The following is a 72,089-nucleotide window of genomic DNA, read 5'->3' as shown; positions in this document are numbered from 1 at the left end:
TAACATATGGATGCGTTTATGCTGTAACACAGGAATTACACTTATTGCACTTACCTTTTTTCCGCTGGGTAAGGAGGAATTTCACCAAGTGGAGGGATACTGTAGTCACTTTCACTTAATTGTCAATTGTTTTTTGGACACTATTGAAGAGGATATATCCTCTCCACATTTTGGACTGTTGGATCCTCATTTGATTTTATTTTTACATTTTATTTTTACACTCTGTAACTTTATTTGTAACCCACATATTGTTGCTTTTTGTCAATTAGTCTTTGAACCCCAGTCACTAGCACTATTTTGTGGTATATATTTATATATATATTCATTAACCCCTTGATTGGTTATTTCATATCACTAGTCAGTTGTTTCCAAGTGAATTTATAAAAGAATCTGAAAAGCGCACAAATGTATAGTGGGCCTTGTCTGCCTAACAGCAAGACTGTGATTTATTTAGTTAGGGTGTCAGAGCTTCCAGATGTGCCTGCTGAGGGGGGAAGTATTCCCCCTGGCTCCCGTGAGAGGCTTCTCATAGGGCAGTGTGGGAAGCCCACTCAGGTGACACATCCAAGCTTGTAACTACCCCAGAAGGCAGATTATGCTGCAAAGGATTCTGGGAGTGGGTAGAAGTTTGGGGGACGTGCGTGACAGGGTGTCTTTGGCGGGAGCAGAGTCCCAGGAGGGAGAGTACGGCTGTCTCTCATCCTGTCTGAGGAAGCGGATGTCTCTGGGTGTCGCCTGAGAATCCAGAGAGTGTTGAGCTGAGCTGAGGGGATCCGGTGTGCCGAGAGCCTGCAGATTGAGAGAGGCGTCCTGTCCCAGGAAAGCCTACACAGGTCGTGAGTACTGCATATTGCCCCTGGGGGTCTGCCAGAGTCAGAGGGGACCACTCGGGAAGACGTTCTGGGATCCAGTGCCAGCTAGGTGAACAGAGGGGGGTGCATAGTCAGTGAACCCCCGAAGAGTTCAATGTTAAAGAGGGCACCTGCATATAGGCCCTGAATTGGACAGAGTGTGACAGTTGAGAGTTGCAGCTTTACAGAAATCTACAGTGTTCTACCTCAAGCCAGTGCACTTTGCAGTGCAGCAGTGTCAGTAATTCTACAATTCACAGTCTTTGGTCTTCTGGACTTATTGTCGAGGATCCAGCACTTCTATCAAGCTACAGTGTGTTCTCAGGTTAGTGAGCGTTGGCTGGCGTCGGCTGGCGTCAAGGAAGCGCCAACGGGCATTTTCCTAAGATTAAGTCCAAAGTGTAATTAGTTAAGCCTAAAGGAGTATCCCACTCATTCCGTTGTCCCATCCCCTTTTCTACAATAAAAACCACAAAACCAAGATGCCCGAGTCGTCCATGTCTAAGTTCTCACACCCATGGTCACAGCTCACATGGGCTGGAGAGGTAACCGGTAACAATGGCAGACCCACATCAGGCCACAGGCCTGGAAAACCTGATACATTTGGGGGCTTCTCCGGGATTTTACCATTGGTTACTGGGTCAGTTGCCCTTGGCAACGGCAAAAAGAAAAGTCCAAAACATCCCTTTTTGTGTCCGGAACTGTTATTCGAACGCTAGGCCGGGTGTGAGACTGCAACCATGGGAGGCAGGGAGAGTGGGATGAAGTTGGAAGCCCACATGAAGGATGTCTGTGGCAACGAAAATGTTCTAAGGAAGATTGCGATGTGACAAAGACTTTTCATATGGACTATGAAATGTATTCATATGGAATATGAAATGTATTCTGCTATCAGAAAATGGAGAGCAGGGGGCAAGTGTGTCTGAGTGTATGAATGCTGCAACTGCTTAACAGTGAGAAGTCCCAGGGTGGGCAGTGAAGATGGCGTCGGGGGTCCCAGGGAGGACAGAGAAGAGGCCGCCGGAGGTCCTAGTGTGGACGGTGAATATGGAGGCTAGTGGCACTGGAAGAGAGGTGGTGGTGCACGCTATGTGGAAAGATGTTGACCGTGCATTTGACAGCGGGACATTTATTCTTTATAGTTGCTGCACGCACACTGTGGGGATCGTAGTCAGCCATGCTGAGAAGGGCAGTGGGGCTAGTCCCGGAGCCAGTATGGAAGATGAGGATTGCACGCGTGTGGCAAGGAAGAGGAGTATCGGCTGTGCGACCAGCAGCGGGATGCTACTCTTGCCGAGCCAAGAAGGGACAGCTGGGTTCAGTCAGGAAAAGTGCAGTGGAGGCCCTAGTGCAATTAAGATGGGTGGATGTATGTCTAGCAAGTGACACAATCCGCTTTGCAGTTACTTCCCGAGTGTTTGCAACAAAGCAGCAGGGCAGGGGAAGAGTTACAGTACCACGCAAGAAAGCACGCCAAGGGACTCTATAAATATCCCCTCCTTTGGGCGCGGCCGTGTGGGAGACACGTGTAGGAGAAGAAGGCATGTCGTTCATGAGAGGAGCGAAGAGTGTTCCAGCAATTGCTGCCACCATGAGCGAAAACCCTGCGGAGCAGAGCCAGGAGAAGATCCAGCAGCCCGATTCCCCCCTAGTCTGGAATACCGGCATCCGGATGGTGCCGGACGGCGGACTCACATTGTGCACCGGAGGAGGTTGAGAGTTCCTTGGAGTGATATGTCCCTAATGTGCCCCCATTACTCTGAAAGTGCAGGCGTGGGTTCAATGTGGGCAATGCGGTGATCTACTGCTTCGGGCTGAGAAGGGTGAGGGCGTCCCAGGAAGCTGACTGTTATGTGGGAGACTGGCCTCACCCAGGAGGTGGCGGGGAATGAGTCAAAGTTCCTCTGCGGAGCAGGAAGGGGCATGTTCAGGCTGATGATGCAGCTGGAGGCCCTGCAAGCAGTCGGTGGGCCTACAGTCTGTGGGAAGGGAGTTTGGTCGCAGAGCTCCATAGGGAGGGGATCCGTGTCCCCCCCAAACTACAGGAGTATGGCCAGAGAAACCTGCAGCCAGGGCCATAACAGGATCCACCCCTATGAAGACAGAAGTCACCCAGGTGTCCTTTTCCAACACCAGCAGTGAGGGTGAGAGGTGCAGTATTAGAGTTGATTCCCCATCCTTTTACATGAAGCACGGGTCCTTTGAAGAAGGCATGGATGATTGGGGGTCAATCAATGAGACCGAGTGGGAATGGGGGTCAGAGACTAGCAGCAGCTCCCCAGGTCCCGATGTGACTGTACCTTTAGACCAGAAGGCTAAGGCAGCCACTGAGAGAGGGGAACTGGCCCAGAAATTGGGGTTCTGCGACACCTACATTACAAGGGTCCCAGACCTCATCCCACGGGGAACATTGCTAGGGCCAGGGACCAGAACGCAGCATATGAGGAGATGATTCAAAGTATATGCATGCCAATTTCTCCACCAGGGAGAGGTAACCGGAGGACACTTTCCCGGTTATCCAGAATGCAGCGGTGGATGCAGAAAAAGGTTGCATTGGAATACGGGTATGACTAATCTTATGCACCAAGGGAAGTAATGCTGCTAGTGGAAAAATACAGGGACTCCCCAGAGGAGGGGCTAAAAGACAAATTCAACAAAGTCAAGGTTCAATGGTATTATGGGCGCTCCATCTACATAGATAGGGTGGAAGTCCGCCGCCCAGACGGCTCAAGACATGCTTGGTCCATCCGGGTCAAGGATGAGAATGGAGAGCATGTTCAAGTGCCTCATCCAAAGTACTATATCTGAAGGGAAAAGTTTCAGTGTTTCATAAAAAAGGAGTTCAGGAGCAAGCACAAAGAGAAAAAATTGTGTGGCCGGTTGGCTACCACAACTGACCAAGGAAGATAACTAAAATGTTTCTCTTGCCACATGTTTTTTTTTCTCTTTTTTCCAGTTGTCATGTTGTCTTCCTAACTTGCCCCCCTTCAACAAATTCTAAACACCTTTTTGTTGGGATACCAAACACCCTAGAGCAGTGATGGCGAACCTTGGCACCCCAGATGTTTTGGATTTGGACATTGGATGTGTCACCACTTCCTCAAACTCAATCCCTCCAAAATCGAACTAATAATTTTTCCTCCACCACGTGCCCCTTCCCCTGATCTCTCTGTCAAAATTGATGGAATTACTATCATCCCATCCCCGTATGCCAAGGTCCTAGGTGTTGTCCTGGACTCTGAACTCTCCTTTAAGCCCCACATTCAATCGCTTTCCAAAACAACATCTCCAAAATACACCCCTTTCTAACCAAAGACACAACAAAGCTTCTAGTTCACTCCCTGGTCATCTCGCGCCTCGACTACTGCAATTCCCTTCTCATTGGCTTACCTCTACACAGGCTATCCCCCCTTCAATCCATCATGAATGCTGCCGCCAGACTCATCCATCTTACCAATCGCTCAGTGTCCGCCTCTCCTCTCTGTCAAGCCCTCCACTGGCTTCTGCTCACCCAACGAATCAAATTCAAAATACTAACATCTTACAAAGCCATCCACAGCTTAGCCCCCAACTACATCACTAGCCTAGTATCAAAATACCAACCTAATCGCTCTCTTCGTTCCTCTCAAAACCTCCTGCTCTCTAGCTCCCTTGTCACCTCCTCCCATGCTCGCCTCCAGGACTTTACCAGAGCCTCTCCAATCCTATGGAACTCCTTACCCTTATCTGTCCGATTATCTCCTACTCTATTAGCTTTTAGGCGATCTCTGAAAACCCTCCTCTTCAGAGAAGCCTATCCTACCCACACCTAACAACTCTACCTCCATTTTATCCATCTGCCCATACCCCTCGGTTACTGCCTTTTGTTTCACTTGACCCTCCCTTCTAGATTGTAAGCTTTAATGAGCAGGGCCCTCTGATTCCTCCTGTATTGAATTGTAATGTAACTGTATTGTCTTCCACCACATTGTAAAGCGCTGCACAAACTGTTGGCGCTATATAAATCCTGTATAATAATAATACATTTCTCATGATGCTCCTGTACTCTGCAGTGTAGTTGAGCATCATGGGAAATATAGTTCCAAAACATCTGGAGTGCCAAGGCTCGCCATCACTGCCCTAGAGTATGACATGCTGACTTCTGTACCCCAACATCAGAAGCAGGAATTGGATCACCTAACCTTCAAGAGTTACTGCAAAGCCACTGTATTAACCCAACCAATGGTGGACATCTGTCTTCCACCCAGCATGGGTACAAATTGCAATGCATCTCTACAACACCCTACCAAAAACCTATTGACTGCACTATGGCTACAATCCCAACTGCCCCAATCCTTCTTCGCTACAGTCAAATCCACTGTGAATCTGGAGGGCCGTTCTACACCAGTCAAAAGGCCTCTTAAAACAAACCTTGGCACATCTCCCACTCTCTACTATGGAACAGATTTGTGAGGACCTGTCTATCTCCACATGGACGTCTGCCCGTATCAACACCATTGGAAACCTCTTTGATAATAAATGAATGTGTACCTTCCAAGACCTTCACACAAAATATACAATTCTCCATCTTTTTCTTCTACAAATATCCTTGAATAAGACACACTATGAGATCAATTCTATGTTCTCTTTGACAGTGGACATCACATGGGCCTATTAAAGTGCAACTTCATTTTCATACTTTGACCGACTTCTGGTCTCCCCATCCAACCCACAAAAGTTACCAGCAATGAGGAAATGGGAGCACAATCTTACCTATTCAGCTGACTTGACATCTTGGCATTCAGCTACCCGCAACCCCTTAAGATTGTCAAAATGACTCGCACTTGGAATCAGCTCAGAAGTTGCTAAACCACTTGTACCACACTGCAGTGAAACTCTTATTTTTTTTTTCCTTCTCATCCCTCTGCTTGCTGGAGACAATGTGACTGTCATGGATCGTCTGTTCACATATGTTGGCCTTACCCAATACTAGCACCCTTCTGGAAAGATGTACAAGTGTTGATTGCAAGTGTAACTGGTATTTCACAATCACACCTCTTTGCTGGGTCTGGGCTTGGAAGTTTGGTCCAGGCACTTCAACACTTCCTTAAACACTTTAATTGCAGCCCACATTGCATGTAAATAGAAATGTAATGCTTCCCCGTCTATCTAACAAATAATTAAAGTCCTTAACCAACACCTTCACTTGGAACTTATGCTCATGCTTATGCTATACCTTCACTCTGTCAATGGTCCCACTGGATGAAAGACCCCAGACACAGCAGAGCCACACTAAGTGACACTGAATTACTCAATGTCTTCAATAAGGTTTACAATTATCTACTACTTTCCACTCCCCTTCTGCATAGACCTAGATCTGATTTCTCAGAGGTTTATCTGAGGGCTCAGAGGTAGAGTCAGTTAGGAGGGAGCATAGGAAGGAAGGTATTACTGAGGTCAGCAGCGTCTGCAGGTCCGTAACGTCTAAAATCAGGGGGTCTGTGCAGACAAACCTCAGACCAAACAGGAATAAAATTAAGCACCATTCACTATCAACTTCCACAAAGCTGAGATGGGTTTTTGCAAATACCAGGAGCTAATAAAATGGATGAGTTGGAACTGTTAGTCCATGAGGAGGACATAGACCTTGTGGGTATAACAGAAACTTGGTTTGACCCTTCACATGACTGGCTGGCCAATAAGGCATGAGTACAGAGTTAGAATCTGTGTGGGTAGAACTCCACAGGGAAGAAGTAAAGGGGAAAGTAATAGTGGGGGTATGTTATAGGCAGCCCAACCAAAGGGAGGAGGTTGAGCTGGAATTTCTATCACTGTTGGGTAATGCGGCAAAGCTGGGGCCAGTCATCATATTGGGGGACTTCAATTATCCCGACATTGACTGGGAAGAGGGGACTGCACTCTCCCTAAAGACCTGTTTCTTCATGGAAACCTTACAAGACAACTACATATCTCAGTTGGTGGATTCTCCTACTAGAATGAATGCAGAGTTGAATCTATTAATTACTAATGATCCAGATCTAATTTCAGATGTAGGAGTCCGGGATAACTTGGGTTCTAGTGATCACAGGATGATCATATTTAGTGTAAATCACAATATAGCAAGGCAAGAGGGGAACATAAGAACCCTAAACTTTTAGAAGGGCAAACAAACCCAAACTGGGCAAAATGATAGAGGAAATAAACTGGGACTGAAAGATGGAATTGTGCACAAAACTACAAAAGGAAAAATAAATTCATTACACGTGCCTTAATTGTTTAACAGAAATATAAACTGATTCCATATATCTGTCTGCCTCTATCTATGAACAACCAGTGACAGAAAAAGAAATATATAAAATATATTTTTGTTTTATTAGTTTGAGAAAAAAAAATGGAAGGCGTGCTATTTTAATTGTTGGGAGAAAAAGAGGAAGAAGTTAGGCATCTAATAGCCTGGTAGAGGACTTGTCATATTTTTACCTTCTCCTATCACTCAGTTTGCGAGAATAAAGTCCAAACATAAGTTTAAACTTCTTGCTTTTCCATCCCTCAGTGAAAGCTGAATTCTCCCTGGTGTCAGAAAAGGCAGTTTCAACAGTGCAGTGCAACAAGCATGATGGATGGCTTTAATTTGATATTCTTAGATTGTCTTTGATGTTGCTTCTCTACCAGGGAAAACCTGCCACAAAATTAAATTAGCACTGCATCTGTTTTGTATTTTTTTCTTTTATAGCCAGAGGGCATTTAAGCTTGCAAAACATAATAAAATACTAGAATCAAAAATTAAATGATCACTTACTGTGGAGTGGATAGCTTCCTTCCAACACAGGTACAAATCAAGCACTTAGGTTTCAGCACTTTTGGTAATTAAGAAGTATTAGTTTAAATAATGTCGGATGTTTCACAGGATAGGCTGAACGCTTCTGGTGGCTTTGTTTATGTATTATTGCAAAGAGGTAAAAATGTATTTAGTTTAAAAGTACTTAAAACACTTTTGCTTAGGTATAGAGCTTTAAATGACAACACTTCTCTGACTCATTTATCCAAATGTGTGAGAGAAGAATTTCCTCTGTTGATTCATAGTCAACAATTATTTTTAAATCTTTAAAGCTGCACTAATCAAATAAACACAAAATGAAATGTGCTGTGCCCAAATAATACACATAAAAAATGCAAAAACAAATGAAAAATAATAAATTGGCAGTTACCCCTCAAATCATATGCATGCAATGTCAAATCATTAGCGAAGGTGCATCTTTTTAAATCCATGCAGATATAAGCATGTGAATATCAAACCAGCAAATATACAAAACATCCATGATATGTAAAGTATAGTCCATAACATATCTACATGTCAATGATTAAACACTCAATGATAAATAAAGTAGAAATCAAAAACACTCAGTGAATAATCCCAAAGGAAAGCAGCTCACTGTCACAATTGACCCCCGAGATTACTGGAAGACCTAAAAATGCTTTTGTATAATCCTCCAGGCTGCCATCCTCTTTATATGAACCCAGATGAATACATTAAGATGGAAATCCAATATGCATAGAAAAAGAGGCCAACAATAGTGGAACACCACTTAACAACTTTTAATTAAAAAATAAAAGTTTACATTCAAATGGGCATAAAAAATGTCAGAATGTCATAAATCTCACAAAATGCTATGGACTTACACTCTGGCACCAAAAACCAGGCACTCCCATAGCTTAAAGCATCAAATTGATAACGACACTGGGAACCTGACCCACAGGTCTGAGTTTCAACTGAAGGACTTCCTCAGTTCTGAGAAAGTCCTTCAGATGAAACTCATACATGCCTAATTGAATAAGGAATATAGTACAGTTACTGAAACTGCAACAGTTCACTAAAAGCAAACATACATACAATTCCTATTAATGCATACAAATACAGAAACGTTTGACATACGCAAATAATATTCCACTATTTTACCTGAATTAATAAATGAATATGCAGTGCTGGAATATCATAAATAGAGTGTATTTGCTATAAAATATTGTTAAAACAAAAAAGCCATGCTATTCCATACATGGCTACAAAATATAGATTCATCAAAGCCATACAAATGTTTATTGCACTCTTTCTCCAGGTACACCCATGATTATAAACCTTATTGTTCACAAAGTATGTAATATCCAAGCTCCAAAGTGTCAGTGTAATTCTGATGATGAAGGGTTGTGCTGAAAACATCACAGTGATTTGTCAAGCAAGGCTGTGCTCATTCCTCTAGAATGGTTTCATTTTAGCCGTTACCAGATCAAAGTGAAGGCTACCTGCACCCCACTAGAATATCAAGTGAGATACCACTTGTCAGTCATCAACGACTGTCATACATGTAAATAAAAGAAGTTCTTATCATTTTGTTATATTAGATCAACTGTACTTATCAACAAATTTGTCCCAAGAGCAGGCTAAGCATGCAGCATGATCACAAAATTGTTATTATTGTCACTTACAGTAAGTTTGGATTCAATGGTATATACAATTTCATAGCAATGATATGATTTAACTTTAAAGATTTTTTTTTCCTATAGAAATCTTGCATTTATTGATCTATCATGTTTTCACTCATTTTTGATTTGGTTCTTTCTTAGAATTACATTGCCTTGAAAATGCTGAAAAGCAATAGCATATCTAGGTTAAAAAGGAATACTCTGGCTCATTTGTTAATGTGCTGGACATTAAAAACAAAGGAGCTTACATTTAGGCCCAGTACACACTGCCAGTTTTTTTTTTCATTCAACCCAGCAGACTGAACAAACAAAAACTGACAGATCCCCGTAATGACACAAATTATGTTGGTGCAGCGTTCTCCCCCACTGTACCTTTGTAGTCTGACAGAAAGCACTGACTGGATGCTGTTTTTCTAGCATGTCCCTTTGACAAAAGCTGGTTGTTAGACCATCTTCTGTTGGACAGGTAGTTCCTGCTGAACTATCTGAATTTTGTCTTGTGTGTACCCAGCAATACTTTCCCCCATGTGTTACCCTAAAATTTGAACCAATGGACCCATGTCTGTGCTCCTATTTATTTATTTTAGGTTTATATCATTGTAAATTTTGACTAAACCTTTGCATAACTAAGCAAGGCCTGCGTTTTTTAGTAAACAGTGAAAAACTGTCAGTGCAATAAATATAACAATTTCAAACAGCACCTAATTTGCTGATTCTTACATCATCATAATTTTGCAGATTTACCTAAAAATAATCTAAACCTAGCACTGAGGTCAGTTCTGGAGCTGGAGATTTGAGATCCAACAGTTGTTGTCCTATCAGTTACCACACCTCATAATGATAACTCATGTTGTCTCCCAGCTTCTGATGGTTCATGACAGTACTAAATAACAATTTTTAAAGTTAGGAAGACTGTAAACAACTATAGCACCCTGCCTAATAATTCTGCAATGCACACTCAACACCTGAGGCACAGCATGCATTATCAGCATGATGCCAGGCAACTGACTTGGCAGCATCTGTTAGTCCTAAGGGGGGTTTTAGGTTCCATCATTTGCCAAGAAGCAGGTGGATGGAGCTACCAGAGCAACAAGTCTACAGTAAAATAAATGATTTTATTTATAATTTCTATCATGTCAAATGTCTAAAAGGAGAGTGACGTTTAATATAAAAAAAAAAAAATATGAAACATCCAAGTACACAGCAAATACACAGAACAGTTTGGACCCCAACTGGAAATCATAAAAACTGAATATTCATTTTTCCATAATTTCTTTAATTCTGGTGCGTCTTCATAGCAACATATAATTGGTTGTGGCTCTGCCCCCACAACCTGATGGACTGGTTAAATATTAAGTTCTGAAGGATCCGGTTTGCGGCATTCTTTGTAACTATCACCTCAAGGGTGGGAACATGTATGCTGCCAGATGTATCAGAATCTTGTAATAACAATACTAACGAATTTCAACAATTATTTTTTGTATTTTAATGAAACAATGAAATTCATTTGTTTATTTGGATGTTTGAAGCATCTGAAGTAGCTAATGATCTGAATTTATTTGGGAATGGCTGGTTGTTATGGAGTGGACAGCCGCCACATCCTTAACAACTATGACTCATCTGCTGTCAGCAGAATGTAAAAAAAAAAAAAAAAAGCTGGCAGTAGAAAATTCAAAAAAAAAAAGAAAACAGAGTGGGGTCTGGTATGGATTTTAATGGGGACCCCACACCAAAAAAATGTAAGGGTTTACCCAAAATCCATACTAGGCCCTTAGGATTGGTATGGATTTAAAGGGGAACTCCATGCCAAAAAATGACATAGGGTCCTACCCAAAATACATACCAGACCCTTATCTGAGCATGCAGCCTGGCAGACCAGCAAAGGGAGGGGACGCGTAAGTGCCCTTCCCCCATGTGAATGAGTTTGGGGTACATGTGCAAAGTAAAAAAACATACAGAGACAGTTTTGGCAACTCCTTTATTCAAAAAATCCCTAAAAAATAAATGTCCCCCAAAGAAGACCCAATGTCAATCACAATGTACGCTGGATGTCAATTTGCACGAAAAAAAAAATCCTGCCGCCTGCCAAACATGACCGGTTCCATCAAGAGACACTTATGCAAATGACAGCATCTTCTCAGTAAATAAACATGGAGCTGGGTCACTTGATGAAGTCACTGTGTGATCACTTTCATATGACATTACTCAGGGACATGATGCATGATATGCATATATGCATCATGTCATTTAGGGGCATGGTCACCCAGTAATGTCATTGGGATAACCTTGTCCCCATGTCTACTTACCACCCCCTTTGCTAAAGGGGCCTTACAGATTCCAATAAGCTACCCCCACACCCCCTTAACCATTAGGCCAGGGTTTTGGGAAAGAGGCCCTTGTCCTCATCAACATGAGGACAATGTGCTTTGGGGGGAGTCCCCCTCCCCCAAAGCATCCCTCCATGCTGAGGGCTTGTGGCCTGGTAGGGTTCAGGATGGGAGGGGCATTCTCTTGCCCCCCTCCCCCCCTTTCCAGGCCTTCCAGGCTGTATGCTTGGATAAGGGTCTGATTTGGATTTTGAAGGGACCCCAAGCATCATATTTTTACCTTGGAGTCCCCCTTAAAATCCATACCAGACCCAAATTGCCTGGTATGGTATGAGAGGGGGACCCCCCAACACAGTTTTTTTTTTAACTTTCTAATGCCAACTCTTCTTTTGTTTACATTCTGCTGTCAGCAAGGAACCCCGTTGACAGCAGATGAATCATAGTTGTTAAGGACGCAGCGGCCACCTGCTTCTTAACAACAAATTTTTCAGATTTTTCAAACAACATAAGAAATGAATCCGAAATAACTTCCAAAAATTATTAATTGATTTGGAACAATTCCAAAAACAAATCATTTTAAAATAATCAATATGACTAAACAAATTGATTTACATCACCAAAGAAAGATAGTAAGTTGACTTCTTGTGGAAGGAGGAAGACAGCTTAGGGATAATGTATTATGAAAGTTTTAGAACTACTCTGTTAGGGTGTTAGGGTAGAATTTTAGGTGAGGTTCCACGTGTACAAAAGCCTGCAGCTCTGACACCCTTTTTGCAGAATTTGTAGCAACCAGAAATATGGTCTTCAGAGTTAGATTCAAGCGTGTAGCCAATTTTGTAAGATAGAAAGGAAGGCTTGATAGAGCCTTAAGGACTGTAGGCAAGTCAAACTTAAGCCAGCAATAGACGGTTCAAATCTCAGCCAGTTCTGAAGCCACCTGCCAAGATTCAAACCATGTATGGGCGGGCTCATTGTACCCAAGTTGATAAATCGTTCAACTTGGATACAACCAGTCTGTTGGATTTTGTATGCAATTATTGTCAGAGGCTATAGCTGCTAGCAATAATCACTGTGTATTCTCCCGGCTGAGATGGCTCCCCCCGCCACCGACTGGGAGAATACAATAGCTCCATGAGAGGGATTCCCCAATCAACACTGACTGTTGCAGGAAAGAAAATGGCACCATCTATGGCCGGCTTTAGAGGGCAATGGTTTCTTGAGAGGTCCTAACTTCATGCAATCCTTTAGGAATTGCATCACTAAATGGGTTAAGGGTCTGATGAACCCCTGAAAGTGCAGGCAAGGCTGAAACTTGAACTTTTAACATATTTGAACCTAGGTGCCTGCCCACTCCCAGTTGTAAGAACTGCAGAACCAGGGCTGGTTCTGGTAAAAGAGGATTTAAGGCTTTTGCTCTATGAGTTAGTGCTGACTGCCCTTTCCTTAAGCAATGTGGGACCAAAAATTTCTAACTTGCCTAAATGAAGAGGTTGCTACCAAGTAAGCCTTCAGAGTTAACCTAACTTTCAGGAGATGCAGTTCTCCTGCTTTATCAAGTAAAGATGGTAAATTTATCTGAAGCGTTCTGAAGGTTTTAGGACTGCTCTGTCCAGGTAGAAAAATAGATGAGGCCTTTCATGTGGGAATGCCTGCAGATATGACACCCTTCCTTTGGGAATGATCTTGTTTCTGGGAGGTCTTAACTTCATGCAAGACTTTAGGACCGATTTAACTAAATGTAAATGCAGACAAGGCTAAGACTTGAACCAGCTTCAGTTGTAAAAACTGCCAAACTGGAGTGGCTCTGGTAATAAAAGCTTCCAGATGTTTTGCTCTGCAAAATGTACATATTTTGTCCATATTCTCTGGTAAGTCTTATTCCTGGAGATCTTTCTGTCTTGAAGCAAGGTAGCCACTATCTCCCCTAAGCACCCTTAACTTTGTAGCTTCTACCTGTCAACCTCTATGCCATCAAATATAGTCTCTTGGGGCTGGAAGGAAAAACTGGCTTTGGGAGAGCAGATTTGGCATCACTGGCAGAGGTAGTGGTGACTTAATACTCAACTGTTGGAAAGACGAGAACCAGAGCCTCCTCAGCCAAAATGGTATAATTGCAATTATCATTTCTGTAATTTGCTTGAGTCTGCATAAGAATTTGGATATCAGAGGAATTTGGGGATAGATGTACCTCAACTGGCAGTGTAAGAAGTCTACCCCTTCCACTGTTCCACTGTATGGGGATCTCGCTAAGATTCTGTCACATTTTGTATTTTAGGGTGGAGATGTCAATAGATCAACCTAGGGAGATGCTCCCTTAAGGGTTAACTGACTGAACACCCCAGCTGAGGAACCATTTGTTGTTTGATAAGAAAAAGCAGTCAACAAGTCTGCTAACTGATTTTGAGTTGCTTGTACACAGGCTGCCCTCAGGTCGTTTCAATAAATTTGAGCTAATTCAATTGCCAGTCACACTTCCAACATTGGGGTTTGACTCCTTATTCCCCCTGCCACTGTATGTATGCAACTGCCATTTTGTTTTCTAGGCACAGTACAGCTCTTTTTCCTTTTATCAATGGAAAAAATGCCAGAAGAGCCTTGTACGCTACTCTCTGTTTGTGAAAATTTGATACTATGCCTCAGGATTATAATGTTTAATTTGTAAAAAACAATTGGTCGGTATCTCTTCCGATTTGCAGATGAGTCACACTGAGAATGTGTATCGGTTGGCACAGGGAGACATCCCTCTGCTTGAGAAAGCACATCTGACTTTCTCTATCAGAGGACAGGTCTTCCCTCGTGGAAGCTCTACCTATTTTTCTGTCTATCCAAAAATGCCCCTAGGAACACCATTCTTTTGGTTAAGCAGAGGAAGCTCTTCTTCCAATTGATTAGCCGTCCACAATCTTATAGAGTGTGTAGACGAACGTCCGAACGCTGGATAAGCATCTCCTGATTGCTGGCTGGAAGAAAGATGCCATCCAATTAGTGGTGTATTCTCATCCCCCTCGCTATGGCAGGCAGTAGGACTTATGTCAATGTCCTGGGAGAGGTGTGCAGATTAAATGGAAGGCATCGCAAAATGAAGGTACATCTGAAATGCAGGATGGAATGGTAAATTTAGGTAATTTAGATATCTGATATATCTAGGGAGCATCCAATCTCCCAGATGTATTGTTAAAATTAAAAATAAATTGAAGACTCTCCATCTTGAATGATTTTAACTTTATGTGCTTGTTGAGTTTTTTTAAATCTAGCACTGGGCACCAGTCCCCCCCTTTTTTTTTTTGCTTCACTGGGAGAAGGGTGAACAGAACCCTCTTCTCCTGTGGATGCTTCAAACCTTCATTGCTAATTTTTTAAATGTATTCAGCCAGAATTTTTTTTAAATGTATTCAGCCAGAAACTGAACACCTGGACACGATTCTCTAATAAAAGCAGCTACTTCCCTGACATCTGCTTTTTTGTTGCCATTTCCCCCAAGCAGACATGGAGCAATGATAATGAGAGGTGAGATTATGATCTTAATCAAAATTGCCTGGAATGTCTGCACCTAGATGGTGACTTTTTTGTCCTAAAGAGGGCTCCCTCTGCTTTGAGGTACTTGCAGGGCGGTAAATATTACAACAGCATTGGGACTAGATGCTTTCTTTTTCATAGTATCTTCACTACCTCTCTAATCCCTTACCTTACATGGATGGTTTGACTGGGCAGTGTTCCCCATAGAGACATGGTAAAGCAGAAGAAATGAAAAACAGCATGACATAGTGATCCCAGAGCAAGCATAGAGAAAGAGACTGAGAAAGGAAGAGCCCAGGGGAATGCCAGAAAAGGGGAAATAATACCTGCAGACAATGACCACATTAGCATGCACCAACATGCATAAGTACAGAATACCTGCTGACTAAAAATGCTTTAACCAATTAATGTCTAGCGACGTAGACCTACGTCGGCTGACTTTGTGTGGCTGTACCGGGGTGATGCCTCTAGCTAGAGGCATCATCCTAGTACCGTTTTTTAGAGCCAGCGGTCGGCTTTCCGGCAGTAATGACCGATGCAGCTCGGGAGCCGCTCGATCATTACCCCGGCGAGCGGGAAGGGACGTCTCCCCTCCCGCCGCCTTCCTGTAATGTTCTGGTACCTTTGGTACCCTAATTCCACTTTTCCTAAGTGTATGCGCCCCACCATTCTCTTTTGGTAAGGTGCGCATACACCTTTAAGACCGATGCTGTCATCACTGAGCGCCGCTGGAGCGGCTATTTCAACCTCCGGCGGTCTCACTCACGTGTTCGTTCAACGCCGCATAATCTGCCTTGAAGCTCTCATGCTTGCAAGCATACCTCGCTATCGGAACCACGCTGCTGATCCCTGTATCCCGTTACCGGATCATCCGCTCTTGCCGAACCTCTCCTCTACTACATTGCTACCAGTGATAAGTACCCCACAGGGGAAACCTCTATAACCTTCATACTAAAGCTTACACTATCTAGCTCTGCATACTAAGGACTATTACTACATCTGCACTAACTAAGATTGCTAGCTCTTGAGCCTAATACCATCTGCTCTTGCACTGGGTTGGTCTATCCTGTATGTTCACCTTCTACTCTATCATCTTCTACCATACATGATTGCTAAACCTATCTGCATCCCATCTGCTACTATCTTACTTTCAAGAACATTCCTTTCAAGTGTCTGTCATCTACCATCTCTACCCAACCTGTCTCTTCAGCCTATCAACACTATATTACTATACATATAAGTCACTCTAGGAACATCTTATTGAGTGTGTGTATTTACTTGCTGAATTGAGACTATCCACACATGATGAGTCTTGGGAGTTGGGATTGGTGTCTCAGCGTTTCTCTACATGACTACTGAAGTGGAATATTTCTGCAGCTGTAAATCCACATTATACATAAAACGCAGGAGCGTTACACTTCCGTGGCTTTGCCGGGGTCTCCCGTCCCACCGGGAGACCAGAGCACCCAGCCGGTACATCTGCCGGCTGGATGGAGTCCCGATCATAGCCGGAAGCGGCTTTGATCGGGTCTCCGATGACGTAACCCGGGGGCGGCGTCCATGACGCCACATCCGGGTTACTCTGCTGCTAAAGGCGGCAGGTTCAAAAAGTGACAGTATTCAAACATGCCATTTTCGGCGTTTTGAATACATGGAAGTGTAGTGGAGCGGTCTAGGGTCTTTTAGACCCTCGATCTCTCCATAAAGAGTACCTGTCACTGCATATTGCTGTCACAAGGGATGTTTACATCGCTTGTGACAGCAAAAAAAGTGATCAGATTTTTTTTTTTTTTAAAAAAAACCTGTGTTAAAATGAAAAAAAAAAAATAGGAAAAAAAATGTAGCCGCCCCCGTCGCCGTTAGCTCATGCACGAAAGAAAACGTATATGGAAGTCGCGCCGCAAATTAAATCGCTGTTCAAACCACACATGTGAGGTATCGACATGATTGCCAGAGCTTGAGCAACAATTTAAAAAAAAGAGCTACATTCTAACTCTAAACTGGTAACCGTTAAAAAATTTTGAAGCGTAGCCTATGGAGATTTTTATTGACCATAGTTTGTCGCCATTCCGCGGGTGTGCGCAATTTTAAACCGTAACATATTGGGTAACTATTTACTCTGCGTGACATCATCTTTCACAATATACAAAAAAAATGGGCTAACTTTACTGTTTTGTTTTTTTTTTAAATGCAGTGAAATGTGATTTTTCGTAATTTTTCCAAAAAAATGGCATTTGAAAGACCGCTGCACAATTACAGAGAGCCATCATTGATATTATCATCGCCCAGGCATGCTCAGATCACAGCTCGCAGTGCCATTTTGGAAACTGACAAGCCAGGAAAAACTGCCCACAGTGTCCACTGTCATCCATGCTCAAAATGTACTTGAACTGTTGCTGCCTTCTTGGAATGGCAAACACCCACCAGACAAACAGGTGCAGGAGAACAGGGAAACAAGGGAAAAACTGCCTCTCTCTACAAACCTTGTTTAAAGCTTTGACAGGCCATGCTGCCAAGACCACCAGAATGGGGCTCCAACGATATAGCTCATTTACAGGTTGTACAGGAAGGACTTCCTTCCAGAGAGAGGCTGAACCTAGCTGGGGGGACAAGGGGTAAGGGATACCTTGAGAGAACAAAAATAGAATAGAGCAGCCCTGATCTTTCAAAACATTATAGTTAACTAGTCCTATCAGGTTGTAAGGGCAAACCCACAACCCATTGTATGCTGCCAGGATGCACAAGGAAAAAAGATTAGCTACAAGTTATTATTTTGATCAAAATCTGTTAACATGTTTAAAACTTAATCTTTTATGTATAGTTTGTATGTATGTATGTATGCACATGAGACAGCAATATTTTATTTTATTTAAGGGCTCGAAGAAAATATGAGTAGCTACTGTTGCAGTAAGATGATCATATTACTTTATGTGCCTCAATATTGAAATATCACATCTTGAAGAAGAATGATCTACAGCCTCAGCACAAATAAACTTACAAGTCTAGGGGTGGTTGCACTATTTGGTACAGTGTAGATATAGAAAGGCATTAAGATTAGGGTTGAGCGAACCCGGACTGTATTTTTTGGGATCGTACCGGACTTTTGGATGTTCGGGACACGGACCCGAACATTTCACTGTATGTTCGGGATACAGTCCGTTGTTTGGTCATTTATTTCATGTTTTAGCGCGGTTTTAATGGCGTGGTTTCAACAGCTGCAAGGCAGCCAATCAGCAAGCGTTTAACTAGTGTACCTTTAGAAGCCATCACAGCCATTCCTACTAATGGCATGGCTGTGATTGGCCAGTGCAGCATGTGACCCAGCCATTATATAAGTTGGAGTCACGTATTGCCGCACGTCACTCTGCTCTAACTACTGTAGGGACAGGTTCCTGCTGCTGCTGAGGGAGAGATAGGAGATTATTGTAGGGGCAGGCTGGAGATTGCTTTCAGGGAAAGAATAGGAAGAATCTTCTTTAATCAGACAGCGATCTACATTGATTTTGTTGTGTGGGGGTGCAGTGCACAATCTTTTTGCCCTGACCTGAGCTCAGTGAGGAGGAGGGAGAAAAAAAAACTTTTATCAGTCTGTTAGGTGGGCGATGTGTGGCGTGTAGCGGCCATGTAATACAAGCTCGGTGCATATGTGTCTGCTTAATCTGCATTTTAAAAAAAAAAAATTTCCTTCATATTTTACTGTGACTTACAGCGTTTAGACACTGCAGTTCTAACCCGCTATTCAAAAAGTACCGATTTAAGGGGACAATTATTTTTCAGTTTTTCATTCATTTTTTACTGTGACACTGCCATACAGCGTTTAGACACTGCAATTCTAATCTGCTATTCAAAAAGCACCAATTAAAAAATAAACATTTTTCATTCATACGTTACTGGGAGATACACCCGTTGGATACTGTTGCTGCATTCCGCTTTTCAATAAAAACCCATTTAGGGGCAAAAAATTAAATTGAAGCCTAGTCTGCATATGTTACTGTGAGATACACCCATTGGATACTGTTGTTGTATTCCGCTTTTCAATAAAAACCCATTTAGGGGAAAAAAAATTAATTTCAGCCTAGTCTGCATATGTTACTTTGGAAAACACCCATTGGATCCTGTTGTTGTATTCCGCTTTTCAATGAAAACTCATTTAGGGGAAAAAAAATTAAATAGCAGCCTAGTCTGCATATTTTACTATGAGATACACCCATTGGATACTGTTGTTGTATTCCACTTTTTAATAAAAACCCATTTAGGAGAAAAAAAATTAAATTGCGGCCAAGTCTGCATATGTTACTGTGAGATACACCCGTTGGATACTGTTGTTCTATTCTGCTATTCAATAAACACCCATTTAGGGGAAGATCATAAATTAGAGAAATACGAGGAGAAGGTCAAATAAGGGACATGGCCTGGATCGTGGTTCTGCTGGTGGAGCTCCTGTTGCAAGGAGAGGACGTGGTAGATCTGTGCCAGCTACACGCACAAGTGAAACACCTTCCTCAGGTGTGAGTAGGCGACGTAACCTGCAGCAGTATTTGGCAGGGCCTAATGCGCCTCTAGAAATGTTGAGGCCAGAACAAGTACAGGCGATAGTAGATTGGGTTGCTGACAGTGCCTCCAGTTCCTTCACATTGTCTCCCACCCAGTCTATGCTGAAAGGTCAGAGTTGGCACCTGCAGCCGATGACCATCAATCTTTAACCTCATACCCTTGCAAATCAGCCAAGCAGTCTGAGCCCCAAGTCATGCAGCAGTCTCTTCTTCTTTTTGATGACTCTGTTAGCATGGTTTCCCAGAGCCATCCACCTAGCCCTGCCCCAGAAGTGGAAGAGATTGAGTGCACCGATGCCCAACCACTTATGTCTCAAAATGAGTACATGGGAGGACCATCGCAGCACGTCTCGGATGATGACGAAACACAGGTGCCAACTGCTGCGTAATTCCGAATTTTGGAGACTCACAAGGAGGGCAGAGGTGAAGACTGGGTGGAAGATGATGTGGAGGACGATGAGGTCCTCGACCCCACATGGAATGAACGTCATGCAGGTGATCTGAGTGGTTTGGAGGAAGAGGCGGTGGTCGCACAGAGCCACCAGCACAGCAGAAGAGGGAGCAGGGTGCAAAAGTGGAGCGGCCGTGCCCTAGACACTATGCCTGCTACTACCCAATGCAGCAAGGGACCAAGCACACCAAAGCCAGCTCAAAGGAGTTCCCTAGCGTGGCAGTTCTTCAGACAGTGTGCTGATGACAGGACACGAGTGGTTTGCACGCTGTGCAATCAGAGCCTGAAGCGAGACATAAACGTTCTCAACCTGAGCACAACCTGCATGACCAGGCATCTAAGTGCAAAGCACGAGCTGCAGTGCAGTAGACACCTCAAAAACCAAGAAAGGTCTCTGGCTCCTCCTGCTTCCTCTTCTGCTGCAGTCTCGGCCTCTTCACCACCTCTGTAGTGAGACCGGCACCTGCCACCCCACAAACAGAGGATCTGCCAGCAACACCACCACCTGGGTCATTAACAACCATCTCCACAATGTCCCGTGGAAGCGTTCAGCTTTCTATCTCCCAAACACTGGAGCGGAAGAGGGAGTACCCCCTTACCCACCCAAACACTGGAGTGGAAGAGGGAATACCCCCTTATCCACCCGGGAGTACCCCCTTACCCACCCGCGATCCCTGGCCCTGAATGCCAGCATTTTCAAAATTCCTAGGCTTTGAAATTCTGTCATTCCGTCTGGTGGAGACGCAGAGTTTTAAAAGCCTTATGGCGGTGGCTGTCCCACAGTATGTCATGCCCAGTCGCCACTACTTTTCCAGGCAAGCCATCCCTTCCCTGCACAACCAAGTGGGTGACAAAATCAGGTGTGCACTGCGCAACGCCATCTGTGGCAAGGTCCACAGAACTACGGATACGTGGACCAGTAAGCATGGTCAGGGACGTTATATCTCCCTAACAGCACACTGGGTAAATGCAGTGGTGGCTTGGCCTGAGGCGGATAGCAGTTTGGCGCATGTCCTTCCACCACTGAGGATTGCAGGGCGCTTCAACTTGCCTCCTGTTCCTAACTCCTCCTACTCTGTTTCCTCGTCCTCTACCGCCTCCTCATCCGGTCAGCGTAACACCTTCACCACCAACTTTAGCACAGCCGGGGTAAACGACAGCAGGCAGTTTTAAAACTTGCCTGTTTGGGGGAAAAACTCCACACAGCGTAGGAGTTGTGGAGGAGAATTGAACAGCAGACCGATGAGTGGTTGGTGCCAGTGAGCTTCAAGCCCGGCCTGGTGGTGTGCAATAAAGGGCGAAATCTCTTAGCAGCTCTGGGCCTAGCCAGTTTGACACACATCCCTTGCCTGGCGCATGCGCTGAATTTGGTGGTGCAGAGGTTCCTTAGAAATTACCCCGATATGTCAGAGCTGCTGCAGAAAGTGCGGGCCATCTGTGCGCACTTTCGGCGTTCTCAGCCTGCTGCTGCTCGCCTGTCAGCGATGCAGCGTAACTTCGGCCTTCCTGCTCACCGCCTCATATGTGACGTGCCCACAATGTGGAACTCCACCTTGCACATGGTGGCCAGACTGTGCGAGCAGCAGCAGGCCATAGTGAAGTTTCAGCTACAGCACGCACGCGTGAGTCGCTCTGTGGAACAGCACCACTTCACCACCAATAACTGGGCCTCCATGCGAGACCTGTATGCCTTGTTGAGCTATTTCGAGTACTCCACCAACATGGCCAGTGCCGATGACGCCGTTCTCAGCTAAACTATCCCGCTTCTATGCCTTCTTGAAAAAATGCTTCGGGCGATGATGGAAGAGGATGTGGCACAGGATAAGGAGGAGTAGGAAGAGGTATCATTTCCAAGGCTTTCAGGGCAGTCATTCACAAGTGGCTCCGAGGGTGGATTCCTGCACCCACAAACGGCAGGTACACAATTGTCCAGCAGGGGCACAGTTCTGGAGGATGAGGAGGATGAGGAGGATGAGGAGGAGGAGATGGAACCATGTTCACAGCATGGTGGCACTCAGGCCTGCTCGTGGCCATCACTGGTGCGTGGCTGGGGGGATACAGAGGACACAGAGGATACACCTCCCACAGAGGACAGCTTTTCGTTGCCTCTGGGCAGCCTGGCACACATGAGCGATAACATGCTGCAGTGTCTCTGCAATGACCGCCGAGTTTCCCACATTGTAACTTGTGCTGATTACTGGGTGGCCACGCTGCTGGATCCCCGTTACAAGGACAACGTACCATCCTTAATTCCCTAACTGGAGCATGATCGGAAGATGCGCGAGTTACAAGCGCATGCTGGTAGACACGCTGCTGGTGGCATTCCCTCCTGACAGCGGGGGCACAGTGGAAGCACAAGGCCAAGGCAGAGAAGGAGGAAGAGGTTGCCAACGCAGCCAGGGCCCCGCCAGCACCTCAGAAGGCAGGTTTAGCATGGCCGAAATGTGGAAAAGCTTTGTCAGCACGCCACAACAAGCATCAGCACCACCAGCTGATATGAAACGTCTTAGCAGGCGGCAGCATTTCACTAACATGGTGGAGCAGTATGTGTGCACACGCCTAGACATACTGAATGACGGGTCTGCCCCCTTCAACTTCTGGGTCTCCAAATTGGGCACATGGCCTGAGCTTGCCCTTTATGCCTTGGAGGTGCTGGCCTGCCCTGCAGCCAGTGTATTATCTGAAAGTGTATTTAGCACGGCTGGGGACGTTATCACAGACAAGCGCTGTTTCCTGTCCAGTGCCATTGTGGACAAGCTCACTAAAATTAACCAAGCATGTATCCCACAGGACTTGTCCGTACCTTGTGCAGAATAGACATGTATACCGGCCTTACCCAACCATTGTTGTTTTTGATCTTTCTTACTCTTTTGGGGTGTACCCTAATTAAAAAAAAAAATTAAATTAAAAACCAAAACCAGTGTTGGCTACCTCGTCGTCCTCCTCCTCCACCACCGCTGCTTCCACCTACACAGCCACCTCAACCTCCTACTCCATATGGGCCTCGTCCTCCTAGATCAAGATGATTATTTTTTATTTTTATGTTTTTATGTTATTTTAAGTTATTCCCTATCCACATTTGTTTGCAGAGCACTTGCCATGCTCTTTACCTGCCAAACTATTTGTTTTGCCATTTGCAACCCTCTAGCCCTTTCCATGTTTTTTTTAGAGCCATTTTAGTGCTCACAAGTTCGGGTCACCATTGACTTCAATGGGGTTCGGGATCAGGGTAAAGTTCGGGTTAAGTCTGGGTCACGAACCCGGACTTTTTTTTCAAGTTCGGCCGAACCCGCCGAACCCAGACATCCAGGTGTTCGCTCAACTCTAATTAAGATCTCTGTGGATTTCAAAATATCATACAATATATGTTCCACTCTACACACAACCCCATAACCTCTAAAAAATTCCAGTGTGCACAAATTCTTTTATGTTTATTTATCAATTGGAATAGGAAGTTCTGGATTTAACAATCATAAGGGGTTTTGAACTTAGCTGAAGAGCAAGGTCCATGAGTTATTTAGAAACTTCACACAGAAAACAGTCGTAATCAATCCAAATGAGCAGGTGGAAGAAGGATGATATGCTGCTATATTCTAGAAGATTATAATGCACACCATTTATACTCATTACCTTGACAAAGATAAAGTTAAGCATGAAAAATGGTATCCCCCTAATTGCCAGTATTCTCTTGAAAGATGTGCAAACCGGAAAATGTAAGAATATGAGATTAATGCTCTTCTTCTCATTATAATCTGCAGACTTTGTGCTTTTTATCCGCAGATATATACTTAGCAATAAACGTATGCATAACATATTCAATGACTGCAGGTGCTTTGGTATGATAGGTATCAGGAAAAGAGCAGTCTAGCCTGTCTCTTCTCCATAATGATTAGTTTATATTGCTCACAGCTGTGTATTGTACAGCACAATACAGAGTGAAAAGAGTTTTACGCACACTTAACTAAACAGCACTTTTTTCTTTGCCTTGAGTTGTAATGTAAATACACAAAGTGATGAGGATTAAGTACCTTAGTTTAGCTCAGAAAATTGCATTCACTTTTAAATTGTTAGTTTCTGTACTAGTGTTTTAGAACAACAAAGAAAGTATTTTCTGCTAGCAAACACTGACCATGAGATTCTTTTTTTTTTTCTTTTTTTTATGCATATTAACTTCTAATTACTTGCTGCGCTGAACACAACAGTACCTAATCGATCCATACTAAAGGAATGCTCAGGGTCTTTTATCCTAAAAGAATCTGTATACTTTGTCATCCATAAAAGTCTAACTGAAACTGCCTCCAAATATTCATATCAGACTATGCTCTGTGACATTTGACCAAATGTTCACATGTTCACATCCACCTATTGACTATAGCGCACCAGAAACTGCATATTTACTCATCCTTATACAAGAAGCCAGGAGATGAGCAAAGCTGTTATCAGAAAGATGCGGTCAGCTAGATTTGTGGGACAAGGTCTACTAACCTAAAACTGAACTCTGGGCATATGAAAAGTAACACCAATTAATTCAGTTATATGTCCATTGCAAAAAAAATTAAAAAATAAATAAATGCATTTTTATTTCAAATAGGATAGGTATCTATAATGTGCCTCTGAACTCCCCTGAACAGCATATTTCTGACTGAAAATAAGAGGGGCAGCACTAAGGGCCAATCACCTGTGCTGCTGAGCATATTGATAGGGCCAGAATAATGACCCCATCAGTCTGCTACTTTACTATCCAAGCACACGTTGGGGTCAGGATAGGCTAGATAGAAACACAAATAGTTTGGCAGGTAAAGCAGCTCTGATATGTGTGTTTTAACTGTGTATTAGCCGACTGCCCTGAGTTCAGTATTAAGCAGGACAAATGGGAATGCTTGAGCATTATTGTGCAATATTCTAATATTTTCCACCAGTGGATGACACAGACAGATATCTAGAAATAATATGCACAGGCCATGACAGAAGATGTCAGAATGTACAGGAATGAGTGGATGGCAGCATGTGGAAACCAGTATTATATGAATGTGTAATACTTCTGGGCTATCCCCTTTTGCTGTCAGTGAAGTAAATATTTGCGCGTAGCTAAATATTGGCTGCTGCAAACATCTGGTAGTGTTCCCACATCTAATAGTTTAATATATATATATATATATATATATATATATATATATATATATATATATATATATATATATAGAAAAAACTATCAGCGCAAAAAATGTGACACTAAATTTAATTAAATCATAAAAACCATATCATAAACTATGTGTACCACAAAATAGTTATATGTGCTAAATCTGTGTTCAATATCCGGCTGCTCACACCAAAAAATTGTGCGCACTCCTCACAATCAAAATACAATATCAAACATAAAAGTGTTGCCCCAGACAATTAAATAATAAATCAATATCTAAGTGTATATACAAAGTAAAATTATATACATGAAGGAAACATACTTTCTGAAAGATTATACCGTCATTATAAAGTGCAAATCATACAATGTGCACAATCAAGTGACTAGAAAGTCCATCAAATAAATCCCATAATCCAATTTATAGGGTAACACCTCCGTGATCATGTCAGGATTTCCTTCACCATCTAAAGTGGCCTCTCACCTCATTCATAGACCCGAGAATCACCCCGGGTCTACAACAGCTTTTTCCCTCACTGGGGGGTTGTGATGTTAATCCACAAGAGGGGGTAATCCAGGGTCACACCTCCGATCTCAGATGACACGGTGTATAAAGAAAGTAAAAGGAAGAAAAATCTAGTGCTCTTTGCTTTAATCAATAAGGTAAGTTTATTAACAAATGGCCACACTTACATTGAAAAGCACTCAGCAGTGCATGCATGTAAAACCTCTCTGTATCAACTCAGGAAGGGATGTGACGACCGGTATGCAGTCTCTGCCCCTATACATGTTACGTCAGTGCTCTCTCAGCTCGACTTCCCCTACCGACTGACAGGCTGACCCCCCCATCTCTTCAACCTCTGCAGCAATGCTAGCAGCACTCATACGTCTATTTCCCAAAGACAACCTCTGGGTATGACGCTGAGCATGTGCACTCAACTCCTTTGGTCAACCATAACAAGGCCTGTTCTGAGGGGAATCTGTTAAACCGCTGTATGGTATTGGCCCCATGCAGCAGCTGTTTCAGCGTCTTGGCAATCTTATAGCCTGGGCCATCTTTATGTTAAGCAACAATTCTTTTTTTCAGATCCTCAGAAAGTTCTTTGCCATGAGGTGCCATGTTGAACTTCCAGTGACAAGTATGAGAAAGTGAGAGCGATAGCACCAAATTTAACACACCTGCTCCCCATTCACACCTGAGACCTTGTAACACTAACAATTTACATGACACCGGGGAGGGGAAATGGCTAATTGGGCCCAATTTGGACATTTTGACTTAGGGGTGTACTCAATTTTGTTGCCAGTGATTTAGATATTAATGGCTGTGTGTTGAGTTATTTTGAGGGGACAGCAAATTTACACTGTTATACAAGCTGTACACTCACTACTTTATATTGTAGCAAAGTGTAATTTCTTCAGTGTTGTCACATGAAGATATAATAAAATATTTACAAAAATGTGAGGGGTGTACTCACTTTTGTGAGATACTGTGTATATATATATATATATATATATATATATCAGGCATGAAGAGTATGTATTATACAGGTATAAGAAGTGCAACACCATCCACTGTATATACTGTATATATACTGTATAAATATATATATATATATATATATATATATACACAGTGGATGGTGTTGTACTCCTTATACCTGTATAATACATACTCTTCGTGCCTGATAAAGATATCCTCTATGTAGCCTCTATAGTAATGGACCTCAGATGTGGGTAATTCTTTTTCCACAAGTAAACTGTATCACACTGCTCGTGAAATTAACTAAGTGTATCATACATACAATACTGAAAAAGATATATATGTGCAAACTCTGCAATTATATCTGTGCAACCATATCCCTGAAGTGTGCAAAATATAGCAATAAATAAACTGTGAAAATTAATTTAATTTCCATATATACTGTATGCTACTGGATAAAAAAACAAAAAAAACAAAAAAACAATGTGCAAACTCTGCAATGAAACCCGTGCAAAATATACAGTATCTCATACACAGTTTATCAATAAACTGTGCAAATAATGTAATAAATCATGTGAGTTATATATATATATATATATATATATATATATATATATATATATATATATATATACTGTATATATATATATATACACACATACATACATACAAACACAGTATATACATACAGTATCTCACAAAAGTGAGTACACCCCTCACATTTTTGTAAATATTTTATTATACCTTTTCATGTGTCCATTATTTTCCAGCACTGCCTTAATCCTCTTGGGCATGGAGTTCACCAGAGCTTCACAGGTTGCCACTGGAGTCATCTTCCACTCCTAAAAGAAGACATCACGGAGCTGGTGGATGTTAGAGACCTTGCACTCCTCCGCCTTCCATTTGAGGATGCCCCACAGATGCTTAATAGGGTTTAGGTCTGGAGACATGCCTGGCCAGTCCATCAGCTTTACCTTCAGCTTCTTTAGCAAGGCAGTGGTATTCTTGGAGGTGTGTTTTGGGTAATTATGTTGGAATTCTGCCCTGCGGCCCAGTCTCCGAAGGGAGGGGATCATGCTCTGCTTCAGAATTTCAAAGTACATGTTGGCATTCATGGTTCCCTCAATGAACTGTAGCTCCCCAGAGCTGGCAGCACTCCTGCAGCCCCAGACCATGACATTCCCACCACCATGCTTGACTATAGGCAAGACACACTTGTCTTTGTACTCCTTACCTGGTTGCCGCCACCCACGCTTGACACCATCTGAACCAGATAATTTTATCTTGGTGCCATCAGACCACAGGACATGATTCCAGTAATACATGTCCATAGTCTGCTTGTCTTCAGCAAACTGTTTGCAGGCTTTCTTGTGTATCATCTTTAGAAGAGGTTTCCTTCTGGAACGACAACCATGCAGACCAATTTGATGCTGTGTGCGGCGTATGATCTGAGCACTGAGAGGCTGACCCCCCACCCCTTCCTCTCTGTAGCAATGATGGCAGCACTCAAAGCTACAGCACACAATAGCACATCTAATTCCCAAAGACAACCTCTGGATATGATGCTGAGCACCTACACTCAACTTCTTTGGTCTACCATGGCGGGGCCTGTTCTGAATGGAAGCTGTCCTGTTAAATGGCTGTATATTCTTAGCCACTTTGCTGCAGCTCCGTTTCAGGGTCTTGGCAATCTTCTTATAGTCCATCTTTATGTAGAGAAACAATTCTTTTTTTCAGATCCTCAGAGAGTTCTTTGCCATGAGGTGCCATGTTGAACTTCCAGTGACAAGTATGAGAGTGATAACACCAAATTTAACACACCTGTTCCCCATTCACACCTGAGACCTTGCAACACTAACGAGTCACATGACACCGGGGAGGGAAAATGGCTAATTTGGACATTTTCACTTAGGGGTGTACTCACTTTTGTTGTCAGCGGTTTATACATTACTGGCTGTGTGTTGAGTTATTTTGAGGGGACAGCAAATTTACACTGTTATACAAGCTGTACACTTTACATTTTAGCAAAGTGTCATTATTTCAGTGTTGTCACATGAAAAGACATAATAAAATTTTGACAAAAATGTGAGGGGTGTACTCACTTTTGTGAGATACTGTATAAATATATATATATATATATATATATATATATATATATATATATATATATATATATAATATATATATATATATATATATATATATATATATATATATATATATATATATGCTAAACAAAAAACGTGCTGTGAAAATTGAATTTGATATTATATGTGACCATTCATCTTCCACCGATGTGCTCACAGAACTCTCACTTTCTACATGCTTGTATTAAAGCATTTAAATTAATCCTCCAGTGGTAGGTTATTTCTCCATTTAACAGTTCTTCTTGTCTACATTAGATATTATTACTAGGGTTTAGCGAACCCGGACTGTATTGTTTGGGATCGTACCGGACTTTTGGGTATTCGGTACCCGGACACGTACCCGAACATTTCACTGTATGTTCAGGATACTGTCCGTTGTTCGGTAATGTTATTTGATGTTTTAGCGCGGTTTTAATGGCGTGGTTTCAACAGGTGCAAGACAGCCAATCACTAAGCGTTTAACTAGTGTGCCCTTAGAAGCCATCACAGCCATGCCTACTAATAGCATGGCTGTGATTGGCCAGTACAGCATGTGACCCAGACTCTATATAAGCTGGAGTCACATAGCGCTGCGCGTCACTTTGCTATAACTATACTAGGGAGAGGTTCCTGATGCTGATGCTGAGGGAGAGATTATTGTAGGGGCAGGCTTGAGATTGCGTTCAGGGAAAGAATAGGAAGAATCTTCTTTAATCAGACAGCGATCTACATTGATTTTATTGTGTGGGGGGTGCAGTGCACGATCTTTTTGCCCTGAGGGAGAGATAGGAGATTATTGTAGGGGCAGGCTGGAGATTGCTTTCAGGGAAAGAATAGGAAGAATCTTCTTTAATCAGACAGCGATCTACATTGATTGTATTGTGTGGGGGGTGCAGTGCACAATCTTTATGCCCTGACCTGAGCCCAGTGAGGAGGAGGAGGGAGAAAAAAAAACGTTTATCAGTCTCAGTCTGTTAGGTGGGTGGCGTGCGGTGTGTAGCGGTCATGTAATGCAAGTTCAGTGCATATGTGTCTGCTTAATCTGCATTTAAAAAAGAAAAAAACTTTTTTCCTTCATATTTTACTTTGACATACATTGTCTAGACACTGTTTTTTTCTAATCTGCTCTTCAAAAAGCACTAATGTAAGGGGAAAATAATTATTTTTCAGTATTTAGGGAAAACATTTTTTTTCAGTTTTTCATTCAAATTTTTTTTTTTTATTCAATAGCGGAATAGAACAACAACAGTATCCAACCTGTTAGACGTGCGGTGTGTAGCGGCCATGTAATACAAGCTCAGTGCATATGTGTCTGCTTAATCTGCATTTAAAAAAGGAAAAAACTTTTTCCCTTCATATTTTACTTTGACACACATTGTTTAGACACTGATTTTTCTAATCTGCTTTTCAAAAAGCACCAATTAAATGGAAAAATATACATTTTTCATTCATACGTTACAGTGAGATACACCCATTGGATACTGCTGTTGTATTCCGCTTATCAATAAAAACCCTTTTAGGGGAAAAAAATAAATTGCGGCCTAGTCTGCATATTTTACTGTGAGATCCACCCTTTGTATACTGTTGTTCTATTCCGCTATTCAATAAACACCCATTTAGGGAAAAAAAATTAAATTGCGGCCTAGTCTGCATATGTTACTGTGAGATACACCCTTTGGATACTGTTGTTCTATTCCGCTATTCAATAAACACCCATTTAGGGAAAAATAAATAAATTGCGGCCTAGTATACATATGTTACAGCGCAACAAGGCACACAGGTCTTGCATGGAGGCCCAGTTATTGGTGGTGAAGTGGTGCTGTTCCGCAGAGTGACTCATGCGTGCGTGCTGCAGCTGAAACTCTGCTATGGCCTGCTGCTGCTCGCACAGTCTGGCCAGCATGTGCAAGGTAGAGTTCCACCTTGTGGGCACATCACATATGAGGCGGTGAGCGGGAAGGCTGAAGTTACGCTGCAGCGCTGACAGGCGAGCAGCAGCAGGGTGAGAACGCCGAAAGTGCGCACAGACGGCCCGCACTTTCTGCAGCAGCTCCGACATATCAGGGTAATTTCTAAGGAACCTCTGCACCACCAAATTCAGCACATGCGCCAGGCAAGGGATGTGTGTCAAACCGACTAGGCCCAGAGCTGCTAGGAGATTTTGCCCATTATCGCACACCACAAGGCCGGGCTTGAGGCTCACTGGCAGCAACCACTCATCGGTCTGCTGTTAAATGCCCCTCCACAACTCCTGCGCGGTGTGTGGTTTTTCCCCCAAACAGGCAAGTTTGAAAACTGCCTGCTGTCGTTTACCCGTGGCAGTGCTGAAATTGGTGGTGAAGGTGTTACGCTGACCGGATGAGGAGGCGGTAGAGGATGAGGAAGCGGAGTAGGAGGAGTTAGGAACAGGAGGCAAACTGAAGCGCACTGCAATCCTCGGTGGTGGAAGGACATGGGCCAAACTGCTATCCGCCTCAGGCCCAGCCACCACTGCATTTACCCAGTGTGCTGTTAGGGAGATATAACGTCCCTGACCGTGCTTACTTGTCCACGTATCTGTAGTTAGGTGGCCCTTGCCACAGATGGCGTTGCGCAGTGAACACCTGATTTTGTAGTGGCGGCTGGGCACGACGTACTGTGGGACAGCCACCACCATAAGGCTTTTAAAACTCTGCGTCTCCACCAGATGGAATGACAGCATTTCAAAGGCCATGAATTTTGAAATGCTGGCATTGAGGGCAAGGGATCGCGGGTGGATAGGGGGGGTACATCCTCCTCCGCTCCAGTGTTTGGGAGATAGAAACCTGAACGCTTCCACAGAACATTGCGGAGATGGTTGTTGGTGACCCAGGTGGTGGTATTGCTGGCAGATCCTCTGTTTGCGGGGTGGCAGGTGCCGGTCTCACTACAGAGGTGGATGAAGAGGCCGAGACTGCAGCAGAAGAGGAAGCAGGAGGAGCCAGAGACCTTTCTTTATTTTTGAGGTGTCTACTCCACTGAAGCTCGTGCTTTGCACTTAGATGCCTGGCCATGCAGGTTGTGCTCAGGTTGAGAAGGTTTATGCCTCGCTTCAGGCTCTAAATGCACAGCGTGCAAACCACTCGTGTCCTGTCATTAACACATTGTCTGCAGAACTGCCACGCTAGGGAACTCCTTTGAGCTGGCTTTGGTGTGCTCGGTCCCTTGCTGTGTTGTAGCAGGCGTAGTGTCTAGGGCATAGACACTCTGCTTTTTCACCCTGCCCCCTCTTCTGCTGTGCTGGCTCTGTGCGACCACCGCCTCTTCCTCCAAACTACTCAGGTCACCTGCATGACATACATTCATTCCATGTGGGGTCGAGGATCTTATCATCCTCCACATCGTCTTCCACCCATTCTTCACCCCTGCCCTCCTTGTCAGTCTCCACAATTCAGAATTCCGCAGCTGTTGACACCTGTGTTTCATCATCATCCGAGATGTGCTGCGATGGTCCTCCCATGTACTCATCTTGAAACATAAGTGGTTGGGCATCGGTGCACTCCATCTCTTCTACTTCTGGGGCAGGGCTAGGTGGATGGCCCTGGGAAACCATGCTAACAGAGTCATCAAAAAGAAGAAGACACTGCTGCATGACTTGGGGCTCAGACTGCTTGGCTGATTTGCAAGGGGGTGAGGTGAAAGATTTATGGACATCAGCTGCAGGTGCCAACTCTGACCTTTCAGCAGAAGACTGAGTGGGAGACAATGTGAAGGAACTGGAGGCACTGTCAGCAACCCAATCTACTCTTGCCTGTACTTGTTCTGGCCTCAACATTTGTAGAGGCGCATTAGGCCCTGCCCAATACTGCTGTAAGCTTCTGTCCTGAAATCCAAACACAGGTGTGACCGCTCCAGGTGAGGGGATTTCAGGTGCAGGTCAGATCCGTCATCCAGTGAACTGATCAAATATAGAAAAAAGTGACCGCACTCCGGAAATTCAAATAAAAAAAAAGAGTGATTCATTCTTCATCAAATAACATCAACGATCAAACTGTGAGACATGGGACAACTGAAGGTAGACGCGTTTCACGACATGAAAAGTCGCTTACTCATTACCACATATGTGGTAATCTCTTTTTTTTATTTGAATTTCCGGAGTGCGGTCACTTTTTTCTATATTTGTAAGCTTCTGTCGCCTACTCGCAGCTGAGAAAGGTGTTTCACTTGGGCGTGTAACTGAAAAAGATCGACCACGTCCTCTCCTTGCAACAGGAGCTCCACCAGCAGCACCACGACCCAGCACTAACATGGTGGAGCAGTATGTGTGCACACGCCTTGACGTACTGAATGACGGGTCTGCCCCCTTCAACTTTTGGGTCTCCAAATTGGGCACATGGCCTGAGCTTGCCCTTTACGCCTTCGAGGTGCTGGCCTGCCCTGCAGCCAGTGTATTATCTGAACGTGTATTTAGCACAGCTGGGGGCGTTATTACAGACAAGCGCAGCCGCCTGTCCAGAGCCAATGTGGACAAGCTCACGTTCATTAAAAGGAACTAGGCATGGATCCCACAGGACTTGTCCGGACCTTGTGCAGAATAGACATGTATACCAGCCTTACCCAGCCATTGTTGTATTTGATCTTTCTAACTCTTTTGGGGTGTACCCTAATTTAAAAAGAAATAAAATTAAAAACAAAAACCAGTGTTGGCTACCTCGTCCTCCTCCACCGCCACTTCCACCTACACCGCCACATCCACCGCCACCTCAACCTCCTACTCCATATGGGCCTCGTCATCCTCCTCCACCGCCGCCGCCGCTTCCCCCTACACCGCCATATCCACCACCACCTCAACCTCCTACTCCATATGGGCCTCATCCTCCTCCTACATCATTCAAGATTATTATATTTCATTTTTCTGTTTTTTATGTTATTTTAAGTTATTTCCCTATCCGCAATTGTTTGCAGAGCACTTGCCATGCTCTTAAGAAGATTTTGCTGCCATTTGCAGCCCTCTAGCCCTTTCCATGTTTTTTTTTAGAGCCATTATTTTAGTGCTCAAAAGTTCAGGTCACCATTGACTTCAACGGGGTTCGGGATCGGGGTAAAGTTTGGGTTAAGTCTGGGTCACGAACCCAGACTTTTTTTCCAAGTTCGGCCGGACCCGCCGAACCCGGACATCCAGGTGTTCTATCAACTCTAATTATTACTCATATAAGAGAATAGGGTGTCTGTATATCCATTTCCATATTAATTAAAAATCATTCATAAAACAGTTAAGATCAAATTCTATGCACAAGCAATGGGGAGTTCAAGTATTCCTATTAAAAGTCCACTTAGATTCTGATTGGCTTAATGCCGTGATTTTGTGCTACCTCGCCAGTGTTTTTTATAGGGTTCCATGCCCCAAAAGTTTAAACAAATTGGATCTTTTTTGTCAGTCCTCACAAATTGTTTTGATACGCTGTGTTTGTCATAGCCTTTTGAAAATTTTGTATATGTTCTTTAATTCTTGTTTTTAACGGTCTTTTTGTGGATCCTAAAAATTATTATCCGCACGTACATTCCAAGGCTCAAACTGTGCCCTCTGTGCTACAGCATATGAAATCTTAGATATGGTATGTAATTCCTGCACTAGATTATCTAAAGCTGAACTTCTTTTCATTATTTTTTTTTTCTTGGTGTGTTCACATGCATAACATTTTCTACAGGAGAAAGAAACCTTTTTCTGTGAAGAAGGTGAAATTCTTCTTTGGTGGTTCTATAACACTTTCCACTTTGTCACGGATTGTCAGGACCCTTTTGTATATACATTTTGGCCTACTAGGGAGTACTGTCTGTAGTTGTCTGATTTCAAAATTTGCCAATGGCGTTGTTTGATCTTCTTCACTTTCTTGTATTGTATGTTATAGTCTTAGATTACTGGTACTTGGTCCAGTAGAGATTTCTCTTCTTTTCTCTTCTTAACAAGTGTATCCAGTTCCAGCGTACAATGGAATTAGGTCTGGAACAAAATACAATTTAAATCCCTTAAACTCAAGGTAGGATCTCCCATGCATTTCCCGCATGATAGCTTCTTTGTCCTGGAAACGCAGTAATTTACAAATTATATCACGCAGCTTATCAACATCTGCATTAACAGGACCCAAAGCTCTATGAGTGCGTTCATCTCTATGGGGTGTGAAAGAGGTTTGCCCAGGAGTTTAGAAAAGATAGTGAGTAAAGATGGGATCAGATTCACTGGTTTAATGGTTTCCTGCAACCTCCCAATTCTGACATTTTTCCTGCGACTCCTGTTTTAGTCGTCTCTAGCTGAGACATGAGCCCCTCAATCCTACAATCCTGGCTCTCTAGTCTATATTGTATAGACTGGAGCACAGCCATGGAGTTTGGTGGGTTTCCAGGGTCTCTACAGGAGCACCCAGCTGTATAACGTCAGATTTTGGCTCCTGGAAGCCGGATTTATAGGTTTCTTCCACTTGTTTAAGGAAAGTTGTCAGGTCTGCCTTAGTGTGCAAAGCACTGAGACACTGCCTAATGTCCCATGAAGGATTCTAGCCTTGTGTAGGCAGAGGAAGAGGCTGTATGCTACTCTGAAACAGAGAGGAGGGAGTGGGAGACACTTGGGACCCACTCTGCTATGTGGAGTCCATAAGTATGCCCTCTCTGAGCAGTGCAGGCAGATCACTTGAGAGTGAGGAGCATCTTGCAGCTGGCTGGCTCCATAGCAGGTGTCTCTGTAAGAAACAGCACTATATTCCCCTGCTGCCTTTTAGCTGTGTCGGCAGGCAGATAGGTCTCCCCTTTCTTCCTGGCCATTACTGCTGTAACAATTGGGTGGTTGCATGGCTGAGGATGTGGAATATGCACCAGTGAGCAGTGGGAGCTCTAGAGTTAACTGCCCTTCTCCACCATAGCTTGGCCATGCTCCGCATATGTTTATACAAAAAAAAAAGAAAAAAGGATCAATTGAAGATGTATGGAACAAATATCACTACATCAGCCATTTTTTTTTTTTTTTTATCTAAAGCAACCTTGTCAATTACCAAAGCAAAAATAGAATGGTAATTATCCTTATTAGAAGAGCTCTTTAGGTAACAGAGAGAGGTCCTAAAATTTACAAGGTGGTACAGAACAGTATGGTTTTAACTGTCAGTGTCAGCAACATCGCTCCTTGTTAAAAAGAGCAAAGACTTTATTCAGTTTTAAATAGGGATAATATCTAAACAGTGGATGCCTAACTTTTTATCTATTGAAATAAGGGGGGGGGGGTGAGGTGAATGTGAGTGCTATAATGTGAGATAGCTTAGATGCACTCTGTTTTTGCAATAAGAATTTTCTCTTTTGTACAGTGCCATGTTGCAAACAAAGGCAGCCTAAGGTGCCCTATCAAATAAAAAAATAAAAATTCATAAAAACCACCACCCAAAACAAAAGTTAATTTTAGAGACACCTTGTAGTTAAAAAAAAAAGTTTGCTATGGACAGGACAGCTGCTACAAGTGTCCACTGAGCTCAAATTAATTACAAAATAAAATTAAAGAAAAAGAGCCCACACCAATAATAAATAAGGTAGCAAAGTAGTTGATTGCCCAAAGATCTAGAAATTAGAATTAAAGTATGGTTTCATAACTAGTGTTGAGCGAACACGGACTGTATTATTAGGGTCCGTACCGGATAATTGGATTTTTGCTACCCGGACACAGACCCGAACACTTTACTGTATGTTCGGGTTTAAAATACGTGTTCGGTAATTTTATTTCCTGTTTTGTATGTAATGGCGGGCTTTCAACAGCCAATCAACAAGCGTTTAACTGGTGTGCCTTAACCACCCCCCATCTGCGCTACAGCCTATATACGGCTGCAGCGCGGACTTGAATTTTCGGGAGGCCGTTTTTAAACTGCCTCCCAGAAAGACTCTCCCCGCGCGCTCCCGCGAGCGCGCATCGGGGAGAATCTGTGTCGGCTGTGTCCCTTGGACACAGTTGATCACAGATCGTGGTGAATGGCCAATCACAGCGGCCATTCACCACGTGATCAAGCCGTCCAATGAGAGATGATCTCACATGTAAACATATGAGATCATCTCTCATCGCCGGCGCTCCTTCCTCACACGGAGCCTGCAGTGTGAGGAAGGAGGGGGAGCCGTTAGCCGCCGGGGACACACAGGAATGTAATCAGGGCACTGATCACCAGTGCCCTGATTACTAAAGGTAAAACACCTACACAAATTGCCACCATCAGTGCCCACAGTGCCCGCCATCAGTGCCCCCCATCAATGCCCACAATCAGTGCCCATAGTGCTGTCAGTCAGTGCCCATCAGTGCCTGCTCATCTAGGCACTGATGAGCACTGACTGGCAGCACTATGGGCACTGAGTGTGGGCACTGATGGTGCTGCCCATCAATGCTCATCAGTGCCGCCCATCAGTGCTCATCAGTGCCACCCGTCAGTGTCCATCAGTGCCATCTGCCAGTGCCCATCAGTGCCGCCTATCAGTGCCCATCAGTGCCGCCCGTCAGTGCCGCCTCTCAGTGCCCAGCAGTGCCACCTCTCAGTGCCACCTCTCAGTGCCCAGCAGTGCCGCCTATCAGTGCTCATCAGTGCCGCCTATCAGTGCTCATCAGTGCGGCATATTAGTACCACCTCATCAGTGCCCATAAGTGCCACCTCATCAGTGCCCATAAGTGCCACCTCATCAGTGCCCATCAGTGCAGCCTATCAGTGCCCATCAGTGCCGCCTCATCAGCGCCCTTCAGTGAAGGAGAAAAATTTATTTTCAAAATTTACTCGCAGAAGATAAGAAAAACTTTTTTTTTTTTTCAAAATTTTCTGTATTTTTTCTTTTTTTTTGTAAAAAATAAAAAACCCAGAGGTGATTAAATACCACCAAAAGAAAGCTCTATGTGTGTGAAAAAAATGATAAAAATTTCATATGGGTACAGTGTAGCATGACCGCGCAATTGTCATTCAAAGTGTGAGAGCGCTGAAAGCTAAAAATTGGTCTGGATGGGAAGGGGGTTTAAGTGCACAGTAGGCAAGTAGTTAAGCCATTCCAGCCATGCCTACAAATGTATTAGTAGCTGTGATTGGCCATCTGAAGCATGTGACCCATGTCTTTATAAGTTCGAGAGACCCAGCGGGGAGCGTCATTCTGCTGTAGTTTAGGGAGAGAGCACACATCATACGTGCTGGCTGCTGATTAGGGACAGACAGTGAAAAATTGTGCCCGAAAAGAATGCAGGGAAAGGTCGGAGTGTAGGCAGGGAAAGTTATTTGAGCATTTTAGGGACAGGCTGGAGAGATTAGGCAGGGACAGAACAATCGTCCGTTAGCGATCTACATCGATTTTGCAGTGTGGGGGGTGGGGCAGTGAACAATCTTTTTGCCCTCACTTGAGCCCACTGAGGAGGAGGAGGGAGAAAAAAAATATTTTTATCAGTTTGTTGTGTGCAGCGTTCAGCAATATTTTACTACAGATTGCTGTTCTAATCTGATATTTAAAAATTACAAAGTTAAAGGGGAATTTTTTTTTTTCCCTTCATAGCCTGCTTGCTGCTGAGCTGACTGTGACATAAGACACTGCTGTGTTCACATGTGCTATTGAGTGATTTTCAATTTTATATACTTTTTGCTATTCCACTATTCAATATACACCCTTTTGGTTTAAAAAAAAATTAATTGTGGCATAGTCTGTACTAATCTGCTATTTAAAAATTACAAAGTTAAAGGGGAATTTTTTTTTTTCCCTTCATAGCCTGCTGCAGAGCTGACTGTGACATAAGACACTGCTGTGTTCACATGTGCTATTGAGTGATTTTCAATTTTATATACTTTTTTCAATTCCACTATTCAATATACACCCTTTTGGGTTAAAAAAAAATTAAATTGTGGCATAGTCTGTACTAATCTGCTATTTAAAAATTACAAAGTTAAAGGGGAATTTTTTTTTTCCCTTCATAGCCTGCTGCAGAGCTGACCGTGACATAAGACACTGCTGTGTTCACATGTGCTATTGAGTGATTTTCAATTGTATATACTTTTTGCTATTCCACTATTCAATATACACCCTTTTGGGTTAAAAAAAATTAAATTGTGGCATAGTCTGTACTAATATGCTATTTAAAAATTACAAAGTTAAAGGGGAATTTTTTTTCCCTTCATAGCCTGCAGCAGAGCTGACTGTGACATAAGACACTGCTGTGTTCACATGTGATATTGAGTGATTTTCAATTTTATATACTTTTTTCTATTCCACTATTCAATATACACCCTTTTGGGTTAAAAAAAAATAAATTGTGGCATAGTCTGTACTAATCTGCTATTTAAAAATTACAAAGTTAAAGGGGAATTTTTTTTTTTCCCTTCATAGCCTGCTGCAGAGCTGACCGTGACATAAGACACTGCTGTGTTCACATGTGCTATTGAGTGATTTTCAATTTTATATACTTTTTTCAATTCCACTATTCAATATACACCCTCTTGGGTTAAAAAAAATTAAATTGTGGCATAGTCTGTACTAATCTGCTATTTAAAAATTACATAGTTAAAGGGGAAATTTTTTTTCCCCCTTCATAGCCTGCTGCAGAGCTGACCGTGACATAAAACATAAGACACTGCTGTGTTCACATGTGCTATTGAAAAATAACCAATTTTATATCATATTTTCTATTCCGCTATTCAATCTACACCCTTTGGGGTAAAAAGAATTAAATTGCGGCATAGTCTGTATCGGTACGTGTGAGATACACCTTCCAAATTTTTGGGGTGCATCTTCCACCGCCGAGGATTGCAGGGTGCTTCAGTTTGCCTCCTGTTCCGAACTCCTCCTACTCCTCATTCTGCCTGCTGGGTACAAAAAATTGTAATCGGGGCCTAGTCTTTGTTTGTACGTGTGAGATACAACGTTTTTTAAAATTATTTCTATTCCGCTATTCAATCTACAACCTTTGGGGTAAAAAGAATTAAATTGCGGCATAGTCTGTATCGGTACGTGTGAGATACACCTTCCAAATTTTTGGGGCGCATCTTCCACCGCCGAGGATTGCAGGGTGCTTCAGTTTGCCTCCTGTTCCGAACTCCTCCTACTCCTCATCCTGCCTTCAGGGTACAAAAAAATGTAATCGGGGCCTAGTCTGGGTCTGTACGTGTGAGATACACCTTTTTATATCATATTTTCTATTCAGCTATTCAATCTACACCCTTTGGGGTAAAAAGAATTAAATTGCGGCATAGTCTGTATCGGTACGTGTGAGATACACCTTCCAAATTTTTGGGGTGCATCTTCCACCGCCGAGGATTGCAGGGTGCTTCAGTTTGCCTCCTGTTCCGAACTCCTCCTACTCCTCATTCTGCCTGATGGGTACAAAAAATTGTAATCGGGGCCTAGTCTTTGTTTGTACGTGTGAGATACAACGTTTTTTTAAATTATTTCTATTCCGCTATTCAATCTACAACCTTTGGGGTAAAAAGAATTAAATTGCGGCATAGTCTGTATCGGTACGTGTGAGATACACCTTCCAAATTTTTGGGGCGCATCTTCCACCGCCGAGGATTGCAGGGTGCTTCAGTTTGCCTCCTGTTCCGAACTCCTCCTACTCCTCATCCTGCCTTCAGGGTACAAAAAATTGTAATCGGGGCCTAGTCTGGGTTTGTACGTGTGAGATACACCTTTTTATATCATATTTTCTATTCCGCTATTCAATCTACACCCTTTTGGGGTGAAAAAAATTAAATTACAGCATAGTCTGTATCGGTATGTGTGAGATACACCTTCCAAATTTTTGGGGCGCATCTTCTACCGCCGATGATTGCAGGGTGCTCCAGTTTGCCTCCTGTTCCGAACTCCTCCTACTCCTCATCCTGCCTGTAGGGTACAAAAAATTGTAATCGGGGCCTAGTCTGTGTTTGTACATGTGAGATACACCGTTTTATAAAATGTTTTCTATTCCGCTATTCAATCTACACCCTTTGGGGTAAAAAGAATTAAATTGCGGCATAGTCTGTATTGGTATGTGTGAGATACACCTTCCAAATTTTTGGGGCGCATCTTCCACCGCCGAGGATTGCAGGGTGCTTCAGTTTGCCTCCTGTTCCGAACTCCTCCTACTCCTCATCCTGCCTTTGGGGTACAAAAAATTGTAATTGGGGCCTAGTCTGGGTCTGTACGTGTGAGATAGATACACCTTTTGATATCATATTTTCTATTCCGCTATTCAATCTACACCCTTTGGGGTAAAAATAATTAAATTGCGGCATAGTCTGTATCGGTACGTGTGAGATACACCTTTCAAATTTTTGGGGCGCATCTTCCACCGCCGAGGATTGCAGGGTGCTTCAGTTTGCCTCCTGTTCCAAACTCCTCCTACTCCTCATCCTGCCTTTAGGGTACAAAAAATTGTAATTGGGGCCTAGTCTGGGTCTGTCGTGTGAGATACACCTTTTTATATCATATTTTCTATTCCGCTATTCAATCCGCACCCTTTGGGGTCAAAAGAATTAAATTGCGGCATAGTCTGTATCGGTACGTGATAGATACACCTTCCAAATTTTTGGGGCGCATCTTCCACCGCCGAGGATTGCAGGGTGCTTCAGTTTGCCTCCTGTTCCAAACTCCTCCTACTCCACTTCCTCATCCTCTACCGCCTCCTCATCCGGTCAGCGTAACACCTTCACCACCAACTTCAGCACAGCCACGGGTAAACGACAGCAGGCAGTTTTAAAACTTGCCTGTTTGGGGGAAAAACCACACACCGCGCAGGAGTTGTGGAGGAGCATGGAACAGCAGACAAATGAGTGGTTACTGCCAGCGAGCCTCAAGCCTGGCCTGGTGGTGTGCGATAATGGGTGAAATCTCATAGCAGCTCTGGGCCTAGCCGGTTTGACGCACATCTCTTGCCTGGCGCATGTGCTGAATTTGGTGGTGCAGCGGTTCCTTAAAAATTACCCCGATATGTCAGAGCTGCTGCAGAAAGTGCGGGCCGTCTCTGCGCACTTTCGGCGTTCTCACCCTGCTGCTACTCGCCTGTCAGCGCTGCAGCGTAACTTCGGCCTTCCCGCTCACCGCCTCATATGTGACGTGCCCACAAGGTGGAACTCCACCTTGCACATGCTGGAAATACTGTGCGAGCAGCAGCAGGCCATAGTGGAGTTTCAGCTGCAGCACACATGCGTGAGTCGCTCTGCTGAACAGCACCACTTCACCACCAATAACTGGGCCTCCATGCGAGACCTGTGTGCCTTGTTGCGCTGTTTTGAGTACTCCACCAACATGGCCAGTGCCGATGACGCCGTTGTCAGCTTAACTATCCCACTTCTATGCCTCCTTCAAAAAACGATTCGGGCGATGATGGAAGAGGATGTGGCACAGGATGAGGAGGAGGAGGAGGAGGAGGATGAAGAGGTAACATTTCCAAGGCTTTCAGGGCAGTCATTCGCAAGTGGCTCCGAGGGTGGGTTCCTGCACACACAAACACCAGGTACACAATTGTCCAGCAGGGGCACAGTTCTGGAGGATGAGGTGGAGGAGATGGAACCATGCTCACAGCAGGGTGGCACCCAGGCCAGCTCATGGCCATCACTGGTGCGTGGCTGGGGGGATACAGAGGACACAGACGATACAACTCCCACAGAGGACAGCCTTTCGTTGCCTCTGGGCAGCCTGGCACACATGAGCGATTACATGCTGCAGTGTCTCCACAACGACCGCCGAGTTGCCCACATTCTAACTTGTGCTGATTACTGGGTGGCCACGCTGCTGGATCCCTGTTACAAGGACAACGTACCGTCATTAATTCACTCACTGGAGCACGATCGCAAGATGCGCGAGTACAAGCGCGCGCTGGTAGACGCGATGCTGCTGGCATTCCCACCTGACAGCGGGGCCACAGTGGAAGCACAAGGCCAAGGCAGAGGAGGAGGAGGAAGAGGTCGCCAACGCAACCAGGGCACCGCCAGCACCTCAGAAGGCAGGGATAGCATAGCCGAAATGTGGAAAAGCTTTGTCAGCACGCCACAACAAACAGCAGCAACAGCAGCTCATATGGAACGTCTTAGCAGGAGGCAGCATTTCACCAACATGGTGGAGCAGTATGTGTGCACATGCCTACATGTAGTGAATGACGGGTCTGCCCCCTTCAACTTCTGGGTCTCCAAATTGGGAACATGGCCTGAGCTTGCCCTTTACGCCTTGGAGGTGCTGGTGTGCCCTGCAGCCAGTGTATTATCTGAACGTGTATTTAGCACGGCTGGGGGCGTTATCACAGACAAGCGCAGCCGCCTGTCCAGAGACAATGTGGACAAGCTCACGTTCATTAAAATGAACCAGGCATGGATCCCACAGGACTTTTCCGTACCTTGAGCAGAATAGAGATGGATACCGACCTTACCCAGCCATTGTTATATTTTTGATCTTTCTCACTCTTTTGGGGTGTACCCTAATTTAAAATGACTGAAAAAAAGCAGTGTTGGCTACCTCGTCCCCCTCCACTGCCGCTTCCACCTACACCGCCAAATCCACCGCCACCTCAACCTCCCTCCTACTCCATATGGGCCTCGTCCTTCACAGATGAAGAAAATTGTTTTATTTTTCTGTTTTTTTTTGTTGTTTTAAGTTATTTCCCTATCCACATTTGTTTGCAGAGCACTTGCCATGCTCTTAACTACATTTTGCTGCCATTTGCAGCACTCTAGCCCTTTCCATTGGTGTTTTAGAGCCATTTTAGTGCCTGAAAGTTCGGGTCCCCATTGAGTTCAATGGGGTTCGGTGTCCGGGTAAAGTTCGGAAAAAGTCCGGGACACGGACCTGGACTTTTTTTTCAAGTTCGGCCTAACCCGCCGAACACGGACATCCAGGTGTCCGCTCAACTCTATTCATAACTAATCTTTTGGCAGTTTGTCAGCTTTTCCTACATTAGATTTAATTTCACTGACTTTAGGTATGCTTTGTGCCCCATCTTTTATATTGCGGAGACTAGTGTAGCAATATTTCCAGGCATTGGGCCTGAGGTGGGTCTGCCATTGTTACCGGAAGCACTTCCAACTCTGACACTCTGTCTAGCTTAAAAGTCCTGCGTATGACTCCCTCCAGCCCTCCACTGACTGAGGTATCTCATTGTAACTGCTTGTACTGCTGCAACTCTTAACACTGCACACTTTACTCTTCAGGGCCCAACCGCTGGCGTCCCCTCTACACTTCCAGTTTCCTCTCACTAGGCAACCCCCTTAACACTTCAGAGTCCTTTCACTAGGCAACCCCCTTGACACTTCAGGGTCCTTTCACTAGGCAACCCCCTTGACACTTGCATGCTCCAGGATCCCTGGGACCTTCACCGGAGTGGTTCCCTCTACACTAGGCAGACCCCAGGGGCAGTTCACAGTACTCATGACCTTGGAAGGCTTTCCTGGAACTGAACCCCTCTTTCTCCACTGGTCCTCGGCACACCGGATCCTCTCTGCAGCTCAGCTCAGCTCTCCCTTCTGGATTCTCAGGCAGCCACCCAAGACACCCGATCCTTCTGACAGGAGGAGAGACAGCCGTACTCTCCCTCCTGGCACTCTGCTTCCCACCAAAGACACTGCATCATGCGCTCCCCTCAAACTTATACCCACACCCAGAATCCTCTGTGGCATAATCTGCCTTCTGGGGTAGATAAAGGCCTGAATGGGCCACTGATTGGGTTTCCTCCACTGCCCAATGAGAATCCTCTCTTGGAGCCAGTGGGGAGACTCCCCTCTCAGCAGCCACACCTGGCAGACATGACAGTCCAGCTGAAAATCATGGCCCTGCTGTTAGGCAGCCAAAGCTCATTATGCTTTTACCTAGCACCTACCTTGTAGGGTGTTACAATAGCTTATCCAAAAGTGACCTTTTTGGCCCTTCTAAGATTGCTGGCTATAATTAAAAAGGCCTTGCAATGCATTTTGGTTTCAGAAAATTCTTCTGGGAGAATCTGAACAAAAATTAAACTCCAATAAAGCGTATTGGTAAACCCTAACCTCATACCTAGTGTCCTGTAGTAACGTAAGGGATCTGTTCTGCGTCCAGCAGGAAATATATTAAGTTGTTCTGCCTGCAATAATAATTGTGGCCCCTAAATTTACTGTTTTGCAGAAAATAGAAACTTCTCAGCATTAATAAAAGTTCTCATCATTCCTCAATCTAAAAAATGATGCATCCTGAGAGCTCAGACTCCATCTTGAAAATGATAGAGAAGGAGCCAGCTATCAGAGCACATGTTGGACTAAGACTTTTGCCTAACCAAATAGAAGCATCGCTGGTGAGAATCACTTACTGCCGTCCATAGCCTAATCATTCATTTCATTTTCAAATACTGATTATACTGTAAGTATCACCTCACCCCATTTTGTTAATAAAGCTTCAAAATTACATCTAGCCAGGGTTATTGCAGAATAGGAGGGTTGTACTGCATGTCAAGTTACACACAGGAAAATGTGTAGCGAGGATAGAACAGGATCACGGGGGAAATACAGCAGCAGAACAATGGATTCAATTCTCTCGGAAGTGTTTAATGCCGAAGTGGCCATAGTGCTGGGGTACATACACACCTCCTGCAGCAAAGATTATGACATCCCTCCAAAAGTGTCCTCAGTGTTACTGCACTAAAAGTTTTCTACCTCAGTGATATATTTTCACCTGCAAAGGGGTGCTAGGCATGTGATGCTGCATAATACAACACAGGGACTGATCCTGTGATTATAGTTAAAGTGATTGTAAAGCAGTGGCGGCTGGTGCTCAAAATTTTTGGGGGGCGCAAACAGAAAAATGTAATAGGCATTGCTTTGCGGCAAAAAACGCTGTAAAAAATTGCGTGAGTTTGAGGTCACAAAATTTTGTAAGGGGCCTTCAGTAATCAAGGTATAGTGTGCCCCCATCAATGCCAAGTGACCAGTGTGCCCCCTTCAATACAGAGTGACCAGTGACCAGCGTGCCCCCTTCAATGCAGAGTGACCACCATGCCCCCTTCAATGCAGAGTGACCAGCGTGCCCCCTTCAATGCAGAGTGACCAGCGTGCCCCCTTCAATGCAGAGTGACCAGCGTGCCCCTTTAAATGCAGAGGGACCATCGTGCCCCCTTCAATGCAGTGACCAGCGTGCCCTCTTGAATGCAGAGTGACCAGCAAGCCCCCTTCAATGCAGAGTGACCAGTGTGCCCCCTTCAATGCAGAGAGATCAGCGTGCCCCCTTCAATGCAGAGTGACCAGCGTGCCCCCTTCAATGCAGAGTGACCAGCGTGCCCCCTTCAATGCAGAGTGACCAGCGTGCCCCCTTCAATGCAGAGAGATCAGCGTGCCCCCTTCAATGCAGAGTGACCAGCTCCCCCTTCAATGCAGAGAGACCAGTGCACTTACCTGATTTGCAGCGGCGACTTCTCCTCAGTCCCCCACGTCTCCTTCGAGTCCTCCCGCCTCCTTCTTGGCCAATGGCATGGGTTCACCTTGCGGTCAATCAGGAAACAGGTCTCGGACCCGCTTTCTGATTGGCCAGGAGGAGGATTCATGTGACAATAGCGAATTTTCATTCGCTATTGTCACACAAATTGGTGGGCTAGGGTGCAGTGCTCTGCGCCCTGGGCCCACCCTTTTCTGAAGCCTATTAGAACCTCTGGCTCTAATCAGGTGCTTCAGAAAAAAAAAAACCCCATTGAACTCCATGCGTCCGGCGCCCCGCATGTAGATTAGGGGGCCAGAAGCATGGATGGGGGGGGGTGCCCCCAACGCACCAGCCACCACTGTTGTAAAGTCTTGTGTTTTTTTTTTTTAAATAACAAACATGTTATATTTACCTGCTTTATGCAGTTGTTTTGCACAGGGCAGCCTGAATCCTCCTCTTCTCGGGTCCCTCTCTGCTGCTCCTGGCCCCTCCCTGCTGTCGTGTGCACCCACAGCAAGCAGCTAGCTCTGGAGGCACCCGAGCCGAGCTGCAGCTCTGTGTATCCATTCAGCAGACATGTCACTGCCATACGGCCCTGCCCCCGCTCTCTCCTGATTGGCTAACTGACTCAGATTGACAGCAGCGGGAGCAAATGGCAACGCTGCTGTGTCTCAGCCAATCAGGAGGGACACTTCCGGACGGCCACGGGACTCGTGGACATCGCTGGATAGAGAGGGGGCTCAGGTAAGTATTAGAGGGTGCTGGTGCAGCTGCTACCCTCAGAAGACTTTTTATCTTAATGCAAAGAATGCATTAAGATAAAAAAAAAAACCTTCTTCCTTTGTAACTCCTTTAAAGATTAACTTAATAAGGCACTCATGTAAAAAAGATCTTACTGAACTGAAATTATATATCTCAGTATATACAGTATGTTTGCAGAAAAGTAAACTACATTCAAGTTTAAAAAAAAGTGCACTGTATTTACAGGGCTTTGATCGACTCACCTGACAAGCCCGGTTACGCCCTTTCCTGGGAAAGGGATCTGGAGCTATCGTGGGAACCGGACACCTGGAACTCCATTTTCCGGAGGGCTTTTAAAGGTATCTTGAATATATCTCTAGTTGAAGCTAATGTTAAGATTATTACGCGTTGGTACCTTGTTCCCACCCGTCTAGCCAGAATATACCCGGGGACTGATCCTCTTTGCTTTTGCGAGTGCGGACATCAGGGTTCCTTGCTCCATATTTGGTGGGAATGCCCGCGTATCCGTAGTTTTTGGAATAAATTGTTTAGTCTGATCCGCAAAGTTACCGGGCTTCCGGCTCCCAGGACCCCGGAAGTAGCACTGCTTCTTGGCTCTGGTGTAAAAGGGCCCAGAACCAGTTTGAAGCTCATGCATTTCATGTTGTTGGGGGGGAAGCTTACCTTGGTTCGGGCTTGGAAGTCCCCCTCGGTCTCAATGGGGGCGACCAAACGCAAAATCTCTTGGATCATGACCCAGGAGAAGATGGTCAGCATCTTCCGTGACAAGCAAGCGGAATTTGAAGCAGTATGGGAACCCTGGTGTCTGTACATCTCACCTCCCTCATCCTAATTGTCTGTGTTTTGTATTTTCTCCACCCGATCCCTTCTTGCATCCACTCCAGCATCTCCATCCTTTCTCCTATCCCCTTTCTCTTCTTGTGTTCTTTCCTTCTTTTCCTTTCCTTTTCTTCCTTTCGGATATTCCATACTTCCTCCTTTCTTGTGGCTTATAGGGTATCTACCTCTCTCAGGACCTATATCTTCAGAGGGTGATTATATGCAACCCCAGTTCATAAGATTCAGGGGGGGGGGGTTCCCCTTCCTGGTTTACAGAGGGCATTTGTAACTTACATGGAGGTCCACGGTTATATTTTTCTGTGCTTTGCTTGCGGGCTGGGATTCTGTTCTGATCCTCAGACGTTTTAGTAATACTGTTTTAGTAACCATGCCTATCTCGTATTGCATTGTTGCCATTGTTATCATTACAAAGTCCCTTCCCGAGAGGGCTCTGTATATGACACATTGTATACCTTTCTTATGCAATATTTCCTGAGATTGTATGTTATTAATCTACATATGTCTTACAAAAAAAAAAACTTTTGCAAGTAAAAAGTGCACTGTACCTTGTTGTCCTGGAAGGAGTTTTTTTTGTTTCATTTATTTTTCTCTCTAAGTTGTAAAAGAGAAGTTTGTGCTTTTTTCCAAAATCATACTTACCTAGGTGTATACAGCATCGGTCCAATGCTGCATCTGTCCCCCACCGGCTCTAAGACTGAGAACCAAGTCTTCATTTACCTGTTCAGAGTTTACAACATTAATTTACATCTTCACCATCTGGAATAACAAATGTCTTAAAATACCATGGTCATTTATATAGAACTATTTCTAACCCATTCATTCTTCATTAGGCAGACAGTTCATTTTTATATTTATTCGTCCTCCTATGTAGAGGGAAGAAAATGTCTCTAAGCCTTTGTTAAGTACACACAACGGATTTATTTTAAAAAGAAATACAAACAAGTTCAGTAGTTTAATCTTCTGATGTGGTCTCCATTTGTGTGAGGTGACAGCAGTGATTATAAAAAACAAAAGAAATGATAACAGACAGATTGGTTTTTAGATAACATCTCTGCAGCACTTTATCACTGAAGGTATCTCTAGAATGTATTCCCTATTTAATAAGAAGAAATAAAATCTAAGATTTGGTTATTGAATTTCGTGTCTGAATGCTGATCTTGATCTTGGCACACAGACTACTAGGGGTTGGTGTAATATGCAAGTATAACAGTTGTCATTATTAGGCAGATTTATAAAACTTTTACTGGGGTAATTTGCATGCCAGAATTCAATGAGCTAAGCTGGAAAAAAACAGTAGGGACAGTTGGATGTGTAGCCATCCTCAGGTATTTGCATTGTTAAATTAAAATATTATCCCTACTATTCTGGAATATTCTGCAGGTATCATAATATAAACATGACTTGATGCTTCCATGAATCCTAATGACACTTAAAGTGGTTTTAAAGTTAGAAGGTTGCATTAAGATAAAAAGCCTTCTGTATGCAGCAGCCCCCCCCCCATACTTACCTGAGCCCATCTCAATCCAGCAATGTTACAGGAGTGTCTCGGCTGCCTGAGACTCTCCCTCCTCATTGGCTAAGAGGGCAGCGTGGCACCATTGACTCCCGCTGCTGTCAATGAATTTCAGTGAGCCAATGAAGAAAGAGAGGGAGCGGGGCTGGGCTGCGGCTCCGTGTCTAAATAGATACATTGAGTTGCATCTCGGCTCGGGTGCCCCCATAGCAATCTGCTTGCTATGGGGGCACTCAGCAGGAGGGAGAGGTCAGGAGCACCAAAGAGGGACCCGATAAAAGGAGGATCTGGGCTGCTTTGTGTAAAACCACTGCACACAGTAGGTACAGGCTCTCACAAAAGTGAGTACACCCCTCACATTTTTGTAAATATTTTATTATATCATTTCATGCGAAAACACTGAAGAAATTATACTTTGCTACAATGTAAAGTAGTGAGTGTACAGCTTGTGTAACAGTGTCAATTTGCTGCCTCCTACAAATAACTCAACACACAGCCATTAATGTCTAAATCGCTGGCAACAAAAGTGAGTACACCCCTAAGATAAAATGTTCAAATTGGGCCCAATTGGCCATTTTCCCTCCCCGGTGTCATATGACTCATTAGTGTTACAAGGTCTCAGGTGTGGATGGGGAGCAGGTGTGTTAAAATTGGTGTTATCGCTCTCACTTTCTCATACTGGTCACTGGAAGCTCAACATGGTACCTAATGGTAAAAAACTCTCTGAGGATCTGAAAAAAAAGAATTGTTGCTCTACATAAAGATGGCCTAGGCTATAAAAAAAGATTGCCAAGACCCTGAACCTGAGCTGAAGCACGGTGGCCAAGACCATACAGCCATTTAACAGGACAGGTTCCACTCAGAACAGGCCTCGCCATGGTCGACCAAATGAGTTGAGTGCACGTGCTCAGCATTATTTCCAGATGTTGTCTTTGGGAAATAGACATAGGGGTGCTGCCAGCATTGCTGCAGAGGTTGAAGGGGTGGGGGGGTCAGCCTGTCAGATCTCAGACCATATGCCGCACATTGCATCAAATTGGTCTGTATGGCTGCCATCGCAGAAGGAAGCCTCTTCTAAAGATGATGCACAAGAAAGCCCTCAAACAGTTTGCTGAAGACAAGCAGACTAAGGACATGGATTACTGGAACCATGTCCTGTGGTCTGATGAGACCAAGAAAAACGTATTTGGTATCAAGCGTGTGTGGTGGCAACCAGTTGAGGAGTACAAAGACAAGTGTGTCTTGCCTACAGTCAAGCATGGTGGTGGGAGTGTCATGGTCTGGGGCTGCATGAGTCCTGCCGGAACTGGTGAGCTATAGTTAATTGAGGGATCCATGAATGCCAACATGTACTGTGACATACTGAAGCAGAGCATGACCCCCTCCCTTCGGAGACTGGGCCCCAGGGCAGTATTTCAACATGATAACAAACACACCGCCAAGATGACCACTGCCTTGCTAAAGAAGCTGAGGGTAAAGGTGATGGACTGGCCAATCCTGTCTCCAGACCTAAACCCCATGGAGCATCTGTAAGGCATCGTCAAATGGAAGGTGGAGCTCAAAGTCTCTAACATCCACAAGCTCCGTGATGTTGTCATGCAGGAGTGGAATAGGACTCCAGTGGCATCCTGTGAAGCTCTCATGAACTCCATGCCCAAGAGAGTTAAGGCAGTGCTGGAAAATAAGAGTGGACACACAAAATATTGACACTTTTGGCCCAATTTGGTCATTTTAACTTAGGCGTGTACTCACTTTTGTTGCCAGTGGTTTAGACAATAATATCTGTGTGTTGAGTTATTTTGAGGGGGCAGCAAATTTACACTGTTATACAATCTGTACACTCACTACTTTACATTGTATCAAAGTATCATTTCTTCAGTGTTGTCACATGAAAATATATAATAAAATATTTACAAAAATGTGAGGGGTGTACTCACTTTTGTGAGATACTGTAAGTATAACATGTTTGTTATTTTTAACATGTTACAGTGGGGTACCTCAGGGATCTGTACTGGGTCCAATTTAGTTTAATATCTTCATAAGTAATATTGCAAAAGGCCTCGATGGTAAGGTTTGTCTTTTTGCTGATGACACAAAGATATGTAACAGGGTTGATGTTCCTGGAAGGAAACGCCAAATGGAAAAGGATTTAGGAAAACTAGAAGAATGGTCAGAACTCTGGCAACTGAAATTTAATGTGGATAAGTGCAAGATAATGCACCTGGGGCGTAAAAACCCAAGGACAGAATATAGAATATTTGACACAGTCCTGACCTCAGTATCTGAGGAAAGGGATTTAGGAGTAATTATTTCAGAAGACTTAAAGGTGGGAGGACAATGTAATAGAGCAGCACGAAATGCCAGCAGAATGCTTGGATGTATAGGGAGAGGTATAAGCAGTAGAAAGAGAGAAGTGCTTATGCCGCTGTACAGAACACTGGTGAGACCTCACTTGGAGTATTGTGCGCAGTACTGGAGGCCATATCTCCAGAAGGATATAGATACTCTAGAGAGAGTTCAGAGAAGAGCTACTAAACTAGTACATGGATTGCAGGAAAAAACTTACCAGGAAAGGTTAAAGGACCTTAACATGTATAGCTTGGAAGAAAGAAGAGACAGAGGGGATATGATAGAAACTTTTAAATACATAAAGGGAATCAACTCGGTAAAGGAGGAGAGCATATTTAAAAGAAGAAAAACTACCACAAGAGGACACAATTTTAAATTAGAGGGGCAAAGGTTTAAAAGTAATATGAGGAAGTATTACTTTACTGAGAGAGTAGTGGATGCATGGAATAACCTTCCTGCAGAAGTGGTAGCTGCAAATACAGTGAAGGAGTTTAAGCATGCATGGGATAGGCATAAGGCTATCCTTCATATAAGATAGGGCCAGGGACTATTCATAGGATTCAGATATATTGGGCAGACTAGATGGGCCAAATGGTTCTTATCTGCCGACACATTCTATGTTTCTATGTTAACAAAAAAAAAGAGAATTTGGTATCACTTTAATAGTCCTAGGTGCTCTGGCAACACTACCAGTTACTGATCTCAAGTATATACAGAGTCTGTGTGTGTGTCTGTTATGACTGAGGAAGGTACTACATATAGAATTACCAATTTTGTTGTTGAAAGTTTCAACAGTACATCCAATCTATTTACATTTTTGTGGGTTTTCTTCAAAAAATTAAACAGGTCTAATTAACTGGAAACAACCTAAATTAACCTAATTTATTGTAATACTTGAACATTCCTGGAAATAAACTCAAAAATATGTAATGTTATGATATTTGTGGCTATCTTATGACCCGCTTTTCCTCATTCTGGAGATGAGTGAGAACGGGAAAAGAATATGCACTGAAACAGTTATAACAAAGGAAGAGCAGAAAAGTGCAGCATGCACTGACAACTGGTTTCATACCTATTATATTTTATCCTTTTCAACTGGACAGCGATGTGAGATCAGAGTTACTAGTCACTTGTATTCATATACATTTGTTGGTAAAAGGTCACTTTGGATTAAACCAAGAGAACTGCAAGTTTTGTAGAGTTGTTTATTCAGGCATTTGGTATCTGTCAATGCTATCAAGGAACCAAACCAGATGAAATCAGAAACTCCGGTCAATTTATTTTACCCAGACTTTGTAATTACTGAACTGCAGCATCATGGCAGATGATTTAATTCTGAGAATTTATCTCCTCTGAGGTATTTTTATTGGACAACAGAATGGCTTGTAGATATGGATTAGTCAAGTGGTGTAGTGGACAGAAAGGCCCTTAGTAAGAGTGATAACAGATTAAGAAGGGTGATCAGTGGAGAGTTTTCTTGGTCATAAATATTGCAGCATGGTAAATTAATTAGCAAACAGATAATGCTTTCCATTAAAGCGGCGCTCAAGTCAGGAAGGCCGATCATTTAGTTTTAATCTAGACTTAAAAGAATCCTTTACAACTTTCTTATATGTATTTTTGGTTCAGGCTTCGGCATCTTGTCACACAATACTGTTCTGAGGCCATAACATGGACCTAGAATGCCAGATTACCAGGGGGTAGGCTGTCATAAACCTTATAGTGGTTGTAAAGGCTAAAGGTTTCTTACCTTCATGTATTCTATGCTTATAGGTAAAAAAAACCTTATGTGTGCTGCTCAGGGCCGCTGTTAGAAATCACAGGGCCCCCTACAACCTACCTGACAGGGCCCCCTCCCCCCTGGAAATATCAATTCGCTATAATGCCATGGTCGCAATGCTATGCTTTGCAGCCATGGCAAAAATTAGAGCTTCGCTACTGACACGTGTTTTTTTTTTTTTTTTACTTTTTTAAATTGCTGAATGCCGATTTTACATTGTGAGACATTGAGTTCAATAGGGTCGCTCTGAAACTTGAAGTCAAATAATTCGCTCACATTGCAACTGTGAGCGAATTATTTGACTTCAAGTTTCAGAGCGACCCTATTGAACTCAATGGGGAGTTTGACAGGTGGTACTGCCTGTCAAACTCTGTAGCCTGTGTTAAAAATGCCACAGCTATGAAGTAAAGCATGGCAGCCATGGCATGTACACAGTTCTGTCTGACTATATGATAGTTGGCTTCTGTCGAAGGGGCATGACCAAAAAAGGTCTGCCGACTATCTCCCGATCAGTCCTCTCAGCCAATGGCCCGAGAGCGCTGACCAGAGTTTTCTGGTGGGTGGGTGGTCCCCTTGTCAGAATACAATTGAACAGCAGGGGAGATTGCTGTACTGACATTGGGTTGTTAATACAGCGGCTCTGACCTGAGGTGTAAGGTTTTTTTTGTTCAGCCCGCGGGGTTGAACGATAAAAAAAAAATTAGCAGTATATACTAGGCATTAGGCCGCATTCACACTTGTGTGATGTTTCCTGAATGTGTGAAAAAGTACACAAGTAATGGACGTTTTGCAGCTCATTTTGGAAATGTACTGCAAATGCACAAAGCGCTTGTGGTGTCATTAATTGTTAATGGCACCCCAAATGCAATTATCAGACCTGCGTTTTGTCATGTGGCAAAGCTGCATGTCTTAATAGGTTCTAGAGCTTCTGTGATATGTTTGTCACACATATGACAGCCCATTCAAGTAATTAGGTTACCTATGTACGAAAAGCAAGAAAAAAAAAACGCAAGCAGAAATGTGTGTTCCTACTATGTGAGGTATAAAGTGGGCCTTAGGAGTTGTATATAGAAAAGGCTAGGCAGACATGTCAGCTGGAGAGAGAGATGTGTCCACTGGCTCCCAGCTCCAGCACTGTAGTAGAAGCTACCTGCAGTTCTAGGCTGGGTCCATATTCACCCCTCTCAAAAATCCTGAAGTTTCTGTCCCTTCACTCCAGCAGGAACCCCCCAACACCCCAACCCCCCACCATCCAAATCCTGGAGGTCACAGTGAAACAGAGCAGTGAGAGGACGATCTGGAAGGAGGTGGAGCAAGCTTCCTGCTCATTCATCACACTGACAAGAGATAACACTACCGACTACTGTCCAGGGGGAGACGGAGGGGAGTTTCAGGACCTGGCAGAGACAGACAGAGACTCTGCAGCTGTCTCCTTCTACTTCAAATCTGGACACTGCCAGTATGTAGAACCGATCCCCCTGCCAAGCTGCTGGAGGAGGAAAGCTGGCAGTGTTGCAAGTGGATCCAAAGGAGTCACAAGGCAGTACAGCTGGCTCTCCTATCCTGCAGGTGCCCGGGCCCCTCTTTTGAAGTGATAGAGCTCGGGCTCAGTACAGGAGGGCTGGCTGTACTGCCCTATCAGCAGCCCTGGTGCTGCTCTCCCCATAGCCTCTCCCTTATACTCCTCTCAATCCAGCGATGTGCACAGGAGCCTCAGCTGTACCTGATCACTCTCTCCTCATTGGCTGAGACAATATCAATCACAACTAGTGAGGCAATGAGGAAAGAGCTAGCAACGAGTCAGAGCAGTGGCTCAATGTATCTTATGTAGGGTTGCCACCTCATCCCTGTCATATGACGTCCTCTCAGAACGTGCCACTCGTGCAGCCATGTGATCTGTCACTAGCTGTGTCCACTGATTAGTGTACTGGCACCATGTGACTGCTGTGACCAATCACAGTAAATCACATGACAGTTGTAAACAATGGATGGCATGCCATCATATGTGTGCAATTGTGTTGCTAGCTGTAATTGGTCAATGTGATAACATGGTATAGACAGGGCCAATCACAGCCAATCTGGACAGTGTGGTTAGCTCTGACCAATCACAAAAAAACAAACTGAATGAATCAGTTTCAGTCAGTGAAATGCTTGCTTAACCACTTGCCGACTGCCCCATAGCAGAGTGACAGGGCGGCCGCACGTTTTTAACTTCTTATTTTTCCAAAGAATAGTAAAAAAACTACAACTTCAAAAAACCCGCCATGCATCTTACTATATACTTTGAACTGTCTACTTTCCAAAAAGGGGACCATTTGGGGTATAAAAACCAAAAAAAAATTGATGCCTCAATCCCAATCTAGATTTCATAGTATACAGCTGGCCTGATATTGGAACCACAGAGGGGCTAATTAAAAAGTAATGATCTAATCTTGCCCACAGGGGCAAGCCAATAGTAGTACAAAGATATGCTGCTGGGAAAAACATGTATCCAAAAAACTGAAGGAAACAAAGCATTAAAAAAAAGAAAATTAAAATGCTAAAAAAAAAAGAAAAAAGAAAAAGAAGATTGCTGTGATCCTAGTTCCAGAGCACAGTCATAAGGTCTGCATATCTTAATGAGACAAAACTGTGGATATTCAGTGCTAAAAGGGTTTAGGCTGCTCACTCATTACTTGCCCGGGGTGGGCCTGGTGTCTGAAAGTAAAAAAAAAAAAAAAAGAAAAAGGGAGGGGGAGAAGTGCCTGAAGCTAAATGATAAAATCACATAGAACAGTTACATGGTGTAGTAAAAAACAGGCATGTCAGGATCAGTTATGGATGGATGGATGGAATTGCTGTCAGGTGGATGCAACAAACAGCTCCTGGAATGCAGCCAAAGTTTTCATGTTGCCCTGACAATAGGAAATGACTAGCCGCTCATAACCATTCTTTTTAAAAGAGACAACTGCTTCATTCATCAGCATAATGTCAACTCCGGAGATTATATAGGATGGGTTAACCATTAAAGCTTAACTCCACTTTTGTTGGAAAAAAAAAACATTCCCTCCTGGGTGGGCTATGTACATTACAAGGATTTTAACAGACTGTGTTGCACATTCCTACCTTTTGTTGTTCTATTCTGTGTGTTTTTCTGTATCCATGTGGAAAAGTGAGTCTAATGGGTGTGGTTTAATAATTATCATTTAGCTGCAGGGCACTAATGAGGAAAGCGGCGTGGTCTGAATCCCTTTAGACGTGACTTCCTTTTCAGAGTATCCCACCACATTACATATTTATTGCAGGGGATGCCTGAAATCTGACTTGTATTATAGTGCAGACTTCTGGGAAAAGGAGTGAACCAATCAAACAAGCAGGAAATTATGTTTCTGGGGGGGGGGGGGGGGGGGTGTTTTGGACACACTCTGTGTACAGAACACCTCCAGGTAGCCAATATAGCATTTTCAGAAAATTACAGAGCTGCAGATTAAAAAGGTAATTTTTAATAGTACTCAATTACAGTATGTCACCATTGTATACGCTATATTGTTTTTCTTTATTTGCTTTTTTTCCCCCACAATAGAATAAATAAATGGAGTTATATTTTAACCTTTGCAGTGCTCTCATTCAGTCTATATACTATATATTGGTTAAATTGTCTTTACAAAGATTAGAATAAATTATAGTGAATTATACTATTAAATGAAGATACAAGTTGTAAAAAACAAAAAAGTATATATAATCAAGTGCAAAACAATATTCAAAGAAAAAAATATATAAATTATAACTATTCTTAAATTGTACTATAATCATAAATTCATTTCTATAAGCAATCATAATGTATAAAAGAAAAAAAAATCCTGATCACTTCCCCCAGAGTAGTACAATGTTACTCTGATAATAATATATTGCTCTGGTCACAGTGTGTTAACCACTTTCCGCCCTTGCTATATCTGAAAGATGGCAACAGTGCGGGCTTCCAGTGCCAGGAGGGCATCTATAGATGTCCTTCCATGATTGCAGTGTACGGGCTGCATGCTCTGTGATTGTTGAGTCCTTCTGATCACAAAACAGGGTGAAGGGCCAATCACAGCGGCCCTTTACCACTTGATAAACTGTCAGCCAATGACAGCTGGTCATGGAAGTAAACAGAAACCGGTTATCGGCTTTTTTTCTCCTCACGTTTAGCGTGAGGAAAAAAGAAGAAAGACGGTAACCGGCTTCTGTTAAAGGAACATCGGCCCCAGTCTGTGCCCACCAGTGCCACCCAGTCTGTGCCCACCAGTGCCAATCAGTGCCAATAATCAGTGCCCACCAGCACCACCTCTGTGACCTTCAGTGACACCTATCAGAGCTCATCAGTGCCACCTATTAGGGCAGCAGAAAAATTACCTGTTTGCAAAATTTTATAACTATGAAAAAAATTATTTTTTTCAAAATGTTCATTCTTTTTTTATCTTCAGCAAAAAATTAAAAAAAAAAACAGTGGTGATTAAATACCACCAAAAGAAAGCGCTATTTGTGTGAAAAAAATGATAAAAAAATTGTACAGTGTACAGTGTTGCATGACCGCGCAATTGTCATTCAAAGTGCAACAGCACTGAAAGCTAAAAATTGACCTGGGCAGTAAGCAAGTGGTTAAAAAAAATTAAAAATAAATCGTAGAGAAAAAATTAAAAAAAAACAAAAAACATTTTTAACATTTTTTTTCCACATGCTATCACCAGTCAGTGTCCCTGATCACCACCACACCAGTTATATGATAACGCTGTACTGCACTGGTGACAGTATGTTAACCACTTCAGCCCCAGGAAGGTTTTACCCTCTTAATGACCAGGCCATTTTTTGTGATTTGGCACTGTGTTGCTTTAACTAACAATTGTGCAGTCGTACAATGCTGTACCCAAATACACTTGATGTCCTTTTTTCCCACAAATAGAGCTTTCCTGACAGACTCCATGGCAGCATACGTATTGGGTTTAGTCACACCTCCAAACCTACCCTATAGGACATCCACTCCCATAAATCGTTGCACCTGTTCAGCACACGTGTTCCTTTTTTTGTCCTCCAAACAGATTACCTGTATCCTACCTGACGGATCCCAGGAGATGGATGACTCTGCCTATCGGGTATTGAGTGCTTCTCCAATAAGCCCTAGCTGTTGCTTGGTATGGAGCGGGGTGAAAAAAATTCCTATGTGCAGCCTTGGCCGAAAACCCAGCTGCTGCAGGTGGCATGCCCCCCAAATATGAAGTCCGGTGTTTGTGTGAATCCCATCCTTCCCTGGTGGCTAGCGGTTCATTGGTGGTCAGTGAGTACACCTTCCTCTGTTTATTTATTCCATGGCAGCTTCATTGTATTTTTAGCCTGCTTTATGTTCTCTTACCTTTTCTCACATGTTTCCCTGGTGGCTAGTGCCCCGGGGCCGGTCAGCGCTCGCCACTCTCTGCTATAGGAAGATGGTGTTTCTGCTCCTCTATCTGATACAAGTGATTTCTGCCTGCTGCATCTACTGCTACTCTGCACTGAATCCACCCAGGTTTCCTGGTGAGTACTTTGACCCCAGGATTTTGGGAGCTTTTCTTCCCCCCCCCCCCCCTCTCTTCTCCCTTCTCTGATCCCGTTGTCTGGCTCATCCCTGCAGGTCAGCAGCACCAGAATGGAAGCCTCTCCACCCTCCGGTGGTCAGCCCGCCCTTAACAGGTATGCAGGGTTTGGGGGGTCGGGGTGCTTAGAGAATGGAGATTAGGGTATTATTTATGTCCCTGGCTCCCTGTTTGTTTTGCTCTGTTCCTTTGTTTTACAGCCCTCCTAGGTCGGATGTTCGGCACTCTGCACGTAGGAATGAGCATCGTTCAAGATCTCACCACTGGCATTCCTCCTCGAGATCTGCTCGGAGATCCCCATCAGGCTCCTAGCATCATGTGAAGGCGTCTGCCTCAGCTGGCCCCTCGCGACACCCAGACAGAGTGGGTTGTAGGGTGTATAAAAGGATCTGGTCAAGATTCTCTTCACATCTGGCCGCCAGGTCCAACCCTCATTCATCCATCAAGATCCAGGATGTGTTGAGCTTTCTGCAGTCTGGTCTAGACCTTCCACTCTCAGTGAGCTCTCTTAGAGTCCAGGTTTTCGGCTATTTCAGCTTTTACTGGCATCTCTTGGGCTAGCCATACTCTGGTCTGAAAATTTTTCAAGGGGGCAGTAAGACTCAGGCCCCAGAAGAAGCCCAGGTTCCCTATATGGGATCTCCCTTTAGTCCTGGACTTTCTGTCACAACGTATCCGTGATACAGACTAACCTCTTAACATCAGGGAATTGACATTGGTGACTGTTTTCTTGGTAGCCATTACATCCGCTAAGAGAGTCTCTGAAATCGGAGCCCTAGGGGCGCAAGAGCCCTTCCTAACCTTTTTCCCAGACAGGGTAGTCTTAATCCCTATGTTGGAAGCAAGACCAAAGGTTACCTCTGTCTTTCATGAGAACGTGGAGATAGTCTTGCCTACCTTTAGGCAGGAAGAAGGCTCATCTGTCCATCTGCTGGATTTTGGAAATTGCCTCAAACAATATCTGGAAGCCAAGGCTTCCTTCCGGCAGTCAGAATATCTGTTTGTCACCTTCAGTGGAAAGGACAAGGGACTTCAGGCTTCTTCAAGATCTATTTCTTCTTGGATCATCCAAGCTATCCAATGGGCTTACAGGGTTAAGGGCTTGACTCCTCCTGTGGCGGTTATGGCTCACTCAACTCGGAGTGTTTCCACTTCCTGGACAGTCTGCAGACATGTCGCGCCTGAAGTGATTTGTAGAGCAGCATCCTGGTCTTCTATAAATACCTTTTTGTCTCATTATTGTGTTGAGCCGGCGGCTCTTTCTTCTGTTAATTTTGGTTTACAAGTCCTATCGGTTGACAGAGTTAATTAAACTTTTTGTTCAGCACCTGCCCACCCTGTTTGTGTTACGGCGAGTTATTTCCCGATTTGTAGAGTCTGTCAGGAAAATGGAAAATTGATATCAAATACCTACCGTAATTTACCTTTCCTGATGGACTCCATGGCAGCAGGAGTTCCCTCCCAGTTTCTATGGAGGATAGTTACAGAACACGTGTGCTGAACAGGTGCAAAGGTTTATGGGAGTGAATATCCTATAGGGTAGGTTTGGAGGCGGGACTAAACCCGATACGTATGGTACCATGGAGTCCATCAGGAAAGGAAAATTACGGTAGGTATTTGATATCAATTTTCCATTTTCTTCTGGTGGTATTTGATCACCCCCGTGGCTTAGATTTTTGTGCTATAAAGAAAAAAAAAACACCTTTTTTTTTATTTTTTGCTATAAAACATTCCCAACAAAAAAAAAATTAAAAAATCGAATTTGTTTTATCAGTGTAGGCCAATTTGTATTCTGCTACATATTTTTGGTAAAAAAAAATCCCAAAAAGCTTACTTTAATTGGTTTTCGCAAAAGTTATAGCGTTTACAAAATATGGGATAGATTTTTGGACTTTTTATTTTTTTTGTTGTTTGTATTAGTAATCAGCGATTTTTACCGGGACTGTGACATTGCAGCGGACAAATCTGACACTGAGTGACACTTTTTGGGGACCAGTGACACCAATACAGTGATCAGTGATAAATAATATGCACTGTCACTGTATAAATGACACTGGCAGGGAAGAGGTACTGGGGTGAACAAGGGGTTAAGTGTGCTCCTAAATTGTGCTTACTGACTGTAGGGGGGAGGCTCTGTGACAGGCACACAGAGATCGGTGTTTCAGGTTAGCGGAAACACACAATCTCATTGTATCTGTCTGACAGGAGAGCCGCTTGACGTGTTTACATAGGCAGGTGGCTCTCCTGTCAATTTCCCTGAAGATTGCGGGAGGCCGGCTTCATTCGCAATCGCTCCTCCTGCGGTCTGGCTCTTGCGAGCCGCCAAGACAACATGCACATAATCACGTAGATCTATGTGATTATGCGCAGCCCAGCAGTAAATCTGCGCGGGGTGGTCGGCAAGTGGTAAAAATATATATATATATATATATATATATATATATGTGAAAATGTCTCTTAATTTCTTCATTTTCCAAAAAATTATGACAACATATTACAACTTCAAAAAACCTGCCATGCCTCTTACTAAATATCTTGAACTGAACCCTTCCAAAAAAAGGGGTAATTTGGGGGATATTTGTACTGTCCTGATATTTGTTGGGCCTTGTGAAATGAGATGTCAGTACAGCAAGATTGATCAATTTTCAGATATATACCATAGTTTGTGGACTCTTAAGCTGGCCATACACTAGCCGAAAAATCATTCAAACTAATTTTCGAAAAACTAAAAATCGGCCGTGAGAGCAGACGATCGTGCCATCGTGTAATGACCAAATTTCGAATGATAAATCGTTCAATGGACATAAATGAATCTGTTTTTCATTCATTTTTTCACATATGCCTAGTGCAAACAGTTTGGGCGAGAAACACATTAATCTTTCAATTTATCGTTTGTTCGGCAGCATTTTCCAAACTGTTCCTTTGATTTTTCGGCTCTGAAAAGTTAAAACTGACTTTCTATTTGTGCTCATTAACTGGACGAAAAATGAACGAACGGACCAAATGACAGATTTTCAAACAATTTTTCGGCTAGTGTATGGCCAGCATAACTTTCTAATAATACATACCGAATTGGTTTATTTTCACCAAAGAAATGTAAAAAATAAATTTTGTCCTACATTTCTGAAGAACAATTATTTTATTTGCAACATTTTATAACAGAAACAAAGGAAAGTGCGTTTTTTTTTTTTCAAAAAAATTAACATAGAAACATAGAAACATAGAATGTGTCGGCAGATAAGAACCATTTGGCCCATCTAGTCTGCCCAATATATCTGAATCCTATGAATAGTCCCTGGCCCTATCTTATATGAAGGATAGCCTTATGCCTATCCCATGCATGCTTAAACTCCTTCACTGTATTTGCAGCTACCACTATTCCATGCATCCACTACTCTCTCAGTAAAGTAATACTTCCTCATATTACTTTTAAACCTTTGCCCCTCTAATTTAAAACTGTGTCCTCTTGTGGTAGTTTTTCTTCTTTTAAATATGCTCTCCTCCTTTACCGAGTTGATTCCCTTTATGTATTTAAAAGTTTCTATCATATCCCCTCTGTCTCTTCTTTCTTCCAAGCTATACATGTTAAGGTCCTTTAACCTTTCCTGGTAAGTTTTTTCCTGCAATCCATGTTAGTCTTATTTTGTTTATTTAGCGGACAATAAAAAAAAAAAACACTGGTGAATAAGAACCACCAAAAGATATCTCGAGTTGTGTGAAAAAAATCATAAAAATTTGGTTTGGGTACAGTGTTGCATGAGTGTGAAATCTGAATACTGGCTTGGGCAGGAAGGGGGTAAAAGTGCCCAGTGTTAAAGTGTTTAAGGAATTCAGGTATATTAGTGTATGGAAGACAGTCCACAGCCTTGTTATGGTAGGCTTTGCATTTCTAGTCTTCGACTGTAATTTATAGTCCAACTCCATTTTTTAAACATGTTTACAATAAATAGCATCGTTAGCTGTAATGCTTACCTTATCTCTGGTGCTGTCCTACTAAGTACCTCTTCTCCATCAAAATATGTCCTCAGTTACCCTGTGTCATGAACTTAAAAGACTTAAGACACTGTGAATGCAGGATTTTATAGATCCACCCTTCGAGGGGGGAGGGGGGGGTGTTGGGGGACATTATTGATCACTTTGCATCATTGAGGCCCTGTTCACACTCGAGCGTTTTTCAGCTCTTAAAACACTCATCTCTGAAGTCTCAAACCGCACAACAAGCAAAATCCCATTCATTTCAAACACACGTACCGATTGCCGGCCGTAAATATTCGGCCCACGACCGATCGACTGATTGTAGGCTTGTTAGTATGATGCTTCCGACAGCCGACAGCGCATATTCGGCCGAACAGAATCTGTCGTGCAAGCTTTAAAATTTTTGTTGGCCAACACCAGAACGGCCGATTGTTCGCCAGTCAGTACAGATTTCGGCCGACAGACAGCAGATTTGCAAGACTGGGCATGCTCAGAAAAGAAAAAAGACAAGGAAAGTTAACCATCACATGACATCACTTCTGCAGTCGGCTGTTGTTGGCCGACAAAATTTGTGTGCAGTCTTTTGCAGTTTTCAACAGACACGACAGCCCTGGACAAAAGACGGCCGATCGTTCGTCCAACGATCGGTACGTGTGTACGGGGCAAAAGGCCCCTGATCACATATGAGTGTTTTGTTGCCTGAAGCAAAATGCCTGAAGCTCAAAAAAAGTACATGAGCTTTTTTGGCAGATTACATGCGTTTTTGTTATAGGTCAATACCTGCCTCCAAGCACCTAAAAAAAACCTGAAAAAAAATGCCTGAAAATCTGAAAATGATACACTCAGGTGTGAACCTGAGGATGACCCCTTGCCAGGAGTTCTAACCACTTCTGGACTGGAAGGATTTACCCCATTAATAACCAGGCCATTTTTTGCGATACAGCACTGCATTACTTTAACTGACAATTGCGTGTCCGTGCGATGATGTACCCAAATTTTTCCCCACAAAGAGCTTTCTTTTGGTGGTATTTGATCACCTGTACGATTTTTATTTTTTGCGCTATAAACACAAAAAGAGCAAAAATTCTGGGAAAAAAAAAAAATATATATATATATATATATATATATATATATATATATATATATATATATATATATATATATATATACACAGTGGGTACGGAAAGTATTCAGACCCCCTTAAATTTTCACTCTTTGTTATATTGCAGCCATTTGCTAAAATCATTTAAGTTCATTCTTCTTCCTCATGAATGTACACATAGCACCCCATACTGACAGAAAAACACAGAATTGTTGACATTGTTGCAGATTTATTAAAAAAGAAAAACTGAAATATCACATGGTCCTAAGTATTCAGACCCTTTGCTCAGTATTTAGTAGAAGCCCCCTTTTGATCTAATACAGCCAGGAGTCTTTTTGGGAAAGATGCAACAAGTCTTTCACACCTGGATTTGGGGATCCTCTGCCATTCCTCCTTGCAGATCCTCTCCAGTTCTGTCAGGTTGGATGGTAAACGTTGGTGGACAGCCATTTTTAGGTCTCTCCAGAGATGCTCAATTGGGTTTAAGTCAGGGCTCTGGCTGGGCCATTCAAGAACAGTCACGGAGTTGTTGTGAAGCCACTCCTTCGTTATTTTAGCTGTGTGCTTAGGGTCATTGTCTTGTTGGAAGGTAAACCTTCGGCCCAGTCTGAGGTCCAGAGCACTCTGGAGAAGGTTTTTATCCAGGATATCCCTGTACTTGGCCGCATTCATCTTTCCCTCGATTGCAACCAGTCGTCCTGTCCCTGCAGCTGAAAAACACCCCCACAGCATGATGCTGCCACCACCATGCTTCACTGTTGGGACTGTATTGGACAGGTGATGAGCAGTGCCTGGTTTTCTCCACACATACCGCTTAGAATTAAGGCCAAAATGTTCTATTTTGGTCTCATCAGACCAGAGAATCTTATTTCTCACCATCTTGGAGTCCTTCAGGTGTTTTTTAGCAAACTCCATGCGGGCTTTCATGTGTCTTACACTGAGGAGAGGCTTCTGTCGGGCCACTCTGCCATAAAGCCCCGACTGGTGGAGGGATGCAGTGATGGTTGACTTTCTACAACTTTCTCCCATCTCCTGACTGCATCTCTGGAGCTCAGCCACAGTGATCTTTGGGTTCTTCTTTACCTCTCTCACCAAGGCTCTTCTCCCCCGATAGCTCAGTTTGGCCGGACGGCCAGCTCTAGGAAGGGTTCTGGTCATCCCAAACGTCTTCCATTTGAGGATTATGGAGGCCACTGTGCTCTTAGGAACCTTAAGTGCAGCAGAAATCTTTTTGTAACCTTGGCTAGATCTGTGCCTTGCCACAATTCTGTCTCTGAGCTCTTCAGGCAGTTCCTTTGACCTCATGATTCTCATTTGCTCTGACATGCATTGTGATCTGGAAGGTCTTATATAGACAGGTGTGTGGCTTTCCTAATCAAGTCCAATCAGTATAATCAAACACAGCTGGACTCAAATGAAGGTGTAGAACCATCTCAAGGATGATCAGAAGAAATGGAAAGCACCTGAGTTAAATATATGAGTGTCACAGCAAAGGGTCTGAATACTTAGGACCATGTGATATTTCAGTTTTTCTTTTTTAATAAATCTGCAACAATGTCAACAATTCTGTGTTTTTCTGTCAGTATGGGGTGCTATGTGTACATTCATGAGAAAGAAGAATGAACTTAAATGATTTTAGCAAATGGCTGCAATATAACAAAAAATTAAAAAATTTAAGGGGGTCTGAATACTTTCCGTACCCACTGTATATATATATATATTTTTTTTTTTCTGCTATATAACATTCCCAATAAAAAAAATCCAAATTTTTCATAATTTTGGGCCAATTTGTATTCTGCCACATAGTTTTGGTAAAAAAAATCACAATAAGTGTATTTTGATTGGTTTACGCAAAAGTTATCGCGTCTACAAACTAGGGGAAAGATTTATCTCATTTTTATTTATTTTTACTATGATTTTTAGCAGGACTGCGACATTGCGGTGGACAGATCGGACATCTGATTGCACATTTTTGACAATTTTGGGGGACCAGTGACATTACTACAGTGCTAAAAATATTAACTGTTACTGTACTAATGAGACTGGCAGGGAAAGGGTTAACACAAGGGGCGATCAATGGGTAAAATTTGTCCCTAGGGGGTGCTTTCTAACTGTGTGTGTGTGTGGGGGGGGGGGGGGCTTGCTGAATGAACACAGAGACCTGTGTTCCTAAATAAGAGAATCATAGGATCCCTGTGTTCATCACTGACAGAACAGCAGTCTTCCCAGTTTACAATGGCAGACCACTGTTTTGTCTCCACAAGGAACAATCGCGGCTGCTGGACCCACTGATCGGCTTCTTCTGTGGCGAATGCGAATACTTTGTTTTGCGGGACAGAGCCGACCTGCCGCAGGAAAAAAACGTGAAAGCCCAAAATTTTCAAAATTGTCGCTTTTTTTGTTTATAGCGCAAAAAGTAAAAATCGCACAGATGATCAAATACCACCAAAAGAAAGCTCTATTTGTGGGGGAAAAAGGGACATAAATTTAATTTGAGTACAGCATCGCATGTCCGCGCAATTGTCCGTTAAAATAATGCAGTGCCGAATCACAACATATGGCCTGGTCAGGAATGGGGTAAAATCTCCCGGTCTTAAAGTGGTTAAAAATACGCTCATTGAGAATTTTTTTGTCAAAGACATGTAGCTAAATACATTTTGGCCTAAAAATATGACAAAAATGGAATATATTGAATATTTTTTAACTGTCAAAGTAGAAAAATATTGTTATTTTTTCAAAATTGTCGCTTTTTTTTATTAATATCGCAAAAAATGAAAATCGCACAGGTGATCAAATACCACCAAAAGAAAGCTCTGTTTGTGGAAAAAAAAGGAGGTAAATTTTGTTATGGTACGGCGTTGCATGACCGCGCAATTGTCAGTTAAGGTCACAGAGTGCCGAATCGCAAAAAGTGGCCTGGACGTAAGACAGCAAAATCCTCCAGTGGAAGATTTTACCCCCTTAATGAGCAGGCCATTTTTTGAGATTCGGCACTGCGTTACTTTAACGTAAAATTGCGTGGTCGTGCGATGCTGCACCCAAATACAATTGATATCCTTTTTTTTTCCACAACTAGAGCTTTATTTTGCTGGTATTTGATCACTTCTGCGGTTTTTAGATTTTATGCAATAAACAAAAAAATAGCGACAATTTAAAAAAAAAAAACACAATATTTTTTACTTTCTGCTATAAAACATTCCCAATAATTAAAAAAAAAAAATTCTCATCAGTTTAGGCCAATTTGTATTCTGCTACATATTTTTGGTAAAAAAAAAAAAATCCCAAAAAGCGTATTTTAATTGGTTTGGGCAAAAGTTATATCATTTACAAACTACGGGATAGATTTTTGGACTTTTTTTTTTATTAGTAATGACGGCGATCAGGGGGTAATTGCGGCAGACAGATCGGACCCCTAACTGACATTTTTGACTCTTTTTGGGGACCAGTGACATCAATACATTAATCAGTGCTAAATATTAAGCACTGTTACTGTATAAATTACACTGGTAGGGAAGGGGATAACACTGGGGGTGAGCATATGTTATAATGTATACCTAATAATGCTTACTATTTGTGTGTGTATGTGTGTGTAGGGGGGGGGGGGGGTTCTGTGACAGGCACAGAGAGATCGGGATTACAGCTTAGCTGAAACTCCTGATCTCTCTCTGCCTGTGTGACAGAAGACTCGCCTGCTTTGTTTAGATTAGCAGACGGGTCTTCTATCAGTTTCTCTGACGATTTCGGGAGGCCGGCGGTGATCGCCGCCACTCTACAGGCTGCCTGACTCCCGCTGCGTCTAATCACAGTGGGGGCACGGTGACGGCTTGCACATATTCATGTAGATCTATCTAGTAAATCTGCGTGGGGTGGTTGGCAAGTGGTTAAAAAGATACCTTGCATGTAACATGGCTATCATGAAGACTTTATAAAAATATAAGAATAAAAGTGAAAGAAAGTAATACAGCAGGCTTCTAGGAGGAAGCACAGGGGGGTTGCGGCTGAACTGGAGTTGGGCTTTAACGTTGACTACATTGTGTTTTTATATATATATATATATATATATATATATATATATATATATATATATATATATATATATATATATATATATATATATATCCACGTCATTGCATGGTAGAGAATGACCCTTTGTTTTTGTTTTTTTCATGTGTTTTGTACACATACCTATATAATGCTGTAAATGTGTTTACTTTTATTTCCTCATTAGAAGTCTGCTAATACAGTTACCGGGCTTATAGGAACACAAGAATGCACCATAAGAGGATTACTTTTTATTTTCATTACCGTTCTTTTCACTGTGGATTGTTGAGGGAAGTTGTGAAAACCAACAGTAAACAAAACTATAACACATATTCTTCTTCTTAACATAGACTTGTTTTTTTTTTCCTATTATTTTTTCTGTGTTGTTGGTATGAAGTCTGCAATCTGCATTATTTCTGCATGTAGATCGAACCTCTCATTAGACCAGATTCTGGACAGATGGGGTAATTTTCTCACTTTGCCTAAAACAGAAGCACAGTAAACATTTTAATTAATGCTTCCAATATGATTTTAACTGAGATTTATCAGGACAATTATCACAATAGTAAAATATATTTAACAAGGTGCTGTCTCTATCCTAAATGGTATATTTGATTTTATCATGATCAGATTAAAATGTATATATAAATGAGAAATAAATGAATAACAATATATGACAAAAATGCTCAGAAGTCTAACTGCCCGACTGGCTGATAGCAGTGCAACTTTGATAAATAAAGTAGCACATTGACGGGGATTTATACCAGACATACAGCTGTAAGAAAAAGTATGTGAACCCTTTGGAATGATATGGATTTCTGCACAAATTGGTCATAAAATGTGATCTGATCATCATCTAAGTCACAACAATAGACACTCACAGTCTGCTTAAACTAATAACACACAAAGAATGAAATGTTGCCATGTTTTTATTGAACACACCATGTAAACATTCACAGTGTAGGTGGAAAAAGTATGTGAACCCCTAGACTAATGACATCTCCAAGAGCTAATTGGAGTGAGATGTCAGCCAACTGGAGTCCAATCAATGAGATGAGATTGGAGGTGTTGGTTACAGCTGCCCTGCCCTATAAAAAACACACACCAGTTCTGGGTTTCCTTTTCACAAGAAGCATTGCCTGATGTGAATGATGCCTCGCACAAAAGAGCTCTCAGAAGACCTACGATTAAGAATTGTTGACTTGCATAAAGCTGGAAAGGGTTATAAAAGTATCTCCAAAAGCCTTGCTGTTCATCAGTCCACAGTAAGACAAATTGTCTATAAATGGAGAAAGTTCAGCACTGCTGCTACTCTCCCTAGGAGTGGCCGTCCTGTAAAGATTACTGCAAGAGCACAGCGCAGACTGCTCAATGAGGGGAAGAAGAATCCTAGAGTGTCAGCTAAAGACTTACAAAAGTCACTGGCAAATGCTAACATCCCTGTTAGCGAATCTACAATATGTAAAACACTAAACAAGAATGGATTTCATGGGAGGATACCACAGAGGAAGCCACTGCTGTCTAAACAAAACATTGCTGCACGTTTACAGTTTGCACAAGAGCACCTGGATGTTCCACAGCAGTACTGGCAAAATATTCTGTAGACAGATGAAACCAAAGTTGAGTTGTTTGTAAGAAACACACAACACTATGTGTGGCAAAAAAGAGGCACAGCACACTAACATCAAAACCTCATCCCAACTGTGAAGTATGGTGGTGGGGGCTGCTTTGCTGCGTCAGGGACTGGATGGATTGCAATGATCAAAGGAAAAAGGAATTCCCAAGTGTATCAAGACATTTAGCAGGAGAACTTAAGGCCATCTGTCTACCAGCTGAAGCTCAACAGAAGATGGGTGTTGCAACAGGACAATGACCCAAAGCATAGAAGTAAATCAACAACAGAATGGCTTAAACAGCAGAAAATACGCCTTCTGAAGTGGCCTAGTCAGAGTCCTGACCTCAACCCGATTAAGATGCTGTGGCATGCCCTCAAGAAAGTGATTCACACCAGACATCCCAAGAATATTGCTGAACTGAAACAGTTCTGTAAAGAGGAATGGTCAAGAATTACTCCTGACCATTGTGCGCGTCTGATCTGCAACTACAGGAAACGTTTGGTTGAAGTTATTGCTGCCAAAGGAGGTTTAACCAGTTAATAAATCCAAGTGTTCACTTACTTTTTCCACCTGCACTGTGAATGTTTACATGGTGTATTCAATAAAAAACATGGCAACATTTCATTCTTTGTGTGTTATTAGTTTAAGCAGACTGTAGTTGTCTATTGTTGTGACCTAGATGATGATCAGATCACATTTTATGACCAATTTGTGCAGAAATTCATATCATTCCAAAGGGTTCACATACTTTTTCTTGCAGCTGTATATAGACAAATAAATGCAAGTGGTATAAAGCTATGGGAGCAGTGAGGCCCTAATTATTATTATTATTATAGTAGCAGGATTCCCAACCGTTTTGTTGGATATGGGTTCCCCTGGGCCACCGGGTGCAACAAAAGTACCCCTGTGCATGTTCCTCCAAGTGTGAGCGCTGAGACAATGATCGGTCCAGTATCTATGGGTTTTTTTGTATTTATTGAGAACTTGGATGGGAGAAGGGAATGAATGGGATACTCCTTTGGCTCAACTATGCACAATTTGCTAGGGACAACTGAAAACGCATCTTGGTGCTGACTTGACGCTGGCTAGATGCCGGTCAACGCCGGTTGACGCTGGTTAACGCTGACTTGCTGCCTGTTAACTCCAAACTGTCCTTGGACTGCTTTCTCACATAAGAAAGTCCTTTCTTTAGCTCCCTTAAGCACTCCTTGCTGAGGTAGCTACTTGAGCTGCTGCTGCTCTGCTAAACACTGGCACCCTCTTCCTCTCACGTATCTTCAGGGCTTAAACACTGGCACCCCCTTTCTCTAAACCTTCTCCTCAGGTGTGCTGGCTCCTGGATCCCCTTGTCCTTCTGGAGTGGTCCCCTCTCCTAGGCAGACCCCTGGGCAGTCTCAAGTACTCACAATACTGTCTTTCCCTGAAACTTCTGCCCAGCAGCTCCACTTGGTCCACAGCACCCTGGATCCCTTTCTGCAGCCCAGCTCAACCTTCGTCCTCTAGGCTGACCACCCAGGACACTCTCATTTGCGCTGACAGGAGGAGAGACAGCTGTCACTCTCCTCTTGGGACTCCTTTTACCACCAAAGACACTGCGTCATGTGCTCCCCTCAGACTTATACCCTATCCCAGGATGCTTTGCGGCAGATTCTGCCCTCTGAGATGGATACAAGCCCTGGTGTGCTATTGGTCAGGTTTCCTCCACTGTCCAATAAGAACCCTCATTGGACACAGTGGGGAGACTCCCCAGACTCAACAGACACCCTTGGAAGCACATGACAGCCTAAAAAAATGATCAGGCCCTCCTGATATGCAGACAGGGCCACCCATATGCTTCTTCCAAGCACCTACCTAGGAGGGTGCTACATCATTATTATTATACAGGATTTATATAGCGCCAACAGTTTGTGCAGTGCTTTACAATATGAGGGAAGACAATACAGTCACAATACAATTCAATACAGGAGGAATTGGAGGGCCCTGCCCATTAGAGCTTACAATCTAGAAGGGAGGGTCAAGTGAAACAAAAGGCAGTAACTGTAGGGGATGAGCTGATGAAGAAAATGGAAGTAGAGTTGTTAGGTGTGGGTAGGATAGGCTTCTCTGAAGAGGAGGGTTTTTAGGAACTGTCTAAAAGCTAATAGAGTAGGGGATAATCGGACAGATTGAGGTAAGGAGTTCCATTGGATTGGAGAGGCTTTGGAAAAGTCCTGGAGGCGAGTAGGGGAGGAGGTGACGAGGGAGCTAGAGAGCAGGAGGTTTTGAGAGGAACGAAGAGAGCG

This window comes from Pelophylax lessonae, assembly GCF_965119305.1.
Source record: "Pelophylax lessonae genome assembly, chromosome: 7".
NCBI lineage: Eukaryota > Metazoa > Chordata > Amphibia > Anura > Ranidae > Pelophylax > Pelophylax lessonae.
The sequence above is the reverse complement of the archived record's forward strand: the minus strand, read 5'-3'. Positions refer to the sequence as shown.